At 35.6% G+C, this 72,089-nt stretch overlaps 7 protein-coding genes and 2 long non-coding RNA genes across 10 annotated transcripts; 8 read left to right on the top strand and 1 right to left on the bottom strand.

The window, feature by feature from the left end:
• The first annotated feature begins 10,153 nt into the window (after positions 1 to 10,153).
• Positions 10,154 to 14,639, top strand: LOC122275938. The gene is made up of 4 exons (XR_006228723.1): positions 10,154 to 10,914; positions 11,428 to 11,633; positions 13,456 to 13,665; positions 14,252 to 14,639. It is a non-coding gene; the product is annotated as an uncharacterized LOC122275938 (long non-coding RNA).
• Positions 14,640 to 21,219: 6,580 nt separating this feature from the next.
• On the top strand, positions 21,220 to 22,317 carry LOC122275937. The gene has a single exon (XM_043085285.1). It carries the CDS (start codon positions 21,411 to 21,413, stop codon positions 22,263 to 22,265), a length of 855 nt encoding a protein of 284 aa, XP_042941219.1. The 5' UTR covers positions 21,220 to 21,410; the 3' UTR covers positions 22,266 to 22,317.
• Positions 22,318 to 23,893: 1,576 nt separating this feature from the next.
• Positions 23,894 to 27,180, top strand: LOC122275161 (NDR1/HIN1-like protein 10). Of its 2 annotated transcripts, none has more exons than XM_043084130.1 (2): positions 23,894 to 24,783; positions 26,066 to 27,180. In XM_043084130.1, exons 1-2 carry the CDS (start codon positions 24,016 to 24,018, stop codon positions 26,084 to 26,086), a joined length of 789 nt encoding a protein of 262 aa, XP_042940064.1. In that variant the 5' UTR covers positions 23,894 to 24,015; the 3' UTR covers positions 26,087 to 27,180. The 2 variants fall into 2 exon arrangements, with proteins under 2 accessions (XP_042940064.1, XP_042940065.1); XM_043084131.1 differs by having other exon boundaries at positions 23,894 to 24,822.
• A 13,055-nt stretch (positions 27,181 to 40,235) lies between these two features.
• Positions 40,236 to 41,265, top strand: LOC122277812 (NDR1/HIN1-like protein 1). The gene has a single exon (XM_043087986.1). It carries the CDS (start codon positions 40,354 to 40,356, stop codon positions 40,984 to 40,986), a length of 633 nt encoding a protein of 210 aa, XP_042943920.1. The 5' UTR covers positions 40,236 to 40,353; the 3' UTR covers positions 40,987 to 41,265.
• Positions 41,266 to 45,240: 3,975 nt separating this feature from the next.
• LOC122275033 (NDR1/HIN1-like protein 10) lies at positions 45,241 to 46,196 on the top strand. The gene has a single exon (XM_043083945.1). It carries the CDS (start codon positions 45,344 to 45,346, stop codon positions 45,971 to 45,973), a length of 630 nt encoding a protein of 209 aa, XP_042939879.1. The 5' UTR covers positions 45,241 to 45,343; the 3' UTR covers positions 45,974 to 46,196.
• Positions 46,197 to 57,804: 11,608 nt separating this feature from the next.
• LOC122277698 lies at positions 57,805 to 59,087 on the bottom strand. Its single transcript, XR_006229093.1, has 2 exons — positions 58,744 to 59,087; positions 57,805 to 58,613 (listed from the first exon to the last, which is right to left on the bottom strand). It is a non-coding gene; the product is annotated as an uncharacterized LOC122277698 (long non-coding RNA).
• Positions 59,088 to 60,831: 1,744 nt separating this feature from the next.
• On the top strand, positions 60,832 to 61,899 carry LOC122275082 (NDR1/HIN1-like protein 3). Its single transcript, XM_043084021.1, has one exon. The coding sequence runs from the start codon at positions 60,938 to 60,940 to the stop codon at positions 61,643 to 61,645; it is 708 nt and encodes a 235-aa protein (XP_042939955.1). The 5' UTR covers positions 60,832 to 60,937; the 3' UTR covers positions 61,646 to 61,899.
• Positions 61,900 to 64,780: 2,881 nt separating this feature from the next.
• On the top strand, positions 64,781 to 65,844 carry LOC122275116 (NDR1/HIN1-like protein 3). The gene has a single exon (XM_043084069.1). It carries the CDS (start codon positions 64,904 to 64,906, stop codon positions 65,582 to 65,584), a length of 681 nt encoding a protein of 226 aa, XP_042940003.1. The 5' UTR covers positions 64,781 to 64,903; the 3' UTR covers positions 65,585 to 65,844.
• A 935-nt stretch (positions 65,845 to 66,779) lies between these two features.
• LOC122275281 (NDR1/HIN1-like protein 3) lies at positions 66,780 to 68,663 on the top strand. Its single transcript, XM_043084271.1, has one exon. It carries the CDS (start codon positions 67,754 to 67,756, stop codon positions 68,432 to 68,434), a length of 681 nt encoding a protein of 226 aa, XP_042940205.1. The 5' UTR covers positions 66,780 to 67,753; the 3' UTR covers positions 68,435 to 68,663.
• The last annotated feature ends 3,426 nt before the right edge of the window (positions 68,664 to 72,089 follow it).

The following is a 72,089-nucleotide window of genomic DNA, read 5'->3' as shown; positions in this document are numbered from 1 at the left end:
AATGGCACAAACCATAATACATTTTGACACTTCTAACCATCTCAAATAATTAAAATCGCATTTCTAGCACCATAGTGAGTGATAACACTAACTATGTTGACAGGCTAAAATTTATGCGATTAGTCGATTCGTGTAAACTTACAGAGTTTTCACGAGGTTCCTAAAGTCAATAGAAATTCCTTAATTGAATTTCTAGCGGGCTGTTACAATCTCCCCTCCTAAAAAAAAGATTTCGTCCTCGAAATCGAATTAAATAAGAAGTAGCAATTTAATGAGGAGGTGTTGCTTACCAACCTATTGTCTATCCCGTATATATATATATATATATATATATATATATATGCCTTTGAGATTATGTCATTCCTTAACTCTCTTACTTTAATCAACAATTAGATTATACTTCTTTGCACAAGGTTGGCCAAGTTGTAACGACATACTCTCCAAACCTAAAACTTTAAGTAATTAATCTTCCGAAACTCTTCTTTAGAAAAGCATAGGTGATATACTTTAAATGTTCTTGTAAATACCATAGTTAGTAAAGAATTCATCAAAATTAAACCGTTAACCTCTCTCTTTTTAACAAAATCGGTGGCACTCTGTTTTAGACCAGACAACTCTGATCCGCGTGATTTTTATAGGTCTTCTGTAGTTGTCAGGCGCCGCATAGCTACGACACTACTTTGTTCTTCTGTAATTGTCAGGCACCGCAGCTATGATACTACATTGCTCTTGTCTCTTGTAGAGAAATGATTCACGAGAGGTGATTCGTCATAATTTTCTCTATAAAAGAATTATTCAGTTCATCTTCTTTCTCATCTCATCTTCTTCACTTTTCTGAAATTAATCTGCATTCTTACTCTGCAATCTCTTTCTGCTTACTCACTTTGCAATGGCTCAGCAATCTTCTCATTGCCAAAACATGAGGTATTCTGCACCTCGTTCCCCAGTTGTTTCTGCTTCTTCCATAGGTGCTATTATGCAATCAAATAATGATCTGACTAATAAGTCAGAAAATGAACTTATCTACGAGCTTGTGAGTCTCGGTACTCGATACTCATCAGCCATTGTCGCATATTCTCAGCGACTGCAATCCAGGACTGGTGGGGTTGACAAACTCCATGAGAGTATTTCTCTGCTTCAGAGGCTTCTTATGGAATCCAACATGAAGATAGAAGCAGTAAAGCGAGAGAACAGAGATTTAAAATCTTTGCTTAAGTCTTCTTTTCGAGTGGCTACTCCTTTAGATAGGAGAGGCATGCAGATTTTTGAAGAGCAAGAACGTTTAAAGATTGAGGCAAAGAGCCTCAAATTTCTGTAATTTTGCTTTATGATAATAAAATAATTCTTCACAAATATTCATATTTGTGTTTCTATCTTTTGGTATATGTTTTATGTACTCCATTTTATTTCTTTTAGGGATTTTCATATATATGGCATGATCCAATGACTCATATAAATATGCATTTAATCATGCATATCCAAACTCTCAGTAATCTTCAAGTTAATAAAAACCTCAAGGAGTTCTACTGGTCTAGGACTAACTTACTTCTTTATAATCGCAACAATCAGTCATCTTCCTAGGTGGTACTTTGATAACTGACCAGTTAATAACTTAAACTTGAAACTTTCTCTCTTATGATTGTCATAACTCTTCTATCCATCATAAATTATCAATTATTCTAACTCTAAATGATTTGTTCCTAATGTTCACATAAATCCTCAAGACCAAGATTTTACTCTCCATATAATAGTCTTCAAAAGAAGATCGATCTATGTATCCATAAAGATAGTGCTTTGCCAGAAATCATTTACTGGCGGCGTGGTAATACTATTATCATAAATGAATCCTACTAAGGCTAAAGCTTCTCCTAATCAAATTACTCTTCCAAACACAATTTCTATCGTATTTTTAGAATCGAAACAATTCTCCAAATATGTGGAATACCATTCATCAATCCTACATATCCTTTCTCATATTACTAAAATGTATTTTATATCTACATTGGTATGAACAATAATACTTCTAATGAAAATTTTTTACTCTTACCACTAGAGTAACAATTTAGCTTCCAAGCTGAATTCTCAAGCACCACAATTAATAGAAACAATGACCCGTTTGAATCAAACAATGTACAATTTACCAACTCCAATGATTTGACCTACTCCAAAATAACAATAATGCAATACTACCATCAATTGCAATCAGATCAACGTTAACTATGTTTACCTCAACTAATTCTTCATCCATCGGAAAATTCTGATCCTCTTAATTGTTATCTCCCTTAGGATTTCGAGGTATTCTATCACGAGTCATGTGTCCCTTCTTGAAACATACGAGTATATGTATAAAAATCACATACTACCTTTCATACCTTAAGAAATTCAAGCCTACTAACGACTAAAATTTCAAGCCTAATGTTTGGTGCATTTCCTAAGGACATGTGGATTTACTGCCCAGAGACGTATTGCTCTGATACCACCCTGTGACGCCCCCAAATTCCGTTTGGGATCGGACGGACATTTGAAGCGTCGAGACATGCAACACAAGGTTACCTGCCCCCGTTCATGACATATAAGATGCAATAATCCTAACATGCATCTAACATTATGCAATATTCGCAGCGGATAATTTTTTTCTTTAGCAATACTATGCACCAAACTGAAAATATCCCAATACTTAAAACATACTTCATACATAAAGATCCATTGAATAACTAAGATCTCAGCACTATTCCAAAATAGTTATGATCCAAAAGTACTGGAGATGCAACTCCATCGTACAAGTAGTAATTTAACTACTATATTAACATTAACGACGCACCGTCGTTCAGTCGACTGTGTCTAGTTGGTCAGCTCCTGATCCTCCTTCAGGTCCTGTAACAAGATCTACCATTCGGGGGGAATGGTAGTTGGGACTACCACAGTGAGATTTGATTACAAATCTCAGCAAGTTAACAAAAAACTTCCATACAGACTAATGATACATGTATGACAGTAAAAGCATAAATGCATAATCAAATTCATAAGTAATTAAAGCATAACTTAGTGTACAACATAGCATAATTGACATAGCTTAAATTGAATCATGAACTAAACTTAACTTGACATGAACTTGATCTGAAACTTGACTTAGCATGAACTTACTCTGAAACTTGAATTAACATGAAAAATACATACTCCACAGTTGTTGTGGCCCCATGTATTCTACGTGTAAATACATACTCCACAGTTGTTGTGGCCCCATGTATTCTACACGAACTTGACTTAACATGAAAAATACATACTCCACAGTTGTTGTGGCCCCATGTATTCTATGTGTAAATACATACTCCACAGTTGTTGTGGCCCCATGTATTCTACACAAACTTGACTTAACATTAAAAATACATACTCCACAGTTGTTGTGGCCCCATGTATTCTATACATCACTATGCAGTTAAATACATACTCCACAGTTGTTGTGGCCCCATGTATTCTACATAAACTTGACTTAACATGAAAAATACATACTCCACAGTTGTTGTGGCCCCATGTATTTTACGCATCACAATTGTAGTTAAATACATAACCAACTTGAGATAGTAACATTTCGTAACATGGCATAACATATAACAGACAACATATTTAACATGACATATTTGTAATGTATAGTAATACATGACAGAATATATTGTGTAACAGATAAAAATTGATGACAGAATAAATTCTGTATAATAGACAATTACATGATAACTTGGCATGGTATGACATATATGATAACATACATACATACACTGTAATTCTTTTACTTAGCACACATACACAGTAGACTGCTAGTAAGTTAAAAGCTAACTTACCTCGATCTCCGCGTTTCTTATAAAACTTCAAGTGCGATTACGAGGAACTGTAATTAGTGATTCTAAAAGTTAGAACTAAATCACTAATAATTTGAAATATGGAAAATACTAACTTAAAGAGTAAAATTTTCATTTTACTCTCTAAATGTGGGAAAATGACCGTTTTACCCATAACTTAAGGATTTTGCATACTAACTCCAAAAGTTTCCAAAATTTACATTCCTCATGTAAATTTTGTCCTAAACTTAAATATCAACTCAGAAAAATTTAAAACAAAACACAACTATGAAGAACACATTATGGTTGAAACATCCATAGGCCATTTCCCTTTATTTTTGTTGCAATTCCTTCCAACTTCAAAACTCATGCTTAAACCAAAATTTTGCAACAAACATCTTCCAATCCTAAGTTTAAAACTATACTTAAAACATCCATTTAGAAAAAGCTAATAATCAACACCAAACTTTTTTTTTGTAAAAAGATCCAAGCACTTGAATCACAAGTTTTGACCTTAAATCAAAACATCTCCAAAAATTTCAAAAATCAAATCTTACTTCTAACATATTCATAATATCATCCTAATATCAACCATGCTTTAAATCATCAAACTAAAGTCACCAAAATCACAAAATAACATTTAGAGTTTTTGGTTTTACACTTAGTCCAAAAACAGGAACTTTTTCCTCAACTAGTTTTGATAAATCTCTTGATCTATGACTTATAAATATATGATCTTCAAACCAAACCATTACATGGTTTAAAAAGATGTCCTAAAACATATACAAGCTTCTAATTCAAGATCACATGGTTAGAAATTAACCAAAACATAAATTTAGCCAAGAATATCCACACTTTGGCTTATCTGAATATCTCTTTGCATAAAATTTCATATCTTTGAAACTAACATCAAATATTTTCAAAATAATAATATAACATGTATATAAGATGTTTAGGATCCTCCAATAAAATTATCAAAGTCATTAGAATAGGTTTAGACCACCAAAGAGTTAAACTTTCTCAAAACAGAAACTGTTTTTCCTCTTCCAGTTTCTAAGTTTCTAAATCTAAGAAAATCTTTCATCAAAACCTTTAATCATGCAAAAATCCTCAACCAATAGTCATATATACATGTTAACAATACTTCATAAAAATTTCGGACCAATATTTCTCCATTAGCTTGGTCAAAAACTCCAAACTATAACATACTCTCCAGATTCACGCCCAGAATGACCTTTCTATGGTTAAAAATACTTTTGACCGACCAAATGACCATGGAATGATACGAAAAATATATCTACGGAAACTAGACTCAAAGAGGAACAACTTATATGAAGGAGATTTTATGATAAAACACTTACAAAAGCTTCGAAATGGGTGTGCAAAAGAACTCCTAAAAGCTGTACGAGAGAGAGTGTTTGGTATTCTTTCAATGGAAAGCATAAATGAAGTAATTTCGTGGGGAGGGATGGCTGGAGATATTTGTGGATAAGATATGGAAGAGATGAGGCTGGACTTGAGAGTTGAGTGTAGTTTTCTCCTACCCAAAAAAAATCTATAAATGATTATCTTACAATATTCTATCCAATAATATCTAAAAAAAACATCAACTTAAGATATTTTTATCTAATAATATCTATCAACTCAAAATATTTTTACCCAATAATATTCATGAAATTTACCTCAAGATATTTCTTTTTATCCAATAATATCTACAGTTTTGAACATACGTTTTGTCCGAAAATATGAAAAAATGTTATTGCGCCATAAGACTTTAAATAATCCTCCGAGTCTAATGGCACAAACCATAATACATTTTGACACTTCTAACCATCTCAAATAATTAAAATCGCATTTCTAGCACCATAGTGAGTGATAACACTAACTATGTTGACAGGCTAAAATTTATGCGATTAGTCGATTCGTGTAAACTTACAGAGTTTTCACGAGGTTCCTAAAGTCAATAGAAATTCCTTAATTGAATTTCTAGCGGGCTGTTACAGGCAAAGTGTCTCAAATTTTTGTAATTCTTGCTTCAAGATAATAAAATAATATTTCACAAATATTCATATTTGTGTTTCTATATTTTGGTAGATGTTCTATGTGCTCCTTTTTATTTCTTCTTTAATAATGCACACTTCATTTCAAACCCATAATATGAATCTGAAATACTAATTGTATTAAAAGATGGTATTTCATGACTAATAACATTATCCATCTTCCCCTTGAAGCCGCAAGGGTTTTAGATTTATATTTCAAATATGTGCAGTTTTTATGAGTTCTTCTGGAGCCTCAATGACATTTAAATCATATATATAAACTGCAATAATAACTTGTTTTCATTTGCGTTTGGATTGCTTTAGATCATATAAAGATCTTTGAAACTTGATAGAATACATATTTCCAGATGTATTCATATTAGAAGCTTCAGACATTTTCTATCATTCAGGGATTTTCATATATATATCATGATCCAATGATCCATATAAATTTGCAGTTAATCATGCATATCTAAACTCTCGGTAACTTTCAAGCTAATAAAAATTTCAATATGATTTCAACCACTTTAAAATCATATCAATATTGTTTTTTCGAGAAACTAACTTGTGATTTCTATATCACATTTTCATATTAAAAGTTTCAGGCTTTTTATATCATATATATAAATATCCACTGATATTTAACAAAAATCACCTCTTTAGGTGTTTGGACTTCAAGTCTATATTTATCACATTTTACTTAGTGATATCAATTCTGCAGGAATTGAGAAACTGACTCGTGATTTATATATCACATTTTTATTTCATTTTCATAAATACCCACTGACATTCAACAAGCATCACCTCTTTAGGTGTTTGGACTATAAGTCCCGATGCATCATATTTTATTAGTGAATCAATTCTGCATGAATTGTTTCTTTCAAATTTGGCCAATATTTTACGTCGTATTCTTCAACGATTCTTGATTTACTTTCATCATTACTTCTGGTAATGTCAATTGTCATCTCATATGGAAATACATTGTCGACAATAATTTTATTTCTATCCATAATTTCTCCATTATTCATGAAATATAACAAGATCTCGTTATTTTCAGGTACCTGTCCCTCTTCAAGGGAAGACATTTTCATGAAAAACCTCTTCAGGAGGTACTCTTTAAGAGTTTATATAGGAGAATTTTATATAGAGAATTTGGATGGATTTTATTACTTGTTTTGTGGGTATGGCCTCTTCAGGAGCACCAAATTATTTGTGCCTTTCTCTTTTGAGATACTCTATCTTTTGTATCGATAAGTCTCACATGCCTTTATACATGTCTTCAGGACTTCAATCCTCGCTAGGATTTTAGCAGCTAGAATATGAGACATTTTTATCTTATTGTATCCAAAATTTAATTATCATCTGAACTTCTGGTTCACATATGATAATCAAGATAACGTCGAATAATTTCATCTTATTTGCTTCAAGCAAATTTTTTTTCATTTCTGGTGGTAAAACTTTATAGTAGAAGAATCTTCTGATTCTTTTATGGACGTCCATATGAAAATCATTCGACTTATCGTAATTGATTTTGGATGATCAAGATAACCATGAAAAGATACAAATATTTTGAATCATATCACCTTTTGATGCATCATAATATTTGATTCAATAATTTGAATAATATCATCTCAAAGAGAAAGCTTATAACTTTTCCAATACGAGCTTCTGGCCCAAAAAGATATTCATTATCACGTCCAATCTCTTAGTTTTTTTGAATGAAACGCATCATTATTTTCACTTCAGGGAATATAATGATATAAATTCATTATCATTCAATTCAGGGAATGATGTAGATCTAGTAAGACGTGAATAATGATTCTTATCAAAAGCTAATTATTTTGCTCAGTCACTGATACAGATTTAGAATATATTGTGAACGTTTGCATTTCATATTGCTACTTCAGGAGCACATTCGAGACGTTCATTCAAATATATATTCTTTCCACAATTTCAATTATGCAACTTCAGGTGCATAAATCATAATGAGTTTTTGGTACAAGTATCACTCATATGAGATACTCAATAAAATTATTGATTTAGGGCGATCCTTCAGGGATGCTCCATTTCCATTCTCAGATAAATCATATCATCAATAATTTATAACAAGTATAAAAGAATAAATAAAACTTTCATTACTACAAAATATTGCATAATATAAAAATATTTTATAATAAAATGAAGGAAATACATTAATTAAAAAGGAACACTTTCATTATCAACTCTACCACTAGAATCCTCAAAAAAATCAGAAACATCAAGACTTGTAATATCTTCTCCATCTATAGAATCTAAAGCATATGATGGTTCAGTAAAATTTGTTTCAAATTTCTTTGTTTTTTCTTTTATAGAAGACTGATATAAGTCAACCAAGTGCTTATCTGTACGATAGATACGAGCCCAATGTCCAGTCATACCACATCTATGACATCCATCTTCATCTTTCTTTAAAAATTTGTTTTGGGGACCTTTGCCCTTTTCTGAGTTGAATCACTTCTGGTGGTACGGTGTATATCTATTATTGTCCCTTTTAGTGTAGTCACTTCTAGGATCTCCACTTCCATAGTTTTTCCTACCACGTCCATGCCCTCGTTTTCTTTGAAAAGATGCACCATTCGTTTCTGAGAATGATGTAAATCTAGTACCATTCACTTCAGGGAATGATATAGAACCAGTAGGACGTGACTGGTGATTTCTTAACAAAAGCTCATTATTTTGCTCAACTAATAGAAGACAAGATATAAGTTCAGAATATTTTTTGAACTTTCGCTCTCGATACTGCTGCTGTAGGAGCACATTCAAGGCATGAAAAGTAGTATATGTCTTCTCTAACAAGTCATCATCAGTGACTTTTTCACAACATAATTTTAATAGCGAGCTAATTTTAAAGAGTGCAGATTTATACTCACTAACACTCTTGAAGTCTTGCAACCTCAGGTGCATCCAATCATGACGAGCTTTTGGGAGGATTACAGTTTTCTGGTGTTCATATCTCTCCCTTAAATCATTCCACAAAATAAGTGGATCTTTCACTGTTAGATACTCAGTTTTTAATTCTTCATGAAGATGGTGCCGAAGGAAAATCATTGCCTTAGCACGGTCCTGTAGGGACCCTTGATTTTCTTCTTTAATTGTATCTCCCAGGTTCATCGCATCCAGATGGATCTCAGCATCAAAGATCCAAGATAAATAATTTTTTCCAGAAATGTCAAGAGCAACGAATTCCAATTTTGTAAGATTTGACATTTTTTACATATATAAATCAGGAATATAAAAATATATTAAAGAACTTACTTGAAGTTGAGGACTACTAGCTTCAAAATCGTCAGAACTTTCGTGCTGATAACGTGTTATAAAATCATAGAAAAGAGAGAGCCATAACGTATTATAAAACTTTTAAAAGGAGAGAGAAAGAGATTGAGTTCAGAAAGGTTATGAAACTTATGAATTTCTTAAAGAATTCAACGATATATATATAGGCGTACAAAGGGAACTATGCTAGCTTACTATGCAGTACTATACTGGCACTATGCACTGTGCATATGTCGATCATTCACTATGCCAGTTACTATGCAGTACTATGTTAGTACTATGCACTGTGCATATATCGACCATTCACTATGTCAGTTACTATACTGATACTATGCACTGTGCATATGTCGACCATTCACTATACCAGTTACTATACAGTACTATACTGACACTATGCACTATACATTTGACGACTAGATAAATGTGATCATACAATTCAAGATAGTTTATAATAAAAAAATATTTATAAAATGAACTCCATCTGATTAGTTAAAAGATTTTGTAAAATACAAGTTATTATAGTAACCCGTTACATGTAGCGGGTACCATTTATCTTTCAAATAATTTTTTAATTATTTATATTTCATTTACTCATTTATTTCCTTTTACATTTTTTTTTTATATTTCAATACAAATTTTTTTTTATTGTTCATCATTTAAAACACCTCTATTTTATTTTTTTCTAAATAAATCTTGAAAAAATTATTTATCCAATTTTTTTATATTTGATTTGATTTTTTATTTTTATTTAACTTATATAATTTTATTTTGTGTTTACATTATAGACAATAAAAAATATTTTTTTGATAGAAAGGAAATGATTAAAAAAATAAAAAATATTATTTAAATGATATGAAAAAAATAAAAAAAATTAATATATGATCTATTATAAAAATTAATATATAAAATAAGAAAATAAATATTAATAATATATTTTGAAGGATGATGAAAGAACATTGGTAGTGCTCTTATAACGATTTGGTCAAATCCTTCCGGAAAAAAAAAAGAAAAAAAGACGATTTCGTCGCCTCCCCTGTATTACGATGGCAATACCAAAAGCAACGGAGGAAACTGATTTACATCTACTACCTTCAAATCGCGAATTCTTAAATTTTGCGTATTTCGTTTTACATTTTATCTCCGACCAAACACAGAGAGAGAGAGAGAGAGAGAGAGAGAGAGAGAGTGGTACAAAATCCGGTGACTACAGAAAAATGCGGTTACCACAGGCAGTGGAGGCCTTGAGCGCTAGAGCAGCATCCATCAGAGAGTCGCTGCAGAAGAACCAGACCATCACACGGACAACTTGGTCTCCATTCTCGGTTCCTTCGACCACCGCCTCTCCGCCCTCGAAACCGCCATGCGTCCCACTCAAGTACACTTTTCCTATTCCCTGTTTGGTTACCGAGGAAATAGAGGAAACAAATCTCCAGTGCGAGCGAAAAGAAAATGATAGAAAAAGCCCACGAGTCATGTTTTCAACACTGTTCCTTTACAAATGTTTAAAACGATGGAGAAATGCAATGCAATTTGTTGAAATGGTTTTTGTCTCTGCTCTCTAATGCTCCTAATGAGATCTACATGATGAATTCTGATGCAAAGCGTTTTGATTTTGAGTTATATATGTATATGTATGCATTTTCTGTGGCTGTGGTAGATTCGATTCATTCGAACACATTCGATACGGAGGGCGCAATGTTATATTGGGGAAATTTGACCTCACGCCCAAGGTTGGTCTCTCTTTTCGTTTTGAGTAAGCAGTAAGTGAGACAGGAAAATAATAATGTTTCAGCCACCTTTTACGATGGACGTATTTAGTTTAGACTAAAAACTTGGTTAATTTTTTGACAATATCAAGTCCGTCCCCTTTATTTTTGGGCGTGTTTGGTCTTGTTTAGACCATTTTGGAACGTAGTCAGATTGTATGTTTTATGTGAAAGCGATGTATACTCAAGTGCAAAAAGGAATCGCCTTGTTCTAATTTGCCTTGTCAAACGACGGGAGAATGTGATTTTTGATCCACCATGAGCTGAAAAATTATATGATCAATAAAATAGCCATCTTACTTAGAAAAAAAAAGAAAAAAAAAGAATCTCTTTGGAAGACAGTTCAAGTTGCAATTTGGAGCCGGCAGTCTCCATGATTACGCAGAGAATTTGAGAAATAAAACTGTGTCTTGCAATTCTTTTTAACACATAATTCTGATTTTTTATGCTGATTTTCTGTTCGATATGAATATGTAGGCAGAGGTGAAGATACTCAGAGGACCACATGAGGACCTTGAAAGTTACCTAGAAGCAATTGATCGGCGGAGAAGCATTGTTTGTTTTTTCAGCAGCAATAGAAGTTTTAAGAGTAGGGGAGGCATCCTTAACCAGACAAATACCTTGCTTGCAAAAGCTATCTCAAAACTTGAAGATTAGTTCAGACAGCTGTTAACAAATTACAGGTTCATTTTCTTAGATAACTACTGCTGCGTTAATTTTGTCTTATGGGGCAGCTAATCAGCCTAATCTATTAAAACTTACCCGTGTTGCAATTACCTGTCGTGTTGTTCTAATCATATTAGGAACTGCACTAGCTACATAATTCTTTTCACTATTTTTTTGGCATCTTCAAGGACCTTTTTTTCTGTGTTGAGCTGTATGGCTGATAGATCTAACCAGCAAAATTTTGTTTCTATATGTTTTATTCTTGTTTCTTACTATTATTTAGGGAAGACTGCCTTGCTTGTTTTCACAAATATTTTCAACTCATATCATCTAATCATTATAATTTTTCCAAATTTTCACACAAAATAAAATAAACAATTCAACTTTTTTAATCCCAAAACAAAATAATATTAAAAAAAAAATATTCTAACAATATTTTATTTAACTTTAAACTTTTATCTCAACTCATCTGTGAAAACATAGTACCTGGCTTTTCTTTGAAAGAACTTATGTTTAACAACTGCCGAGTGACTGTACTAGAATTTCACTATTTAACTCACTTTAGAGTTTGGGTTTACCAAGTAGCACATAAGTGTACTTTATTTTATTATTCAAACCAGTTTTTATTTTGAATCTTTTGATCAGTTACTGTATTATTTGATAGGTCTGTAAAGAATTTATGATAATTTTGAATCCTTGTTGCCTCACTTTTGCTTATGAGATTTCTAAGCTGAGATGCAAATCAACTGATCATTTCCGCTTTTTGCACTCATGGATGAAAAGGAAAACAATCTAGATGAAAGCTTTTAAATTGATCTTGGAAACCTTTCATTAAGTGAAAATTTCTTAATTGATTAGTCGAGACGTTGTTCCTCTACACCTGGTGCCCATAAAAAAAATAGATGAAATCTTTCAAATGAAAATATAAATGGATATATTTTTTTCATTTTTCATTTAGCTACATACCATTTCTAAATTTTCATCTTTTGTGGGACGAAAGCAGTTATGAATGGACAACCTATAAGCTTTGATTTGTCGTTAAATGTCTAAAGAAAATAAAAATATACTTTGTTTTTCCTTTTGTTTCTTGTGCATGATGCACCTGTTAGGTTGTGGTTGGCGGAACCATCATAACATTTAAGTTGGGATACCTATTACATTTTGAAGCCTTGTGCCTAATTTTCATAAAACAAAGGCTGGTGCGGTTCTCTGCTTTTGTGAAAACATCAGGGTTGAAACATGTTTCTAACGTTTATTAGTGGATGCTGCCAAAGGAGTTGGCAATGCCACATGTAAAAGGGTAGAGACTCATAGAGTGGCAAAGGAAAATAGAGTTTTTGCACAACTCAAGTTGATTTCTTCATTTTCGGATATGTGATATGATATATATCACTTATAAAAAAAATGATATATATCACCTTTTCACTCCCAAATTAAAAATAAATTGAGGCAGTTGTTTCTTTTATTTAAGAGGTGATTACGGGTTCTGTAATCATAAGGAATGATACAGTTTGCTTTTTCTATTTTTTTTCTTCCACTTACTATCCTTTTTCATCTCTTTTTAATATGTTATTATTATAAAAGAATTATGGTTTAATTGATTACAATCATATACTTTTTTTAGATATCAGGAACACTTGTGCTTTGGTTTTAGAACAGAGTCTTAGAAAATTAGGTGTTTAAAGACTTGTGAAGGATGGTGTCCAGAAAATTCAGTGGGAGGTTTTGGAGGCTAAGAGTGGCAATTGGATATATTACATGCGAATTGCTGTGAGTACTTATTTGTAGCTGAACTGGCACTTCTTTTGGTTTCGTAACTATTAATAATGCATGTAACAGGTCAAGCTGCTCTTTGCTGGGGAAAAGAAAGTCTGCGACCAAATATTCGATGGCATTGATTCTCTCAGGGATCAGTGTTTTGCTGACATCACTGCAAACAGTGTGTCTGCTCCTCAGTTTTGGGGACGCTATTTCCAAGAGCAAGAGATCACCTGAAAATTGTTTGTTATTTTAGACATGTATGAGATAATGAGAGAACTCCAGCAAGAGGTATGTGAAATTTTACGATGCCCGAGTCCCGACCATGATTACTAAATCATCTATCATACTAAATCCTGTTCGACTTTAGCATATGAAAATTAATTAGTTCAATCGTTAATGGACAGACATAAAAATTTCTCCTCATAACTTGGGATTATATCTAAAAAACTTTCGAATTGCTGCCTTGCTTCCCCAGTTCTACTGGCTAAAGCTTATCCATTTTGATTGTCATGCCTTCTCTTAGCTGTGTGGTGTAAATTGTAATATTTTACTTTGTCAAATTTTACTTTTTTCTTTTATTCTTTCACAGGCTAATACAGACGTGCACACACTTATCCCTTTAATAGTATTGCACTTCCGAGCACTTTTTAATCAAATTTATATTACTGTCTCTAAAAAAACTATGGTAGGGAGCCAATGCATTACAAAAAAAGCATATTCAGACTGGTCTGCTTTCTGTTTAATAACTCAGAAAAATGACACTTCACATTTTCCATTTTTGTCCCCCCCCCCCCCCCCCCCCCCTCCCTTTTTTGGGTAATGGCCAGAGCATACTGGAACACTTTTTGAAAGTATATACTGCATTGAAATGCAGGAATCTGCGATGAGTTTGACAAAGCGGCTAGCTTAGATGGCCCAGGAGACCTTTGGTGACTTCAAACAAGCAGTTGAAAAAGATGCCACCAAAACTACTGTACTTGATGGAACTGTTCATCCTTTGACCAGCTATGTGGTAAATTATGTAAAGTTTCTCGAGTAAGTTGTAATCCCTCTGCTTTCCACTTCCTGTAGCTGGTTGGGCTCATGGCCCTTAATTATTTTGCGGTAGTTGATTGTTTAGTGTAAGTAATATTACAGGTTATCTTTCTCTAATTTATAATTGTAATGGTTACCTTCTATGAGACAAGTTGTCTTGCCTACATATCTTATATATATTGTTTCTGTGTATCGTCTTTATTCTGAGCAATTTCATTGTAATTTCATTCCAAGCAGTTTCCTTTTATGTTCTACGGAGACTGGTTTTGCTCCTACCCAGCACATACGTCAGCCTCTTTTCCGGTTTCTTAGTTTTTTCACTGCTACAATTGTCTTTGTGTTGGGGTCCTCGGTCAAGTCCCTAAACACTAAGGGTTCTATCCTCTCATTGTTGCTCCTCAAGTGACCGATATGACTCATTTGCTTGGTGTAGATCACGTGTAGCCCAAAATGAGCTTGGGTGAGATGAGGCTAAGGTTCAATGGTGGGAAATATGGATGATGTTTGAGCTAGGTGATATCGGGTTGCGTGATGATGCTGCATGGCAATGTGCCTCTTGGGATGCTAGGCGCCACTTGTGTGCTATGGTTGAGTGATGGTCAATTTTGGCTAGGGTTTAGTGTGAGTTTCGGCCAAGGCAAGAGTGGAAAGTGGCTAGGGCTTAGGTGGCAAGTAGATCTCCTAAAAGGTAGGAATTGTGCAATTCCTAAAATGTAGGAATTGAGATCTTGAGATCTAGGTTTAACAAGGCTGGCCGAAAATGGATAGGAGGAAATGGGATTGATGTGTTTTGGTGGGAAAATGGAATTTGAGTGAGTCAATCAAGGGCTCTTGATCAATCACACAAATTATGGGAAATTGGGATGAGAGAAAATAGGATCTAGGGTTTCGGGCAAGCCAAGGAGGCTATGGCCAAATTCCTCAAGTGAGATCTAAGGTTTTTATGGCTTGTTTGGTTATGGGAATATGGGGGTGGCGTGTAGGGCTTGATGTGGGGCTAGGGTTTTGTGGTTTAAGGGAATTGAAGGTGGCGTGAAAGATAAAGGAAGGCTGGCTGAAATGCTTGTTTGGGAGATGGGAAACTTCAAGGAAATCTTATGAACATGTGAGAAAACACATGAACACAAGAGATCTTGCAATCCACAACACAATATAAAAATCCCAATGAATGATTCGGCCTCTCCACTTCAATCCACACACTCCAACAATTACAAAGAGATAAAACAAGAACAAAAGGAACCAAATAATCTTTGATTCACAAATTGCACAAAGAATTTAAAGGAAACCTCAAATATATTAAAAGATAAATAGAATCACACTTATTCATGAATTGCAAGGTGTGATCCTTCTCCTTGGGGATTCACGAATTGCACCCCAAAAGAGCCAAAGTTCCAAAGCACCGAAAATGATAAATTCCAACCCTATGGCCGGCCACTCAATGTTCCAAATGACAAAAGATCCTAATGAAATGTCTAAGGGTCCTATTTATAGAGTTTACAAATTGAAAACCCTTGAAAGGTCTCTAGCAAATTAAAACAAATAAATAAAGCAAATGAAATAATAATTAAACAAGTAATTAAATAAAATAATTAAAAATAATAAAATAGATAATTAGCCCATGATGGCCATGGCATGCAAGGCCATGGTGGGCTATGGTGGTGCATGGCCCACGGTTGGGCTAGTCATGGTCTGGTCTGCGGCTCACTGCATGGCATGGCATGGTGCCATGCGTTGGTCTGATGGTGGCCATGACATAGCACTTTGCGTGGCTTGCTGATGGTGGGCATGGCATGGTGCCAAGCTTAGGCTTGATGGTTCGCACAGGGTGTTGTCGTGCTGTTGTTGTGGTGCCCAGTCAAGTGGCTTGGGCGGTGGTCTTGCATGGCCCGGGTTGGTGGCCTGGGCAATGGGCATGCATGGCCCAAGCTAACGGTCTAGGCTCTGGGGCTGCCAGGCACGGGCTGGAGCCGTGCGCTGGATGACATGCTTGGTGGGCATGCCACTAGCCTCGCATGCAAGGCACGGGTTAGAGCCATGCACTGGATGGCGTGCCTGTGAGGACACGCCACTAGCCTAGCTAAGTGGTGCTGGGGCGTGTATGCATGCGCGCAGGTGCACGCTCAAGGGTACGTGTAGGCCTGCACGCATGGTTTTTGCTAGGCCAATAGCTTCCATGGGTGCCCGTTGTGTGTCAGGGCCTGAGCCAAGGCATGCATGCAGGCTAGCCGTGTGACTGTCCTGACCCTCCAAGAGCCGCGTCGAGGTGTGGTCCCGGGCAATCCTCCTAGGGGTTGTGATACTTTGGTCATTGTCGACGTAGCTTTGGTCAAACAAAATGCATGATTGTTGGGTATCTCGTGCTCAGCTACCAATCAACATTGAAGCTGCTTTTTCAGGAGTTCAATGATTCTGATCCGGAAGCTCAGTTATCATTTATAACCAAAAGGATTATGCAGGCGGTGCTGAGTAACCTGGATGGAAAACCAAAGCAGTACAAAGATCCTGGATTGACACAATTGTTTCTTATGAACAACATTCATTACATTGTGAGATTGGTTGAGAGGTTAGTTATATGTTTAGCTTGTTCTATCATTTAGCAATGTTCCTTTTATCATAATTGTATGTGCAATTCTAAAAAAACATATATTCACAGGTCAGAGGCAAAGGACTCTTTGGGAGATGAATGGATGCAGATATACTCAGCAGCATGCAAATCAGTATTAGAGGGTTTCTTGGGCAAAGGTTTTGTTTTATTTTTTATTCAAATTTGTTGCATCACATTGTCTTTGCTTTTTCCTGACAATTCTTGAAGCTGGTCCTGGAAACATGAACTTGTATGCGAGATATTGAGCGTGCATGATCTTTTGTTTCTAGCAGCATATGATACCCTCTGGAAACTCCTGTTGAACTTTTAATGGTGCTTACTGTACTGTACTGTGAATGGGTGCTAGTAATGCCTATACAATATTATATCACGGATATTAGAGGTGTCATTCATCTCTCTGAGGTAATGTACGCTAATGATTTTGCTATTCTGCTTTTGTGTTTTACTCTGCAGGTTCTACAGTGTCTCACCGTTCAGTGTTCTACTTCATCAGGAGGTGGCATTCTAGTCGGGGTTCGCTAATGAGTGGGAGGGGTCCCCCTCGGATGTGATGGTAGTTCCTAGGACTGTTCATCCGGGCCAGTTTTTATCCGGCCCGTCCCAGAACCCGGATAACGGGGTTTCCGGTTACGGTTTTCAGCCCGGGAAACCCGCATTTACAAAACCATATATACCCGGTCCGGACCCGGGTATCAAACCCGGGTTCCGTATTATAACCCGGTTATAACCGGGTTTGTATATTAAGTAAAAAAAAAAGCCCTAGCCTCTCGTGACCTCGTTTGGACTCTAGAGCCGTCTCCCCCACCTGTGAACTGTGATCTGTGTGTGTGTCTCTCCTCCCGAAACCCTAGCCATCATCCCTCTCTCAGTTCTCCGAAACTCTAGCCGTCGTCTTCATCCTTGTGCCTCGTTGTCATCCTCGTGCCGATATATGTAATTAGATGCTTCTGTAATGCCACCGTCTTCATCCTAGATGCTTTTGTTGGTTGATTAGATTTTATCTTGTTTTGGTCATTTCGTGCCTATAGTTTCTGCGTCTATGGTTACCCATTCTGAAAAGTTAAATGGGTTTGTTTAGCTTAGACTGCAGCTAGCATTTGGGTTTGTTTTCTTTCTTCTCTGTTTGTTGATTTTGGGTTTGTTTTAATAAGTTTTATATTGATTGATCGAAAATAGATATGTTGTTGATAGCATACTTTATATCACAAGTGGAAGAAATTTATTTATGAAAGGGAAAATGACCTGTTTAAATATTTCTTCAACCGACAGAAATTTATGGAATGGCAGAAAAACTTTTGGAAAATATTTTTCTCATTCAGTTGATCACTATGGTGTATTATTTTGTTCTTTGGTTGAGAAGAATTGTTCAGTTTTTTAATGAGACATCCATGAATTCATGCATCAGTTGCAATCAAGGAATTAATGGAATATTTATATATTTGATTAGGAAAACTCGATCATTTTAGAATTAATCATGAATATTAAAAGCATATATATATAGTACCCAGAATTAATTTACAGATCGAAATCCTTGAAGATTTGGTTAGGATGTCACAAATGTTTCTAAAAGGAAGCATGGGGCCAATTTTGTTTTTATTTTTTCCATGGTTTCTGGGAAAAATAAAACAGGTCATGATCAAAGTTCTACAACCTTCTTGTCCTGCCCATTGTTTCTGATATCATATTTGTCATTTGGCTACAAGTTGAAGTGCTTGCTCTTGATCCTATCATCATCACGAGATATTTTAAATCATGAGATATCATCATTGATCAAGGGATCTAGATCATTTAGATCGAACTACTTATTTTTTGGGTAAATGGAATATTTTAAATTCTTATCCCAAATAACTAAATTTTTGGTAACAAAAACAAAAAGACAAGAAGCTAGGAATCTTAAGATGATCTGTATTATATTCATGCCCCAATTTATCTGTAGTATGAATTGATCAGATTCTTGATCCATTCGCATATATATAGTCAGATCAGTTATGCTTGCCTTTTAAGTATTGTGAAAAAAGAGAGAAAAACAAATAACGAAATGAAAGGGATGTGTTCAGTAGGTAAGCTAAAGCTGGTAGAGTACTAATATTGATATAATATTTAGCCTCTTTCACAAGAAAAATATATCCGAGTTAATCTGGAACATCTGAATCAGCTCTGATCTCTTTGCAATTTCTGGTAAGAAATATAGCACTAGATTTGTTTCCAGCCAGGCTTGATGTTAAAGATTCAGTTCACCATGCACAGCCACTTAAGAATCACAAGCAATTAAGTTCTCTAGTAGCTTGATTTGACTGTATAAAAGAGTGGTGCTTTTGAGTACAATTTTTGTGAGCTAAAATATTCTTTTCATCCTCTCTTTCTGCGGTGAAGGTCTTTGCATTGAATTACTGCATGATGATGTTGATGCCAACTACTAAGATATGGGCAAATATCAAATCCATCACATATTTTCATAGGTTAATACAGCATTACACAATGTATTCTTTCCTATTATTGTCTTGTCATAGGTTAATAAAAATATTACACAATGATAATTTTTGTCGTCGTTATTATTCTTTTCATTTGATTTGAATGATTAGCTTTGTTTATTTGTTATGTTTATCTATTAATTTCTGCAAAGTATAATAGTTCTATTAATCATGTTCTGTGTGATGTTCTTTATAAAACCTAGAGGTAACAGGCCTATGCCTCAACGTGATTTCCATTATATTAATCATTATCTGTAGGTTTCGGTTGCTGCTCCTCCAACACTCAGTAGAACAGGATGTTCTCTTCACTTACCTAGGTTGGGTTTGATTTCTTTGAAATAGACCATGCATGTGGTTGTACTTTATTCACACTAGTTAATAGAAAATGTGTGGGAATAATTAAAGTTAATTAATGCAAAATTTATTTGTTCTTTCCTTGCAACTTTATAATGGAATTTATACTGTGCCCACTTTCAGCTGTCCAAAATTTTTGAACTTTCTTTAATGGCATCAAAGAAAATATTGAAGGATCTCAAGGATTTGCAGAGAGATCCATCAACTTCATGCAGTGCAGGTTAGAGGAAATAGAGAAAATGGAAATGAGATTTAATTAGGACTAGTTTTATTCATGAATTAAAAAAAATTACATGATTGTTGATGGTGCGTTTTCAGGTCCTGTGGCTGAGGATATGTTCCGTTGGCAAGCAACCATAATTGGTCTAAATGACGGTCCCTTTCTGGGATATTGAACAGCCCAAATAAGTTGCAAGTCTCCTTTAAGCTGAGAATTTTCATTTGATTTGGCTGTAAATTTATTAATACACAATGATATGTTTCATTTTATTTTAGTTGTAAGTCCCCTGTTCTGGATGGGGTCATCCAGTTTGACAAACCCATTTCTCTGCAGGGAAACCAGAAGCATCCCTTTAGGGACATTTCAAACCTGGAGAAGGAAAATGTTCCTTCTCATGTTCGTAAAATGTAATAGACCTAAAGAATGCATTAAAATATTTCAAGGAATTAAATTAATTTCTTGGAAACATCTAAATATTGTAAAATATGTACTTTAAAATGCTTTCTCTATATATATGTTTCTGGTAAGGCGGTGAAGATCCATCCCTTCGGGGAAAATGTTCCTTCTCTGTTGGGTGAAGATCCATCCCTTCAAAGGAAACTCACGAGAATAATGCTCGGGTGCCACACCCTTTAGCAGTTGAGGTATTTCTGGTAAGGCGGTGATGGTGAGAACAATGCCGCGATCTCGTTGGTGACGGCGAGTTCAATGGTGACATCGAAGTTGGGAATCGGATTGGAGAAGTTTGGAAATGTGTGAGTGTATTTTTGCCTCCAACAGGGGATTTCTAACTGAGTGCTACGGTCCCATTGGTAGTACTATGGGTGAGCTACGTGGTAAACAATTATTGAAGGCTGTTTTCAGCCCTTTAACAGCGTGACCGGTAAGAAGAATTTTCCTAAAAGAAAATATCTGCGGCAAGAAATCATTGAATTAACAGGGCCAGCTACCGACAGACGAATATCTAATGAATTACAGAACGTGTTTATGTATATCCTTGTTTGCATCCTTTTTGTTGGATTTTAGCGTACGGCCGCGGTAATCATCATGTAAAGCTCCATGCAGGTAATGCCATGTATGGATCGCTAGCTTCGTAGGAAAATTTGTAATCTTATCCTCTTTTTAACAACCTGCCAAATCAACTTAATCAATTTCATCGACAACGTCTGCTTTACATTTCTCGCCGGCTTTGCTTAACATAGAAAAACCCTGCAAATGCAATGGGCAGACGCGCTTCCCGCGTTTTATAATCTTCTTCTCTATTCTCTTTGATTTCCCATTCATTTTGTTGGAGAATCTCAATTATTGCTACGAAAGAGAAACCGGAGAACCTAGATAATTGCCAATCATGGCTTCTCGTTCCGAAGACCAGCCCGGTAAAGAACCTGGTCAGCCTTCGGATGCGAACCAGAACAACGCTCCGACAGCTCCTAATGGTCATCCCCAACCTCCGACGAGTCATACCCCCGTTATGGGGTACCCGTACCCGAACCCATATGGGCAACCCTATCATGGTTACCCTCCCAATGCAAACAACGCTGCCTACCCTTATAATTCTCAACCACCGCCAGCAGCCTATTATCATACCCAGTCATCCCATCCCTCGAGCGGCTCAGGCTTCTTTCGTGGCTGTTTAGTGGCGGTGGTTATATTCGTAGTCCTCTCGTTCCTGACCAGTCTCGTCATGTGGTTTGTTCTACGTCCAGAATTCCCAGTTTTCAGAGTAGACACGTTCACCGTTTCCAATTTCAACGCCTCCGAGGATTTCGATTTGAAGGCTATATGGGAAGCCAACGTTACGGTTTCGAACCCCAACCATAAACTGAAAGTTTACTTGAATGAAATTGAGAATTCTCTCCTTTACAACGAAGAACTATTGACGTTCTCGTATGGGGAGCCTTTGCTCCTGGATACAAAGGGACAAGGCGTATTGCGTGTGAAGCTATCCAGGAATAACCCTTCGGATCCACGCCCAGTGCTGGATAAGTTGGTGTTGAAGGAGATTAGCCTTGACCAAAGCGCAGGCTCGATGAGCTTCAATTTCAGGATGGTGGTGTCGACGGCATTCAGACATAAATCATGGTGGACGACGCACAGAACACTGGGAGTTTTTTGTGATGAACTGAATGTTGGTTTTGTGGGTGCCTCTGGCAATGGAACGTTTCCTGCTGGCCAGTCTAGGGTCTGTGCGGTTTATGTGTGACAATTATAAGATATTTCTTTAATACAATTTTTATTTCATTTTGTTCTTGATTTTTTTCACCTTATATCTCGCTATTTAAGGCAAAAAAGGATTTCTCTCAGTTCTTGTCCGGAGTGACTATTGAGAGATACATATAAATGAAATAGGATTTACAAATATTTATTACTTATTTAATGCTGCCTAATATTTATAAAGAATAAATATTATGGGTTCTATTTTATGTCTCTATTTCTTTATATTCGTGGAACTTTAATCATATTTAGAATGGAAGCTGTTACTATGCCACCCAGCATTACCCTTTAGGCCAAATGCTAATTTTTTTATTTTTCAAATATCTTTAAATGTTTTTAAAAAATAAAAATATATATTAATACACTAATAATTATTTTATTAATTATTAAATAAATAAAAATTAAAAGCATGAGCGGTTAAAATGAGAGATGATGCTACATCCATATATAATCTCTACCGATAAAGTTAATTTTTTTTTATTTTATTTTCCTTTCAAACATCTTTTAAAAATTTTTTAAATACTTTTTTAAAAAAATAAAAAAAATTATTAAAAATATTTTCTTAATTATTAAGTAAAAAAAATCAATCAATAACTTTGAGGGGGTGGCTTTTATGTGCGGAAATATCATTTCCCTAAAATGAGAGGACAATACTACTTGTTTGATTGCTAAACGGAAGAAAATAGGAAAGTTTGATAACAGTTTCGTTTCAATTCTGGCGACGTTAGCCGCAATTCTCCTTATTTTTACCTTTTTTGCTTATGATTTATTGCCTTTTTGGCTTCTTCTCTTTTTAAATAAAGGAAAATCCCTACGATTAAAATTTTCAATCTATGAAAATAAACATTACATAGATAAAGATAATATGAGATGAGAAATTTATAAATAATAATAATTTTTTTAAAAATAATAGTGAAATAATTTTAGTTAAGATATTTTATAAAATTTTGAAAATTGAGGAAGAATAAATTGAATAAAAAAATTATTATAAAGTTAAAATATTATTTTTTAATATTATTTTCATTTTGAGATTTGTATAGATTGAATTTATTTGAAAATTTGAAAAAATTATAATAATTTGATGAAAATTTTTAAATTTAAAATTAGAAAATATTTATGATTAAATAATATTTAAATATTGAGATTAGATAAATGAGATTGATCGAAACTATTTTTAAAACTTAACGTGGCCTAAGGAATCGATTAATCGAATACTTTTTCTTTATTTATGAGTAGATACTGTAGCGCAAGTACCAATTAATCAAATGTAAAATCAAACGTGGCTCATCTAAAATGATCTGAGGTGATTTATAGATATAAAGTAATATTTTATAGATTTTGAATAGATTAAGATATATATTTAAATATAAGAAGTAAGTTGAAATTAATTTTAATTTAAAAGTTTAAAAAATAATAAATTTTATCGATAATTAATTTAAGATGGATTAACATCAACATCAATTCATCTTCTAAGCACAGCCTTTGCTTACCGTTACAGAGTACATCCTCTCTTCTGAATTTCAACTCGTCAACGGATTTCTATTTGACTTAGGTTGGACCCAACCATAGGATTTATCACTCGCCACGTGTATAATAGTGCCGTTATAGCCACCAAACCAACCTTCTCTTCAATACTCTCCGTATCGAATTCGCATCACTGTTTGTCACACACCACTGCTTGCTCCAACGTCTCTCCCCAACCAGAACCTCTCATTCTTCTCCTCCTTTCACCTACTTCCATGAATACGATGGCTTCGGCAGCAGCAGTAGCAGCAACAACAACCGGAGCCCCAGACAAAATGGTTATCGGCTACCCGGCTCTGTCCAACCACGTCGCAGCCGGTTACCCAGCCCCCGGGACAGCCTACCCTTATGCGGTCCCACCTCCTTCCTCCTACCCTCAAGCCTACCGTACTGTGGGCCCTCGCCATAGCCGCAGTCAGCCCTCCTTCCTCTGCCGTCTCATCGCCGCCGCGACCGTCCTGTTCGCCATCCTCGGCCTGCTCTTCTTGATCACCTGGCTCGTCCTCAAGCCCCGCCTACCGGTGTTCCGGGTCGACTCGGTGTCTGCCTCCCCTCTCAATACGACTCGCTCCCAGTTAACCGCCGCGTGGAACATAACCCTCGTAGTCCGTAATCCCAACACCAAGCTTAGCATCTACTACGACCGTGTGCAGGCCTCTGTCTTCTACAAGGACGGGTCCCTAATCAGTACGATGCCGTTACCGCCCTTCTTCCAACCGAAGAGGAACGAGACCCGGGTCAGGTTCCAACTCGGTGTGGTAGGTCAGTACGTGGGTGAATACGTGGCGACAGAGATTTCGGACGAGAGGGCTGGTGGGTCGGTGGGATTCGGGGTCAGAGTGCTTGCTTGGATGAGGTTTAGGACTAGATCTTGGTGGAGAACGAGTCAATGTCTGCTTCGGGTTTACTGCGATCGGATTCAAATCGGGGTTGACCCGAGTAAAGCTTCCAGATCTTTGACGAGTCAACCCGGGTCTTGCGAGGTTGAACTTGAGTAGCAGACTAGTAGTTACTACATAAAGGTTCAAATAGTATAAAATACTTGTGTCTTCTGCGATAGACATTGTTGTTGTTTTAAATCAATGAGATAAAAACAGAAAATTAGACAGCACTTGCTTTCGTATCTCACAGGTTACTCATAAAATGATTACTTTTTCCTTTTATATTTTTTCAACTGGAACGGTGCTATCTCTCGTGGTATAAAATATGTGCTCTAATACATATATCTTGAGTTGAGAAAGTCATTTATTTGTTGTGTTGGAAGTTGGATGCTATTGTGCTGGCTTGAAATCCAACTGGGTGCATGTGTTTTCGGTACTGTTTTGTTAACATGCAAATTCTGTGATTCAAAATGTTGGGAGTTAAAGATTCTTTGTTCGTAGTTTACTCAGTGGAGATTCGATCAGTTAAGAGGCATCTCTAATTTTGTACAAATCATTATTGTTTGTAATCGAAGTTACTGCTCGTGTTCCTACTTTGAGTTGCATTGCTTGCTCTTCGGATTGGTCAGTACTTTTTGAGCTTTAGACTGGCTTGAGTTGAGGTTTAACTGAAAAACAGTGTCTTTAATGTTTGCATCTCAAATGATTGTAAACTTTCGCCTGGGAAAAATTGTTGAAAATTTGGACTTTCAAATTCAACTTCTAAGATTTGTTCTTTGCAGAAATAATATGAAAAATAAAAAAATAACAACAGCACAAAATTTTGTATGAAAATTTTAGAATAAGAGAAAAACTATAAGATTCAGAGAAAAAAATTTACTATGAAAAAAATTATTACAATTATACAATTTTTTTTCTCGCCTCAAATATACTTACAAAGTTTTTTCTACTAACAAAACTTTAATTTATACTTCTTTTCATTTTTACAAAAAAGAGGATGATAAAAAAATTTAACTAAAGTTTAAAATTACTAAATAAATTTTTAACTGATATATTTATTTATGAAATTAAATTTTTTTTTTTATATAGATTAAGAATTTATTCCTCCTTCACTTTCCACCACGTGGAACTCAAGTTGAAGGAGCAAAAGTCAACAAAAATCGTGCTGCAGGCATGCATGCACCTCCTATACAAGGACAATTTTGCATTTGAACTATATCTTGTAAAAGTTGGGATAGCTGTCCTTTTTTTTGTAGGTTTGCAGCTTTACATTTAATTGCATTTGCTATGCTAACAATGATAAAAATTCCTTTTTAATTCCGTTTACTTTTTTATACCAGAAACTTGAAATCTTAAATAAATTATCCCATTCTTATATTTGCAGTACGTAGATCGTCGAATCTGAATTCAGGCGCTTTAGGTCTCCCTTCTCAATGACTCTTCAATTATCAACTATGACTACAATGCATGTGTGTGAGCTAGCTCAAATTACAATCGAAATGATCTGTTTCTCTCCTTGCTGCACTGCCGCCTTCCTGGTGGATGGAACATTAAATAATAATCCAGGCTGTTTTGATTGGAATTTCAGCTCTCCAAATGCAGAGAAGCTAGCAGCAGATCATGTGCTTCAACCATTTTTGACGCCTTACTGTTAGTGGCTATGGTCTCTTGCATGTCTAATGAATGAATAGAAGCAAGCTAGGCTATTGGGTGGCCTAGCTTTTCAAAGGGAGGTCATTTATTTGAGGTGGTCGTGCAATTCTTAAGTTTTCACATACCCGGTTTGTAACTTTCGCTTGGATCCATCTGTGGAAGGAAGGTAAGGTTTCTGATGTTTTGGTGAGATTGAGGTTGTGGGAGTCGTATCCTGGTCATGTTACTGAGCTGCGGAGGTTTGTAAGTAAGTGTTATCAGAGACACAAAGCAGCTCCAGTGCTGAATGCAACTAGAGCGTGTTTTTCATATAGCCGTTAGCCATATAGGTCAATAGATTGGTTGGAGCTTGGATCCATCTGTGGAAGGAAGGTAAGGTTTCTGATATTTTGGTGAGATTGAGGTGGTGGGAGTCGTTTCCTGGTCATGTTACTTAGCTGCGGAGGTTTGTAAGGTAAGTGTTATCAGAGACACGAAGCAGCTCCAGTGCTGAATGTGTTTTTCATATAGCCATTAGCCATATAGGTCAATAGATTGGTTGGATCCGCATTGAATGACTCTCTATTTCCATGAAAATACCTTTAGGTTTTGTAGATTTCATACTCGTTTATCCTTGAAGTTCAAGCTGATCCCATTCTGAAGTTCCTCTATTATGCATTTTCTTTTAGGGACCGGACCGCCAATTGGGATGTCAATCCTCCTGTTGGCACCCTGCAATAAGTGGGGCATAAACTATGATTATTATCTTCAGTCATTTGTTTCTGGTGTCGAGAACGTATTGTACAAATGGAATTCTTTGGTTAAGTACATCATCCAGTTCTGCATAATGTAAGAAAAATTAGATTATTCTTTTAACTTGGTGGACGAAGGGGCTGCGAATGACGCGAAGTCCCCTTGCGAGTTCTTTCTTGTGAGTAGGGAAGATGTTTTGCTATGGAATGGTTGTTTTAATTTTACTGTAGCTCGGAACATATAAGTGGTTGGTTTCTATCTTTCTTCTATGTTATGGAAAACGATGATAATAAAGCAAAAGTAAATAAAAAAATAATCAAACAATTAATCACATGAAATAAATTTACGTGTTTTGGCAAACGTACCTATGTTCATGGAGTTGCAGATGATTTAATTATGTTGAGAAATCACAACGTATATTTTTTGGGTGATTTTTTACTATTCAAAACGGCTATATTGTACAAAATAATCATATTTATAGGGTTATATAATGGAAATCTTAATTTTCACTTTTCTGCGACATTCACTCGAGCGATGTGTGGAGTGAGCATTGAGTGAACTCTTTGTCTGGCCTTCTCTCGAGTCCACTGTTGAGTAACTTTTGAACGAACTTTTTGCTCGGCCTTTACTCGCCAGTGTGCTTGAGCTTACTGTTAAGTGAGACTCGAGCAAACTCTTTACCTAATCTTTGCTTGAGTTGGAAGTTGAGGGAACACTCTGTCTTGGCATTTCTAAAAAACAGTGTCATTGATCAAAATCCATTCAAAGGCCATAACAAATCAAAGTTGGGCCATAACAACAATAAATCAGGCTCTACAAATCCAATATTCTCTACTTCAATTTAGGTTTTTCTATGATTTATAACTCCAGATTTATCGTTCCATTGCTTTATAGTGTTGAAGGCCTTGAAACATTAATTAGGGGTCTCAATCCCTGTACGTAGGACTTCCATGCTTTTTTCCTTTTTGAACCTCCGCTTTTAGCCTAAAGTAATGCATATCGTTAGTCAGTACCGTCTTGGTCATCCATCTGAATTTTCCTGATCCTAGTTTCCAAGTGCCATTGACGAATTTATTTATTATCGTCTTCGCACAGAAAACACCAATTCCATGCGCGAAAGCTCACTCAATGCCTTAATGGGCTTTTTACTTGTAATGAAACGCTTATTAATTAAGAGAGAAAAGAGGAGAGAGAGAGAGGGGAGGGGGGGTGGTTAAGGTCTTAATTGGATCTGTGGATATGCATGTACTAATCATAGTACATTTCTATGCTTCTTTGGATAGAATTGGACCGTTAAAGGTAGATTATCATTCGACTTTTCTCTGAAGGTGAGAAGACTGTGTTAGAGGTAGATTCCCACTAGCTAGAAGTTGTGCACTTAATTCTTAACACGCAAAACAAACATTAATGAGGGATAAGACTAAAACATTGTGGGGTTGTTAGACAAAACTTCCCAACTTAGAGCTTAATTTGCTATGCCGTTTAAAGCCCACAAATTAAAATGTTTAAAGCCACTGGAATTAAGATTGGCATCATTTATTTAGAAAATGTCACCTGGCTTCACCATTTTTTGGATATATATATATATGTGATATTTGTGTCAATCTTTTATATTTCACTCTGTTACTAACTGATCCATGCAGAAATTAAAGTGTTTTCGGTGGCTTTGAAGCAGCAGCATTTATGGTTAAAATGAAGTGATGCAAACACGTGTAGAGCACATGTTTCTATACGGTGCCGTATCAAGTAAATGAGGAAGGGAAGAAGAGCCGTCCGATTAATCCTTGATGTAATCTATGCTTCATATAAATACCTGCTAGTCTGTGTTAGGGTTAACCGAGAGAGAGGGCTTTTGTGTATTGTGGCCGTCAGGGTGATTTTGTGAGTGAATCTGAAAGGGAGAGTTAGGGTTTTGTCGAGGAAGAAGAAAAGCCAATCTTGTGGCTTTTCTTGGCTTGACATTGGTTCATCTTGTACTCTGAAACTTTGGCTTTACAGATTCATCAATAAAGAATGATCTCTGAGACTGTTCCTGCCGTGGATGTAGGCCATTAGGGCCGAACCACGTAATATCTGTTTGTATCTTCTTCTTTCTTATTTCTGTGCATATTTTATTGTTTATTTGCTTATCTTGTTATCTTGATCTTATTACCTTATCTTCTGTAAATCTCAACTGCGTTTCGGCTTTGATCAGTATCTTATTATATTGAGATTCTTGATTTAGTTTCTGATTTAAATCTGTATATATATATTGTCATATTGAAAAACTGGATTGGATTTCTGTATTGGGGATCCTTGAGATTATATTGTATATTCGGATTTGAATCATAACAAGTGGTATCACGAGCTCAGGTTCTATGGGGACCACGAAATTTGATGTTGAGAAGTTCACGGGGGAAAACGATTTTGGTTTGTGAAGGATTAAGATGAGGGCTCTGCTAGTCCAACAGGGCTTGCAGGATGCCCTCACCAGTGATAAAATGGGCTCTTCCTCGAAAGAGGAAGGGAAGGTGAATGTCCAAAGGGACATTCTCCAAAAGGCCCATAGTGCTCTGATCCTTTCCCTAGGAGACAAGGTATTAAGGGAAGTAGCTAGTAAAGAAACTGCTGCTGGTATCTAGTTAAAGCTTGAACATCTCTATATGACAAAGTCCCTAGCAAACAGATTATATAAAAAGACTAGGCTATATACTTTTAAGATGTCCTCTGGAACTTCGATAGGAGAACATCTGGATACCTTTAATAAGATTATATTAGACCTAGCTAATATAGATATTAAGGTGGAGGATGAGGATCAAGCAATCCTCTTATTGAGTTCTTTGGACTCCTCATACCAGAACTTTAAGGAGACCATGATATATGGTAGAGATGCAATATCTCTAGATGAAGTGCAATCTGTACTTCATGCTAGAGAATTACAAAATCAAGAAAATACCAAACAAGAACATGGTGAGGGCTTGTCTGTTAGGGGAAGACCAAAAAAGAGAGGCAAGAAAGGCAAAACAGAAAACAAGAAATATAGGTCTAAGTCTAAAGGAAAACAGTTAAAATGTTTTCTGTGTCACAAAGAAGGACATTTCAAGAAAGATTGTCCTGATAGAAAAACAAAGATAGGATACAAGAACAAAGATGAAGGGGATGCAGCAGTGGTGTTAGATGAGTATGATAGTGCTGAGGTACTAAATATATCTAATATAGGCTATGAAGGTGAGTGGATATTAGATTCAGGTTGTTCTTTCCACATGTGTCCTAATAGGGACTGGTTTGAAAACTTTTCTGAATTTGATGGTGGGCATGTAATTCTAGGAAATAATAAATCCTGTAAAATCATGGGTATTGGGTGTGTAAGACTAAAACTACATGATGGGATGGAGAGACTTTTGAGGGAGGTCAGGTTTATACCTGACCTAAAGAGAAATTTAATTTCTCTTGGTATGCTTGATAACTCAGGTTACTCTTTTAAGTCTGAATCATGGGTTCTTAGAATCACTAAAGGTTCACTTACAATTATGAAAGGGGTTATAAAGAATGGCCTTTACACCTTAGTTGGGAAAACAACTGTAGGGGAAGCATCCCCTGTACATAATGAAGTTGAGAAAAAATCTGTGCTATGGCACAGGAGGTTAGGGCATGTTAGTCAAAGAGGGCTTTTAGAACTTAAGAAACAGGGTCTGCTGAAAGAGGCAGACCTGGACAATCTACTTTTATGTGAAGACTGTGTCTATGGAAAGGCTAAAAGGGTTAGTTTTAAAAGGGCAACTCATCTGACTACTCAGACTCTAGATTATGTACATGCTGACCTTTGGGGACCTTCTAGAGTAAGTTCTCATGGTGGAGGGAATTATTTTCTCTCCATCATTGATGATTACTCTAGAAAGGTGTGGATTTACATACTTAAACATAAGAGTGACACTTTTGGAAAGTTTAAGGAGTGGAAATCCTTAATTGAAAAACAGGTAGACAGAAAATTAAAAACCTTAAGAACTGATAATGGGTTAGAGTTTCTGTCAACAGAGTTTAATAATTTCTGTCAAAAGGAAGGGATTCTAAGACACAAAACTGTTAGAGAAATACCTCAACAGAATGGTCTAGCTGAAAGGATGAACAGGACCATTCTAGAGAGGATAAGATGCATGTTGTCAAATGCTGGGTTACCTAAAACATTCTGGGCTGAAGCTGCTGCTACAGCTGTCCATTTAATTAATAGGCGTCCATCTTCTGCCATAGACTTTAAAACACCACAAGAAATGTGGATTGGAAAACCTCCCAGGTATGATTACCTTAGAATTTTTGGGTGTACAGCCTATGCACATTCAAAAACTGATAAGTTAGACCTTAGGGCACTAAAATGCATTTTTGTGGGATACCCTGAGGGAGTGAAGGGGTATAAGCTATGGATAGACAAACCCGGTAGAAATAAATGTATAATTAGCAGGGATGTGATCTTTAATGAATCCCAAATGGCTCGGGTACAGAATACAGAAATAGTACAAAGACCTGGAAACACAAAGGGAAATGTACAGGTTAAGGTGGAGAGAGAAACACCTCAACTGATAGTAATACTAGGGAAGTCAGTAACTCTGAGGACCCAATTTCAGAGGACTTAGATAAACCAGGTCCTGACTCTTACATGTTAGTAAGAGACAGGAAGAAAATGACTATAAGACCTCCCATTAGGTATGGTCATGCAGAGCTTACTGCCTTTGCTTTGACTATTGCTGATGAGGTCATTTATCAAGAACCAATGACTTATAAAGAGGCCATTGCAAGCCAGGATGCCACTAAGTGGATACTTGCTATGCAAGAAGAAATGAAGTCTTTAAATAAAAATAAAACTTGGGATTTAGTTACAAAACCTGCTGGGGTTAAGTTGGTTGGATCCAAGTGGATCTTTAAAAGGAAAGAAGGCATACCAGGGGTAGAAGGGACTAGGTTTAAGGCAAGATTTGTGGCTAAAGGTTTCACTCAAAGAGAGGGAGTAGACTTTAATGAGATATTCTCTCCTGTGGTTAAACATAGTTCCATTAGATTGCTTTTATCCTTATAGCATATAATGATTTGCACTTAGAACAATTGGATGTAAAAACTGCTTTTTTACATGGAGAATTGGAAGAGGTAATTTACATGCAACCCCCTGAGGGGTTTACAAAAGACATTAACCCTGATCAAGTGTGTTTGCTTAAAAAATCTCTATATGGCTTAAAACAATCACCTAGACATTGGTATAAGAGATTTGATACTTACATGCTTGAAAATAATTTTAAAAGAAGCTGTTATGACAGCTGTGTTTATTATAAGGATGTTAATGGAATATTAATATATTTGTTGCTGTATGTAGATGATATGTTGGTAGCATGTAAAGATCCTGATTTGATTAAACAATCTAAGTGCATGTTAAAATCTGAGTTTGATATGAAGGAACTAGGACCAGCTAGTAGAATTTTAGGAATGAATAGTATAAGAAATAGACCAGAGAGATGTCTGTTTCTATCTCAAAGAAATTATCTATCTAAAATTCTTAAAAGATTTGGTATGGACCAAGTTAAACCTGTAAGCACACCTCTAGTTCAACATTTCAAGTTGTCCACTACTCAAGCCCCTCAAACTGAATCTGAAATGGAGTTTATACACCAAATACCTTATGCTAGTATGGTAGGAAGTGTGATGTATGTAATGGTCTGTACAAGACCTGATCTTACCTATGCTGTCAGTGTTGTTAGTAGGTTTATGAGTAACCTTGGTAAGGCACACTGGCAGGCTATTAAGTGGCTATTAAGATACATTTCAGGAACTACTGTTTTGGGCTTGAAATATGGGAATAATGTTAAAGAAGGGTGTGAATTGGAAGGGTTTGTAGATGCTGATTATGCTGGCAGTGTGGATACTAGAAAATCTTTAACAGGATATATTTTTACTGCTTTTCGGGGGGCTATTAGTTGGAAGTCTAATTTGCAATCTGTTGTAGCCTTGTCTACAATAGAGGCTGAGTATATAGCTTTGACAGAAGCTATAAAGGAAGCTATATGGTTGAATGGGATATCACATGAATTGGACATTTTCAAAGGAAATATAATTGTACATTGTGATAATCAAAGCTCTACACACTTGGCTAAAAACCAAGTATTTCATGAAAGGTCTAAGCATATAGATGTTAGGCTTCATTTTGTAAGGAATGTAATTGAGTCTAGGGAAGTTGGAGTGGAGAAAATTCCAACAGAGGAAAATCCCTCAGATATGATGACCAAGTCCTTGCCATTAGCAAAGTTCAGACACTGTTTGAACTTAATTAATATGCAATCTGTTGGGGTCACTTAGTAGAGGGACATAGCAGGAACAACCAAGATGAGAATAGGATAGGTGTGGTGAATAAAATATTATCAAGGTGGAGAACTGTGATATTTGTGTCAATCTTTTATATTTCACTCTGTTACTAACTGATCCATACAGAAATTAAAGTGTTTTCAGTGGCTTTGAAGCAGCAGCATTTATGGTTAAAATGAAGTGATGCAAACACGTGCAGAGAACATGTTTCTATACGGTGCCGTATCAAGTAAATGAGGAAGGGAAGAAGAGCCGTCCGATTAATCCTTGATGTAATCTATGCTTCATATAAATACCTGCTAGTTTGTGTTAGGGTTAACCGAGAGAGAGGGCTTTTGTGTATTGTGGCCGTCAGGGTGATTTTGTGAGTGAATCTGAAAGGGAGAGTTAGGGTTTTGTCGAGGAAGAAGAAAAGCCAATCTTGTGGCTTTTCTTGGCTTGACATTGGTTCATCTTGTACTCTGAAATTTTAGCTTTACAGATTCATCAATAAAGAATGATCTCTGAGGCTGTTCCTGCCGTGGATGTAGGCCATTAGGGCCGAACCACGTAATCTCTATTTGTATCTTCTTTTTTCTTATTTCTGTGCATATTTTCTTGTTTATTTGCTTATCTTATTATCTTGATCTTATTACCTTATCTTCTGTAAATCTCAACTACGTTTTGGCTTTGATCAGTATCTTATTATATTGAGATTCTTGATTTAGTTTCTGATTTAAATCTGTATATATATATTGTCATATTGAAAAACTGGATTGGATTTCTGTATTGGGGATCCTTGAGATTATATTGTATATTCGGATTTGAATCATAACAATATATATATATCCAATGGCCGTAGTGTTTGCGTTAAAATACAAACCTGATAAGATTCCCCAGTCACCAAATGCGGGACCATCTTGCGTTGTCCTAATTGAACACGATTAAAGATTCTTATAAGTTGGTGATATTGAGAGAGAGAGAGAGAGAGAGAGAGAGAGAGAGAGAGAGAGAGAGAGAGAGAGAGAGAGAGAGAGGCCACTTGCGTAGTTTTTGGTTTTTCTTCGTTGTTTCTTACGAAGGCTAAACAATTCATTGGAAACTTCCATTTTCCCCCAGTTGTGTTCATGTACTAATGTTGTTTAATCAAATGAGGCCGGAAAATACCAATCGCATCCAGGAAACGTGAATCACATAGAAATTACAATCCCTTCACCCCTTTCTTTTGTTCATGCATTGTGTCTTTTAAGTACTTTTAGTGAATAAAAAAATACCAAAATAATTTTCAACTAAGAACTTTTTCTTCAAACAATTTTTTAATTCCACGTATCATTTTTAGAAAACTCAAACACAAATGTGTCTCAAAATTCATTTCGAGTGGACTTTAAAGAAAACAAGAGAGAGAGAGAGAGAGAGAGAGAGAGAGTTGGTGCATGTGATAGTCGCATTGATTTCTTGAAATATTTCTAAGCTAATTGGTAAGAACGTGGATGTCATCGTTAGGAGGCCCATGCATTTAACTGTCTTGCTTTAAGGAAAGACAATGAATTAATATTACAATACAAAGCACTCTTCATTATACTAATTATCAAAACTAGACCTGAAGCTGACTTTCCACCTTCCTTTCTCACCCACTTTCTACTGCTACTGCCTTTATAATCACAGCGACGGAAACATGATCTACACGATTCCAGGCCTCGAGATATCACTGTTTGATTCTAATTAAAAAATCCCTTTATATCATTTTCAGATCGATACCTTCTTTTTCATACATTTTTTTTGTTTTCTTGGAATTTTTCCCCACCACTATTGAGGGCTCGACTCCCATGCACCCTTTATTCCAATCCCCATCACGGTATCACCCAAATTGTTCTAAACTTCAGAGAACAGAAGGGGACCGCCTACCCTAGTTATAACTTGACTTGACTTACAGTGACCAAGGGAATGTGTACAGAACGCGCCCAATCAAACAAAAATGTACAAGGAATATTATAGGAAACGGGTTTTAAGAAAAAAAACAAAAACAAAAACAAAGATAAAATTGAAGATATTTATGGATTCAATTCATTTCATAAAACTAGTTTAATAAAAAAGAGTTGTTAATTGTTTATAAATATATTTAAAATCTTATCTATAAATAATGTTGAATTTATTCTTCAACACCATTACTCACGTGCAAGCTAGTATTTTTCTTAGTTCTTATCACAGGATAAGTAGTGTAGGTCCTTATTTGTCTTGTGGTAATTTCTGATACTATGAAAGAATTTATAATTTTAGCTTATTTCATAAAATCGATTCAATAAGAGATGATTACTCTTTATTTATAAATATGTTAAAAACCTTATCCACTTATTTATTTCTCATAAAAAGTAATATAAAGTCCAAGCTGGATGTGGTAAGCCAGTGAGGCCGTGAAGGTAGGAATATATATGTTGGAGGCAGGCCGCTAATTTGGAAGAGAATTAATGATCGAAGAGGTAAATTGGAGGTTCGAAGAAGATTTTTGGAGGGATTCTTATCACTGTAGCAGACATGCAATGGGTGGGGATAAGAATGAAGAATCAGCTTCAATTTCAGTGCATATATAGTTGTTTAGGGCAGCCTCCAAAACACCACCACACGCATCATCTGGGGGGGGATAATGGGATATCCTTTTGGCTTAATCTTCCTCTTCTATTTTTTCTTTGTCCTTTACCATTATGCTTACATATGAGCCAAATAACGCTCTCCAATTTTCCCCCTTTCGTATTTGACTGTGACACTTGCGCATGTTTTCGTATATAATTAACTAAGGGGTCAAATACATAGGTTTAAGCTTAAAAAAATGAGACTTTCTCAATTAAAAGGACCCTAACAGATGTGAATTACTATATATGTTGGTAAAAGGGTATATAGATAGTTTTTACCCAGGCCAAGGGGGTCTACCGACACTTTAAATGTACTATAAAAATAGAGTATATATCCAATGCACATTATAAATGTATTTAAAAAAATTATAATATTTTTGCACATTATCATTATTTAGCTGGAAGGTACAAAACTCACTTTCACATGATCATGACTACCCAACCGTAGATGCTCTCTAGCTCTAGCTAACTTTATACGGGTGACGTGAGTTGTTTTCCTAGTGCTTACAATTATGGATGATGCTATAGCCACCACCGGTGGCTCCAGGCTTAAAAAAATATTTTATTTTATTTTTTAATTATTTTTTTATATTTAAAAATATAAAAAAAAATTTATAATAATATTAATCAATTTTTTCTTAATTATTAAAAAATAAAAGGCTAACGGTAACCTCCAGCAAGATCCACCACGATGGCCAAAGCATTTTCCTACAATTATATTGGGATACTAATTTATAACGTGGGAGCCCATTAATTGGCCCCGTCTCTCTTGTATGTTAGCAGTACTTAGTACTTACGTAACTATATATATATATATATATAAATAACTTAGAACCTTCAAATGGTGACCATATATATACATTAAATGTCATTACATTTTATTAGATGGAAAATCTCGGACAAAATACGATATTGACTTATAAATTCTTCTACACACAAAGTCACGTCTTTCAAGATTAACGCTTATTATATATAAGCTTTCACGAATGAATTAGGTAGAGATTAATAATCTATGATTTTTTTGACTGGTTTTGACCCATTACATATGATATTTATAATATATATATTATTCAAATGAAAAAGGAAACCGACAATAGTACTGCCTTGCTGGTATATATTGACTCGCAGTATCCAGACGACCAATTATATATATAGTATAGAATTTTTTATAATATAATATTTATAAATATATAATTAATTAGAAGATATCGTTTTATATGGGTTATTAATTGTGAATAATATTTAAGATCATGCAGCTGATTATCTATCCAGCTATATATGCGTGATCGATCAAGTACCATCCTAAGCAAGCTGCATAATTTTGACTGGGAAATTTTAAAGCGTGTGGGCCACTTATTTGAATGGAAATGGGCAAACATCACACGTTCAATATTCATAAAGGAAGTACTGTACTTGATCAGAGATCATTTCACACTAGCGTGTGTTGAAAATTCGGGCAAAACTAATTGACGGACGTATGTGAAATTGAAAGTCTATCTGCATCGGATTGATAGGGCGGTGTGTACTGTTGCAAACTAGGTGACTTTATTTTTTATTTTTTAAGAGTCAGAGTGGGTCATCTCCAATTTTATTAAGAAAAAAATATCACTTATGACGAAAAGAAAAAAAAACCGTGATTACAACTTCAAATTCAAAGAAAATTCAAACATGACATCCCAAACAAAGCTCCTACCCGGTACATGTTATTGATCTAAGAGAGGAGCACCCGCTATCATCCAAACGAAAAGTACCCCTAAGTAACCGAGGTAAGTCTGAACTATTATTCCAAGTTTTATTAACGCCAACAGCACCCAAACGTGCAAAGCCATCCGTCAAAGAATTGCATTCCCACATGATCAGCCAAACTAGGCGGCTTTGATTGTCGGCATTATATATATTAATTTACATTATAGCACACGATATAGCACAGTGGGCGGCTACGTAGAGAGGACTTTTTATGGTGAACAGATCAACTTTTAAAACTATATCTGCTGATCATGAATCATGATGATAATTCATTTGCTTAATTTTGTACATTTCACCGGGCTCACTTATGCAACTTATATGATTAACATAAGAACCAGTAAACAAAAAAAAGAGGGGTGGGGTAGCTTGTTGGAAAGGTTACGAGCATTTTAAGCATTTCAAATTTAAGGAAAGAAAAAGGGAGATGTATGATCTTTCAAACTGGAATTCAACTGCTTGCATGTTTCTCTGTTTTGGTCTGCTTGATCATGAGTCTATCCTTCCAATATTTGTGTGATAGACCCAATTCGATAACATGCGAAAATTGTCGAGAAAAGAAAAGAAAAAGGATTACATACGATAATGATTTGTGCAAAGATACGTACGTCTTGATTATTTTCCCTCTTCATGCCGTGCTAATTCAGCAAGTGATCGGAGGTGGGTATATCCTGGAAACAAAACAAAAAGAAAGTGGGTGAGCTGAACTGTGACTTCTCCTTTGTCATAGGTGGGCCCAGGAATGGCTTCGAAATGTATTGTATGGCTATACGCCTATACCTATCCACTCCGAAGGATGCCCTCGATCAACATCTAACCACGTCGGTGATCAAGAGAGTTTTGCGTCTTCTTCAAGTGACATTATTATAAGAAACACGAGTATGCCTCTCGCTTTGTACCGCTCAACTTGACCTTTCGGTCAATTTTTTTAATTTTATTTTTAAGTTAATAATTGAGAAAATAATTTTAAATATATTGATATATTTTTTATTTTTTAAAAATATTTAAAAATATTAAAAATATATGAATAAAAAAATTATAAAAGCAACTATCGGTTAAGTTGAGACGGTATAGTACCGCTCAATTCTTATTCATTAATCATTATTTATTAATCAAAAATATTCTTCCATTGGCATGCAAACATATAATTAAAAATAAATATTTTTTAATGTCATATTAATTATTAAATAATAATTATAAGATATGATTAATAAGCATTTTATTTTTTGGACAGTATTAGTATGCCTCCAGTAGTCAGTGTCGATTAGTACAAATTTTTTTATTATATATTTTTAACATATTTAAATATTTTTATAAAATAAAAAATATATATCAATATATTAAAAGTGACTTTCTTAATCGTTGACTAAAAAAATAAATTAAAAAATATATGAGCTGTAAAAATGCACAGAAACCCTAATAAAATATACTAACATTTATTATTATTATTATTTTGGGGATAGCGAATGTGTTCCATCCTAAATATTAATTATTAAGATCATTTATTCTTAAACTAGCGCAGACATACATAAAAGGCAGCAACCATTATCAGTGTTTTAATTTCTTCGGGCTTTTTGCCTGTCTGAATAAGCATTAAAATTTGAGAAATACTTTGGTACCGAGTTTGGGACTAAAAATGTGTCCTGAAATTTTTTTTTTTTTTAACTTAATAATTAAGAAAGTATATTTTAATGATACTGTGAATTTTTTTTTCTAAAAGAAGATATTTAAGAATAGAAAAAAATTTACCTTCTTCGGTGGCAATTCGGACTACATCCCCGTGTAGCAGGACTCTTAAAATTTCATAAAATATGTTTATTCCAGTGGATCGAACATACCAAATACCCACATGATATATCTGAGCTCCAGCGCGCAGCAATTTTACCAAATTAACCATCCAAAAGCATAAAAAAGATGGAAGAAAAAGTGTTCGAAAGGATTATAGTGCAGTTTAGAGCAGTCATCATGATCACTATACGTAAGTGTCAGAATGGCGTTTGCGTTCGGCACATGGGCTTGGCTTGATTACTAAAGTTGAACTTGTTTTATTAATCTGCCAAACTTTATATTATCATCCAATCCGATTAATTTAAACTTCCTTAAATTAAACCCTTTATGCCATTTGGCTGAAAATAATATCATTTTCTCATGGTGCGTATAATTTGTTATAGACCTAATACTGATATATAAAATATAAATACCATTTATTTTACACCATAAGGGTAAAGCTATATGATTTGGACTGACATTCAGTAAAAGATCCTTTGATTATGTATTTGATTTGGACTTGCGTCAATTCCATTTATTAGTTATCTATATGTAATTACTTTTTCAATGAAAACAGCTCAAACTCTCTTCGTCATTTTCTTCAAAATCCGAAACCAAAGCCTTAGATAAAATATTATTAATTCAAGCGCACAAAAGGCGTTCGTTGTGGGCCACACTCTCCTCACAAAATTTGGTGAGGTCCCTTCACCTCCTCTCAAATAAATATTGGTCTACCGGGTGAAGCATTCACCTACTTTAAACCTTCTCTCCCTCCGTCTGATCTCTTAGATCTCTCGCCACCCATCGCCACCACCACTGTCACTGCTCTAATCATAACCAGAGAGGAGTCATGTCGGCGGATTGCGGCCACCATGGGCACAAGCGGCGCAAGATATTCCGGCGAATCTGTGCAGGCATCCTCATCTTCAATTTCATCATCCTGGTGACTGTGCTCATTGTCTGGGCCATTCTCCAGCCAAGCAAGCCCAGGTTTGTACTCCAGGACGCTACCGTCTACGCCTTCAACGTCTCCTCCCCGCCGAACTTCCTCACGTCCACCTTCCAGGTCACCCTTTACTCCCGCAATCCGAATGACAAGATCGGTGTTTACTACGACAAGCTCGACGTCTACGCCAGCTACCGCAACCAGCAGATCACCCTCCGCAGCCAAATCCCTCCCACCTACCAGGGCCACAACGAAGTCAACATCTGGTCCCCCTTCATCTACGGAACCAACGTGCCGGTGGCTCCGTACAACGCCCTCTCGCTCAGCCAGGACCAGGCCAATGGTGCCGTGCTGCTCAACATCAAGATCGACGGACGGGTCAGATGGAAAGTTGGGACCTTCATTTCGGGCCGCTACCATTTCTACGTGAGGTGTCCCGCCTTTATTAATTTCGGAGCGGCCAGGACTAACGGTATTCTCGTCGAAAATAGTGGCGTTAAGTACCAGTTAGTACAGAATTGTAAGGTTAGCGTATGAACATGGCGCCGCCGCCCGTACTTGTAGTGTGTTCCCCACCCCCCGCCCCTTCCCTCTCTCTCTCACAGACGCCCGCTAGTTTCATGTCAATTTTTCCTTCTTCTTGTGTTATCTGCTATCTTCTTTAGGTATACGTCAAATTTAAGTGTGAATTGTACATTTGCTAAAGAATAAGCGGAGAAAATGAAAAGAAATATATGGGACAAATAGCAAAATTACAATCGGAGTTTATATGAAGGTTTTATCTTTTCTATAAATAAAAGAGGATATTTAAGGATATATTTTATATGAATGCGAATTATGTGTTTTTAATGGAATGTCAATTAGATGATGTCTATGCATGAAGGTTCTGGTGTCATTTGCTTTTAATTTTCCTACTGTTGCTTACTCGTGGTTCACTCGACTTCATTAGCTACAAGCCTTCAACCATAAAAGGTGTGTGTGTGTTGTGTTTGCCGTTTGGTGGGTGGGGGGAGGGGTGGTGGTGGAGATCAAGTTGCTTGCAATGGAGAGATTTTTGCATGTGCGACCAAAGAGATAAAGAGATAAATAAAATAAATAAAAACAAGGCCGGGGAAAAACAGGAACGACCTTAGAAAGAAATATATGTACAAAAATATACAAGTGGCGTTATCAAATAGGACGAAAGAGTTTGTCTAGGAAGGGTTGGCCCATCTTGAAAGGGTGTAAATTGTATCTTGAAAGGGTGTGAATTGCAGTGCGAGAAGTTTTAAAAAAAAAAAAAAGGGAGAAAAAGGGGGGCTAATCAAAATCTACTTACGTGGAAGACTAATATATAGTAGTCGGGGTCAATGAACTAATGGTGAGTGTTGGCATGCTTGGGGAGGGATTCTTCTTCGCACATGGACTTGGGGTGTGGTGGTGGTCCTTTTCACCAATTTTTCACCCCGCCTCACCTACTCTACCTAATATTAATGGCAATTGATCGTAGAAAGGATTTTTCTGTATTGTGTGCATGTCTGTAATTAACGGATCATATCTCTTTTTTATTTAGTAAAATCGGCTTCGTTCACTTTTATAAAAAAATTTATCTTATTTTATTTAATTATTATAATTTTTTAAATTTTTATATAAAATAAAATAAACAATAAAAAATTTTCAAATTTTAAAATAAAAATAATATATATATATTTTAATAATATTTTATTTAATTTTTAATTTTTATCTTACTTCATTTACGAAAACAAACGAGATATCGTCCAATTAAATTAGTGTTTTGTTAAATCATAATATGAGACAAAAGGATAGGATAATGTGTCCAGACTCGAGAATACAGAATGCATTATTTGTTAAAGCCGATACGTGGGTGCTAATTGCCAGCATCGACCTCCCAGATAGCCCACGCCCAGGCACTCTTTTTTTGCCTTGGTTGGAGGTTGGTACCCATTTTATTTTATTCAGCTTGCTTTTCCACCACTGAAATTTGATACGATTTGGAAGGGGCAATGGTACTGCAATGACTAGAAGTTAGACCGACAATGCAAAGGTTTGGTCAAGTCGAGTAAACGTTTGTAGGCCTGCCCCGGTTTATTCATATCGGTTATTAAATTCCTGCTAACTTTTATTTATTTTCTCCTCCTTTCACATATAGGCTGGCCTTGAGCTTCGAACACGTGGAAAGGTTGTCTTTACCACGTCCAGATCAGCCACCTGGACCTTTGATCGGATTGATGGGCAATATATAATGCCACCCACCCAAAGTTATCAAAGTCTTTTCCATGTGCATCCTTCATAAAAGTTATTTCTAAAATTTAACTGGAAGTAAATATATATATATTTTTTAAATCAAAATCATTTAGCTATAATCTCATATTAAATTAGTATAAATAATATATTTTAATAATAATATTTATAATTTTTTTATATATTACAACTATACTAATCATATATTAATTAATAATTTAATTAATAATCTCAACTAATTTTTTTCATCAACAAAATTTACAAAACTAACTTATTCTTGAAGACCAATATGTGATCATAATATACAAAACCAAATATAATATATAAGTAGATCTTAATATATCGAAACAATTATAAGCAGTTGTGTATGATATTTTAGAATAAAATATCACTTTTGAAGATGAATAGCACATCTTTAAATATGAAAAAACACTTAAAAATATTGTAACTCATATTTGAAGCCACTAGTATTTGATTACTCCAATGCATATGATTTCATTTAGAGTAATTCTACGTATAATTATAAAGTGTGTATTTCATGTGGGTCCTATATTTTATTTATTTTTTTCAAAATAATTATACAATAATTACATAATTCACAATTACAAATAACTTCTATCTTCTAACATATCTGAAGTAATACATTCTGAAAAGATGAATTTGACTCAAATCGACTGGCTCGTGCAAAGCAACTCCTGTCATGAATACATTTCTTTCTCTCATCAATTCCGTAAGGGTGGAAAGGGAATGCCACTAAAAGCCATTAAGAAAAAGAGATGCGACTTTCTATGCTTTAATTGGTCACGGAGAAAAGAAAAGAAAATGACACATATGTCGATTAGAAAGAGACCCAATAGCCAATAGGTTTGCCATCTCCTCATGAAATTCTTTTGATCGAGGGAGAACTCCCCCTTCTTTAAATCAGGGCATGCACGATGGGGAGATCATCTCCCGTGCGCCCACCGACTCTCCCCACTAGGTGGATTACATTTTTGTCTGGTGGCCTTTTCGAGGGTGAGTCCGAGCCGGCAACCCATCTACCCTGTCTATTTGTTATTTTATTTTTCATTTATTTAGTTTACTATTTCATATATATATATATATATATATATTTTTATTTTATATTTTATTGTTGAAACGACATCGATCGGTTTAATGGCTGATGTGGTATATGTCTTCTATACATTTATAGTTGGCTAGATTACACGTCAGTTTGCACTATGATGTAATAAATATGGTGGTACCCATGAAAGCAGTCATTAAAGAGTGCCGTTAAATTAAAACAATGTCAAGAGGACACATGCGGGGACCATATTCTAAAAACAGGAGCACTTTTCTATGGATAAATTGGTCACGAGTTCGATAATTAAACTATAAGGTATAATTAAATCGCGATGGATAACCATCATAAGATATGGAAGTTTGACAAGTCTAATAAAACCAATCAATCCAGGCCGGCCCACAACAACTAAAATCAACTTGCTCTTGTTGCAACTCTTGCCACCTATAAAATGGCCCGCATGGCATTTATATGGGCCATTTTAGTGAAAAAAAAAAAAAAGAGAGAGAGGAGAAAATATAATTAATATTTAAATTTTATGATTGTTGGAATAAATTTATCAAATAATTAGTATTAAATATTAATTATTTTAATAAGGTATACCTTATGTATTTATCTGCTTTTTATTTGATGTCTTAAAATTCAAATAAAAATTATGGAGGACTTGGATCTGTGGAGGATAGAGTATTGAGGCCTGTTCGTATGCTATTGCGTATCAACCCACATCGACCGATAAAATAAATAGAAGTATAATATATAACATTTAGCGTAGCACAAAACCTGGGTTGATATTAAAGTCAGAATAGGATTACTTAAAAAGGCCGCCATCGTTACCACGATAGCACGTCATATCATTTTCGTGAAATTTTCCAATAAAAATTAAAAAAATAAAAAATCCAAGAATTAGATTGTCCATATATTCGAACTCAAATTACTATCATGTATTTTGCGAGGTATTTGAAAAAATCATAAAAAGGTCATAATCTTAACACGATTGATTTTTCCTTGGTGGGTAAGAAAAATGCAGAAAATATACAAGTAATATACCGATTATGTGAATGACTACGCGTTTGTTTTGTTATTTTGGAAGCATGACATGTCTACACTCATACGCGTTAGAATGAGAGGGTTTTCCACTCCATCAATCTGAAATGCGACTTCTTGTAGGATTAAGTACCCCATCACTTATATGTACACGTTGATCCATGTTTACTCCGAGCTGGAATAATATTGAGGTAAAATCATGTTAGTTAATTGGCTGTCTCCTTCAGTTTGGTGACCGAAGCAAGAGTCAATGACTAGGCTATTAGGAAGTTACCAGGAAACCAGCCACCCCATTTACCGACGCTTTACTCCTCATGCTCTCTGTAGTTTGTCTCACGCGGTCCTCTCGCAATCCTTTTCTTTCTGATATTTTGTAACGCAACTGCCAACGCGGTTTTTCAAAACCCCATCTATATATATATATATATATATATATATATGCCGTATCCTCCTTTCTACCAGAACCATATTTAAGATATTCCACCTTTCTTTAACTTTGCTTCTTTTTTCATCGCAAGCAGCTTTCTTTTTTCTCTCATCCGTTACGCCATGGGATCAAAAAATGGGTGCGGCTGTTGCAGCTGCCTATGCGGGTGCCTATTCAGTTGCCTTCTCAGCCTTATTTTCCAGATCTTGTTCACGTTGCTCATCATCCTCGCCCTCGCCGGGTTCATCTTCTGGCTCATCTTCCGCCCCAATGAGGTCAAGTTCCACGTGACTGACGCCTCGCTCACCCAGTTCAATTTCTCCACTGGGGACAACAACCTTCACTACAACCTGGCCCTCAACGTCTCCGTCAGGAACCCCAACAAGAGGATCGGTATTTATTACGACCGCATTGAGGCCAACGCCTACTACCAAGGCCAGCGCTTCGACACCGAGACTTTGACGCCGTTTTACCAGGGACACAAGAATACGACCGTTCTCAGCCCGGTGTTTCAAGGCCAGCGATTGCTTACGCTCGGCAGCGGCGATGTCTCCAAGTTCGATTCTGAAAAGACTGATGGGACTTTCGGTGTCTCTTTGAGGCTAAATCTTCGGATTAGAGCCAAGCTGGGTTGGATCAAAATTGGGCACTTCAAGCCCAAGATCAAGTGTGGCTTGAAGGTTCCTCTCAAGTCTAATGGGACATTATCAGCTGCTGCTTTTGAGACGACGAAATGCGACTTCGATCTCTGATCGTCTTTGCAGCAGATCTTGTTTCTTTGATCGCGCGAGGCGTCATTTATTTCATATTTCCCCTGTTACTCTTGTCATTCTTTCATTGTTTTGTTTTTTCCCAGCGTTCTTATCTAGCAGTCGGTAATAATAGTTTGTTTTGATGATATTGTAGATTTCATTTTCCTTTGTTTTTATTTTAATTTCGTATATAAATAAGCCATCGAGTTTTTGTGGTTGTTAACCTTTTCCGGCTCCTAATGATGGGATGTTCGATTTGGTATTTTGTGGATTGCGGTCATCGATTTAAAGCTTTCTTCCTTTCATTTTGTTCTTAATTATTTTTTGCCGCGAAGATAGGATTGAATGGTAGATATACCCACCATGGGTACCCAAACTGATTGACATTGAGCCCAGGCGTTATGTGCATGAGTCCACGATGTGAACGTGTGCCACGTTATACCGAGGAAAGAGGAATTAAAGTGTCCACCCGAATAAAATAATTTGGATTTCCAAACAGTATTTGTGTGACCATTCCCCAGAGTCCAGATGTTACTACTCTGTTTCTCTTGTTATATTTTCACGTAAATGGCTTTAATGCTTTATACCAAAAGTAAGATTATTTTTTTTGAGTTTTGTTATATATAATTATAGTTACGCATTAATCTGTATATCAATACTGATTTATTTATATTTAAAATTTAAATTAATACTGTTTTTAATAAAATTTACTTTTTTATCAATCACATTACAGTAATACACAGATTAGTGTACAATTATACTTGTAACTATATTTTTTTATTTTTTTTTAATTTCTCAAGTCACTTGTGTATCTGGAAATTACAAATATATTATATTGATTAAATTATTAGATGAGTTAATCGCTTTACTATTTTATCAATTTTGACTAAATAATAATTTATTTATAAATCCTTTTATTGACGCACCAAACACGCAACTGATACAAAAAGAGTGCAACACCAACTAGTATAAAAAAGTATTTTTTTTCTTCCATAGTATAAAAAAGTATTTGTTCCTATAAATAAAAAAGTATTTGTTATTTGTTATAAATCAAATTATATTGTATGACCATATTTAATCGTCATAATTAATCAGGTTATAGTCGTCAATTAAGACTTTTATACCTTTATATATATATATATATATATGAGTATTTATAGGTTCATTCATATGAGAATAATCATTCTCTCTGCATTTCTTTCTCTCTTTTTCATAAATTTACAACACGTTATTAGCACAATGTATGAAAAATCTTTCTTATGCCGCATGGTTCTCGAGTTTCTCTCTCATGGGAAAGATGGTTGGAAAGGCCTAACTTTCATGTACGACAGAGTTCGAATCAGAGCTGTCCGAACATTACCTTGCAGATCTGACCAACGATGAGCGTCCAAAGCCTTCTTTTGCTGTTCAAAAGAACTGGACCTGCCGACTTTTTTTTTTTTTTTTTTTCCGGCCTACTGTAGATCTCGCCGAGTCGTACTTCGGTCAGCTTCAACCCCATGGTGCGGTGAGCGTGGATCGAACACGCAACCTTTAGAAATATGTTGAAGGCCTCTACACTGTCTCTATCACTCTTCGGCGATGCAAGACCTACGACGCCTAGATGGTGAACTCGACGATGTTGTTTCTGGACTCGTTGGTTGGGCTCACGAGTAACGCGCTGAGCATTGGTACACCGACTGCCATGTCTGCAGCTAAGAAGAGGGACGTTCGGGTCCAAAGATCTTTGAATCCGCCATGAGAAAGACTGGAAGAACTAGATGAAGACAGGACTAGCGCCAACATCACTAACGTCTTAATGAAATTGATCAGGAACACAATCTTATTCAGACGATCTCTCACCGCCGTCCTCCCCTTCCGCTTCTTCCACAACAGAAAGTAGAATCAAACCAATTACCGCCAGTTTACCCATCTTAAATTGCACCCCTAGAACCTGTCAAAACTCCAAGTGGGTGTCTAAGAATCGGCGTGCCCATGCAATCAAACCTAGGGCTGAGCATAAATCTGACTCCGACTCTGACTTCGCTCCGGCTCCGCTCCAACTCCGACAAGTCGGAGTCGGAGTCGGAGTTTTTTCCCACTGAAAAGTCAGAGTCGGAGGTGGAGGTGTTCCGACTCCGCTCCGATCCGACTCCGACACACTGAATCCGACTCCGACTCATCCTCCGACTCCGATTCCGACTCCGACTTCCCATCCGACTTCCACTCCGACTCTGACTCCGATATTATGCATATTTTATAAAAATATGTGTTTTCAATATATTAACATCTAATAAATAATAATGTATAAACATTATAATGAATAATATAAGTTAATATAGTTACACTATAAGTTACTATACCTTATATAGTTAATTTACATTACTAATTTACTATAAGTTACTATAACTTATTTTATATTTTACATTACTGGTTTACTATAAGTTAATATATAATATATAGTTATATATTAAGGGCTTATATAGTATATAGTTACTATACTATGTATTTTTTATGCATTAATCATATATATTTAAAACATTATATAACTATACCTTATATAGTTAATTTACATTACTAATTTACTATAAGTTACTATATAATAATATAGTTACTATATAAGTTACTATACCTTATTTAGTTAATTTACATTACTAATTTACTATAAGTTACTAATATAAGTTACTATATAAGTTAGTATAACTTATTTTATATTTTACAATTTACATTACTAGTTTACTATAAGTTAATATATAATATATAGTTATATTATATATAATTATAGATTATATATATACTATATATATATATATATATTAAGGGCTTATATAATATATAGTTACTATACTATTTACTTTTTATACATTAATCATAAATATTTAATGCATTATATAACTATACCTTATATAGTTAATTGACATTACTAATTTACTATAAGTTATTATATAATAATATAGTTACTATATAAGTTACTATACCTTATTTAGTTAATTTACATTACTAATTTACTATAAGTTACTAATATAAGTTACTATAAGTTACTATAGCTTATTTTATATTTTACAATTTACATTACTAGTTTACTATAAGTTAACATATAATATATAGTTATATTATATATAATTATAGATTATATATATACTATATATATTGAGGGCTTATATAATATATAGTTACTATACTATTTATTTTTTATACATTAATCATATATATTTACACATTTTATATAACTATACCTTATATACTATAATATATATGGTTATATATTAACTTACTAATTAACTATACTTATATAATATATATATATATATATAGTTATACTTATATAATATATAGTTATATTATATATAATAGTATACTTAATATATATAGTATTAAAACAAAATTAATATTTGATTTAGAGTTTAAAAAAAAAAAGGGTTGAAAATACTAAAACAGAGCCCAAATGGTGTCGTTGGACTCTGTTTTGGTTGCCAAAACAAAGTTAATTTTAGTAAAACGGCGTCGTTTTGGAGGTAAACTGTGATGACCCGCTTTTGCGTGTATTTTCACTGAAGGGTTGTTTTTATTTTAGTTAATATATTAGTTTATTTATTTTAATTTATTGCGCTTTAAAATTTGTTTTTAATTTATTTGATGTTGTGTTTTATTTATTTTAGTCGTTTTATGGTTTTTAATCTCGTTTCGGCGAATTTGTTTTGTTTTCCCGGAGTGAGGATCGGACCTCATCTCTTTTTTTTTTTTCCTTTTTTCCTTTTTCCTTTTTCTCTTTTCTTTTTCTTCTTTCTTTTTCTTTTTCTTTTTTTTTTCTTTCTTTTCTTTTCCTTCTTCTTCCTTCCTCCCGCGTCGACCCCGTCTCTCTCTCTCTCTCTCTCTCTCTCTCTCTCTCTCTCTCTCTCTCTCTCTCTCTCTCTCTCTCTCTCTCTCTCTCTCTCTCTCTCTCTCTCCCCACGCCGTTGCAGCCCAACCCCTCGACCCACCGCCGTGCGGCACACCGCCCCTACCAGTCGAACCCCCTCCCTCCGGCGTACCTCACCACCAAATCCCAGCCCCATCCGGCCAGCCGTTTGGCCGGAAAACGCCATCAAAGCCCCCACGGTTTTTGCTTCGATCCGCCGCCGTCGCTCCACCTCCGGCCACCATTTCTTCACCACTTCATCACCGGTTCCTTGCCGTCCTAACCCACCCATTTTCGGCCTCCAATAGTCACCGGAACAGCTCCCACAAGCTAGCTTTCCATTTTGGGAAATCCGGCCATCAACCTCCATTTCCGCCACCACCCACGGCCAACCACCACTTCCAATAGCTTCATAATCATCCTTAGACCATTTCCTATCAATCCCAAGCCCTGGTTTGTCCCCGTTCAAAAGTGGGTATTTTACAACCCACGGCCACAGTGAATTTTCACTGTTACGTTACTTTCCTTTCGCCGTTTGCAACGCCGCAAACTTTCTAAAAATACCATATAGCGCTGCAGGTATTTTCTAAACCCTATTTTCAGATTTAAATATATATTGCTCATTCAATAATTTATTGATGCTGGTTGGTTGATTCCGGACTGAGTCCGAGGAGTTCGGGGGTCGGATGGATGAAGGACGGAGTTGCTTGTTTTATTGATTTATGTTGGTTGATTATTTCTGTGTATTGATATAGCATTTACATGGTGCATGCACGTGTGTTTTTGTTTAATTGTGAAAAGTCTGTTTATTGGCGTAAGTGGACTTATGGGTGCATGTGTATCACGACCCCAAGCCGGGATGGGGTATTATCTCGGTGGAGCTCCTTTGGTCACTCGGGAGCGGAATAAACTGAGTGACGTCCCCTGGGTTGTCGCTGGGCGATGACGAGAGCGGGGGCTAGGGGGTGCTTGGCTACGAACGCGCCGGGCGCGGAACCGGGCATCGCCCTACGCACCGACTCCGTGGCCCTTCGCTGGTGAGGGCTAGAGGATGCTTGGCTATGAACACGCGGGGCGTGGAACTGGGTATCGCTCGTTAGGTGTCACATGCGTGGTGGTACTCTGCGGTGTGGCACTGGAGCCAGGGTGTGCGGATGACCCCTAGGGGAGGTCATGGTGCATACGGGTTAAAATGGATTATGGTTTGAGATGAATAGAGGCCAAATGTAACTTTTGGCGTGTGTGAAAAGTTATGTTTTATGGGTTTTGCGCATTGGCATCATTTCATGCATGTTGTTTGAGTTCTATGTATTTTTATCTGGTGGTGTTTGGGTTTTACTTACCTGCGGTACCTTTTTTGGTTCCGTAGATTTTGATGCAGGATTCGAGGATGAGGAGGAGGAGGCTGAGCCCAAGGATGCGGCTCCGCCGGGTTGCTGATGTTATGCTTTATAGTCTGGTTTAAAACTATATTCGTGTTTTGTAATATTTTATTTATGTTTGTTTTAAACAGCTTGTATTACGTTAAGAAAAATTCTGGTACTTAGTTATATGACTTTCGTTATCCGCTGCATGTTTCTTTGTGCACATATGTTGCTTTTGCACACACTTGGTACTCGTCGATAGGGTGGTGACCCGGGTTGTCATCATCCTGACGTCTCGATTTTCCCGTGTCCGTGCGTGGGGATTTGGGGGCGTCACATAAACGGCGTCGTTTACTTCAATCCTAAGAGTGAAGACCGGTTCCCCCCCCCCCCCCATACTGAACTCTAGTCTCTGGCCGAGCCCTACCTTTTGATTAGGGTTTATTTTCATTCTGTATAAATTATACTTCAAACTCAGCAGACAGCAGCCCCCCACGATAGTTGAAACGGCGCAACGGCAGCTCCAGCCTTCGACTCCCCCAGCCCCCACGAAACGGTGCAGCGGCAGCCTCCGACGACTTCTCCCACAAAACGGCGCAACGGCAGCCTCCGACGACTTCTCTGGTATCTCTCTCTCTCTCTCTCTCTCTCTCTCTCTCTCTCTCTCTCTCTCTCTCTCTCTCTCTCTCTCTCTCTCTCTCTCTCTCTCTCTAACGGAAATCATGGATATGGCCCATATAGGTTTGAAATCGAAGTCAGTGCCTTCTCTTCGTTCGAATCGTTCTCCGGCGCTAGTCGATTTGTTTGTTGGTAACTTGGTTGTTGATTTATTTTTTGGTTTTTTTAAGATCTGTTTTAACTTTTCAGGTGCCCCAGTCAGCACTTGGCAGTCCCCGTCGGCCGTCACCCCGAGTCCTCACGTCGTCGCAGATCTGGGTCATCGCAAGGTGCCCACAGGCCACTGCCCTCCCACGGTTTCACTGACTCCGTCCCGACTCCGCTCCGACAAGTCGAAGCCGGAGCCGGAGCTGGAGCGGAGCATATAGTCTTCGGAGCCAGAGTTGGAGGTCGGACTCGGCCTCCGACAAAGTCGGAGTCGGAGTCGAATGGCCCAGAGACCGACTCCGATCTGTCGGTGCTCAACCCTGGTCAAAACCCAAGTTTGTGAAAGTGTTTGAGCTGAGTTCTCCAAATAATGAAGTGGGTTCTCTAAATTCTTTGGATTCTGACATAGGGTTGCAGAGTATTGAGCAGAAAGTCAACACGCAAGGGTCTTAGAGGAAGGCCTCGTGGAAGGATCCAGAGGGCCGGGTCATTATGAGCACCACCAGGGAGTGCGCCGTATCTCAACTCCAAGCCCTTCGTGACGACATCGTTTTTGGAAAAGCCAAATTCGAGGACCATGCCTCTAGCTTCTCCGATTGCAGCTCCGCCAAGCGCGGCGACGATCTCGAGATCCGGATCTTAAAGGAGAGAGGCATATGAAACCCAGGAAATCCGGTACTACCCACAGATCTGGGTCGACCCGGTTTGTCCACCTGATCCTCGCCATGGCGTCGTTCTTTTTCTTCACAATCTTCCGCTACTTGTTTTACCTGAGAAAGGAAGAGGGGCTGTGGGAAGTGATTCAGTGTACTACGTGTGCATGGTAAGGAAGAAAGGCGCAGCGTTCATCCCATGTGGGCACACTTTTTGCAGGGATAATTAGATCTTCTATTCAGCACGAAAGTTATGATGATTCTAAAGTTAGTGATCTTCTATTTCAAGTAAGTTTTTCAATATATTGTTTGCAATCTTCAAAGTGAGTACTAAAGATTATATTTATTATTATTATTTGATAAAATTTTATATTTATTCATATAGTTTACATCTTAGTTATATCTATGGTGAATTAAAATTTTCATAATTCACATTTCAATTATATCTGTGGTCAATTTTTATTCACATAATTTATATACAAGTTTTATTTATTTTTTATACTTGTTATAAATTATCGATGATATGATTCATTTTAGAATAAAAATAGAACAAAAGCTCATTATGATTAATGCACCTGAAGTTGTAAACTTGAAATTGTGTAGAAAAAAGCCACTAAAGAATATATATTTAAAATGAATGTCTCGAATGTGTTCCTGAAGTAGAAATATCAAATGTGCTCTTGAAGTAGTAATATCAAATGCAAAAGTTTACAATATATTCTAAATTTACATATGGTATTCTAGTGGCTAAGAAAAATAATGAGTTTTTGTTAAGAAATCATTAGTCACATCCTATTAGTTCCACATCATTCCTTGAAGTGAATGATATTAGACTTATATCATATTATTCCTGAAAGTGAAGAGAATGATGCATTTTAAATGAAAGAGATTAGACGTGGTAATGAATATCTTTATAATACTTTTATGATTTCGAACCAGAAACTTGTATTGGAAAAACTACCAGCTTTTTCTTTGAAATGATATTATACAACTATTGAATCAAATATTATGATGCATCAAAAGTGATATGATTAAAAATATTTGTATCTTTTTATGATTATCTTGATCATCTAAAATCAATTACGATAAGTTGAATAAATTTTCATATGGACGTCCATAAAAGAACCAGAAAATTCTTTTACTATAAAGCCTTACCACTAGGAGTGGAAAGAAAAATTTGCTAGAAACAAATAAAATGAAATAATTCGACGTTATCTTGATTATCATAGGTGAACTGGAAGTTCAAATGATAATTAATTTATGGATGTAATAAGATAAAAATGTCTCATAATTTAGCTGCTAAAATCCCTGCGAGAATTGAAGTTCATGTAGGACAATTAAGAAATTTAACAGTCTAATGAATATAAGACATGTTTAAAAACATGTGAGACTTATTGATACAAAAGATAAAACATCCCGAAAGAAAAAAGCGCAAAGAAAAGAAATTGATGATCGTGAAGAGGCCGTAACCACAAAATAAGCAATAAGATCCATTTAATTTTTCTGTATAAAATTATCTCATATAAACTCTTGAAGAGTATAAACCTCCTGAAGAGTGCCTCTTGAAGAGGTTTTTCATGAAATGTCTTCCCTTGGAGAATAACGAGATCTCGATACACTTCATAAATGTTGGAGAAATTCTGGATAGAAAAAAAACCGTTGTCGACAACGTATTTTTATATAAGATAACAATTGACATTACCAGAAGTAATGAAAAAAGTGAATCAAGAACTGTCGAAGAATACCTACGTAAAAATATTGGCCAAATTTGAAAGAAACAATTCATGCAGAATTGATATCACTAGTAAAATATGATACATAGGGACTTGTAGTCCAAACATCTGAAAATGTGATGCTTGTTAAATATCAGTGGGTATTTATATAAAAGAAATGAAAATGTGATATATAAATCATGAGTCAGTTTCTCGTAAACAATTCCTGCAGAATTGATATCACTAATAAAATGTGATACATATGAACTCGTAGTCCAAACACCTAAAGAGGTGATACTTGTTGAATATCAGTGGATATTTATATAAATTATATAAAATACCTGAAGCTTCTAATTTGAAAATGTGATATATAAATCACGAGTCGGTTTCTCGCAGAAACAATATTGATATGCTTTTAAAGTGGTTGAAATTATATTGAGATTTTTATTAGCTTGAAAGTTACCAAGAATTTGGATATGCATAATTAACTGCATATTTATATGGATCATTGGATCATGACATATATATGAAAATCACTGAAGGATATAAAATGTCTGAATCTTCTAATCTGAATACATCCAGAAATATGTATTCCATTAAGTTTCAAAAATCCTTATATGATCTAAAACAATGCAAACGCATGTGAAACAAGCTATTTTCAATATATTTTCAGTATCTATATTAATTTTTATTGCAATTGATATAGATGATTTAAATGTTATTGAGTCTCCAGAAGAGCTCATGAAAACTGTACATATTTGAAATATGTATTCCATTAAGTTTCAAAATCTTTATATGATCTAAAACAATCCAAACGCATGTGAAACAAATTATTTTCAATATATTTTCAGTATCTATATTAATTTTTATTGCAATTGATATAGATGATTTAAATGTTATTGAAGCTCTATAAGAGCTCATGAAAATTGTACATATTTGAAATATAAATCTGAAACCCATTCGGTTTCAAGAGGGAGATAAATGAAATTATTAGTTCTGAAATACCATCTCTTAAATACAATTAGTATTTCAGATTAATATTACAGCTTTGTAAGAAGTGTGCATTATTAAAGGAGAAATAAAATGGGGCACACAGAACATCTACCAGAAGATAGAAACACAAATATGAATATTTATGAAATATTATTTCATTATATCGAAACAAAATTACAGAAATTTAAAACTCTTCGCCTCATTCTTTAAACGCTTTTGTTTTTCAAAAATCTGCATAGCATCCTTATCTAAAAGAGTAGACAATCGAAAAGAAGATTTAAGTAAAGATTTTAAATTCCTATTCTCTTGCTTTATTGCTCGTATCTTCATGTTGGATTCTAGAAGAAGTCGCTGAAAGATAGAAATATTCTCGTGGAGTTTGTCAACCCCATAAGTTTTGGATTGTAGTCGCTGAGAAAATGCGACAATGCTTGATGAGTATCGGGTACCAAGACTCACAAACTAGTAGATAACTTCATTATCTAACTTATTAGTCAGATTGTTATTGTATTGCATTGTAGTACCTACGGTAGAAATAGAAACAACTGGTGAACGAGGTGCATAATACCTCATATATTGACTATGAAAATATTGCTGAGCCATTGCAGAGTAAGAATGCAGAAAGAGATTGCAGAATAAGAATGTAGACTAATTACAGAAAAGTGAATAAGATGAGATGTGAATAAAAATGAGCTGAATATCTCTTTTATAGAGAAAATTATGACAAAACATCTCTATTGTTTCACAGCATCTCTAGTGAAGCATTTCTCTACAAGAGACAAGAGATGTAGCATCATAGCTCTACGGCGCCTGACAACTACAGAAGAGCTGAAAAATCCTGCGATGATTGTCTAGTCTAAAAAGCTGGCCACCGTTTTTGTTGAAAAAGGAGGTTAACGACTTAATTTTGATGAATTCTCCACTAACTATATTATTTACAAGAACTCCAGAAGAGTACAACTCTAGAAGAGTAGTGAATTTAATTTTAAAATAATCTTGAATCAATATGGTGAATTTCACTATAAAGTCTTTAAGCACTTTTATATGGACAAAACTCATCTCCTGAATACTCCAATGGTTGCTCGATCATTCGATAAGTAGAAAAATCCATTTCGTTTTTGTAAAGAAGATGAAGAAATTCTTAGTCCTGAAGTATCTTATCTCAGTGTAATTGATGCCCTCAGTATGTGATTATTTTATCAATATGGATCAAGTCTACAATTAGTTGGATATACGGATATAGGTTATCTTTCAGATCCACACAAGAAGATCATTGCAATTTATGAGGAGAAATATGAAATTGATGTCAAGCAGATACAATCAAATACTAATTTGGCAAATTTATTCACTGAAACATTACCAACTACAACATTTAAGAAGATTATGCAGAACATTGGAATGCGGAGATTTGAAGACCTATTATCTTGCACTTTTTAGGGAGAGTAATGTCTTGAAAACTTGTGCTGATTGTACTCTATTTCCTTTGCTAAGGTTTTATCCCACCGAATTTTCCTTTGTAACGTTTTAATGAGGCAATTCTAAAGCGCTTGACAGTACACATGAATACTATACTCTTTTTACTGTACTCTTTTTCCTTCGCCATTGGTTTTTTCCTTGGCAAGGTTTTAACAAGACATATTCTTTAAATATGGTCATCCAAAGGGGGAGTGTTATAAACTAAATTGTATTGTATGATCATATTTAGCCGTCGTAATTGATCAGGTCGTAGTCGTCAATTAAGACTTTTGTATCCCTATATATATGTGGATATTTATAGGTTCATTCATATGAGAATAAGAATTCTCTCTGCATTTCCTTCTCTCTTTTTTATGAATTTACAACATTATTATTATTATTATTATTATTATTTTATAGTTATAACGAGTGTTATAATAACCAGTGCATTCGTAAACTGACTTTTTTAATTTTATTTTTTATGAATACCTTCCTTTCCATAATAATTCAAAATTAGTTCATACATGACAATTCTTTCCTTACAATAGCCTCAATGTCTACTGGTCCATCCTCCATCTATATTATATTCTATGAGTACTTCTATATGCAAGCAGATCGTGAACGAAAATGCGCACCATTAATGATGTGGCAACAGAAATATTATTAAAGAAAAAAAAGAACTGAGGCAAATGAAATCTTCTTCAGCACGCTTCTTTCTGCCATTTTTCCCTCCCAGCTCGTCTTCAACCTGCTCCGCGCGACCAGTCCCTCCGCGCGACCAGCTCATCCGCACCACCTCTTCCGCGCGACCAGCTCCTCCGAGCGGACGGAAAATGAGCAGACAGCGCCGAATCCATTTCAGCCCAAATCTCTCACATCTCTCTCTCGTTTTGTAGATTTTACTGTCATTTACATTGTGTTGATGCTATCGCCTTCAGATGAGACAAATTTGTTAAAAGCACAAGCTCATAACTCTTCGATTACTTTTCTCGTGTTTATGAGAGAAAAAAATAAAGAAAAATCATTGAATGAAAATTCTTTCAAAATCCATCAAAGCCGATGTATACTCAGAAGCTTTGGATTTGGTGGTCTCTTCCCTTTCCTTACGGAACAGTGGGGAGACAGACTTCCCTTTCTTCATTTCGTCAACCGGGTCTATGCCGAAGGGCCAGGACTTCCCCACGTCGTTGTACACGCTAAGCTTACCTCAGAATGAAACTCATAACAGAGACCCGACAGAACATGGCATGGCGGAGCTATGGATGGGCGACGGCTAGCATCTGACAGCGGATCGCAGTGGTGCGGAGACACTGTCGTCAATCTGAGCGGCTAAGCATGGGAGTGAGAGAGGGTGATGAGAGAGAAAGAGAGATTGGAGAGAGCGGATTGAGAGAAAAATGAAGGGAGCTCGGCGTGTACTTACCGAGGCAGCGGAAGGGCTCAGCGATGATGGTGGTCGACGGAGGAAGTGGCTCACGGGTAGGAAACTCTGTTTTCGGGTGGCTTGAACAGAGGAGCAGCGTTGGGGGTGCTCTGTTTCGAAGCTTTGTTCTGACTGAATATTGTTTTTGCTTCTCAATCTTTTCTTCTCAATCTTTCTTTAACCTCTCTTTATGCGTTATGAATTGGGTGGGTATATATATTGACAGAGAGTATGTAGCGAAGATGATTTAAGCACAAGCCAGATCAACAACTTCTTGGATAACAACATCAAGAGAAAGTGACTTCTCAACCATGTTGGATTTCTTGGAAGTTTCAGACCTTGAAGATAGAACGAACGTTAGCTATTAATTTGGTGTTCGATATATACCAACCTCATGATCAATAGGAACCCAAACCCAGAAATATTATTAGCAACACAAATCCAGAAAATGAAATAGAAAATTTGCACCTGTTGAATCTTAACAATCACAATTCCTCAACGAAAAAGAAGCCTTCAAATATCTCTCCCACAAATCTTGAACATGAAGGGAAAAAGATGAAACATGTGTCTGCTACATGCTGAAATCAGATGGGAGAGAAAGAGATAGAAGATGAAGTGAAGGAGAGTACGGAAATTACATTGGAGAGGGAGAGAGACAGACAGAGACAGAAGAGGGACTTTACTTTTCTTTCCAGTATATTTCCCGCTCGCCCCATGTCACTTAGCTTCTCAATTCTATGCCAAACGCATCGTTTTACCTGCCACGTCATTTAATTGGTGCGCATTGGTCCACAAGGCGCCTGCAGATAGAGTTTTCCATATTCTATCGTCCTCCATATGCAATGTCTTTTGGCTAATATGTGAGCTGCACCATTTCCAAAAAATTGAACTTTTCAACCTTTTCTCATGGATAGGATATTCTTGATGTCTTCCACCAGCAACCCAAAACTCTTGCCATTAACAACTTGAATGATACTCTTTACATCTCCTTCATAAATTACCTCTTTGATATCGAATATCATGACATAATTATATTACCCTCTACAGTGTAAAACATTCAGCCATACTGGAAGAACCAATAAAAGGTATGCTTGTACATGCTGAGAACATAAGTTGACTTTTGTAATTCCTTAAGGTGGTGCAGCTCACCAATAGTTAGCCAACATCATTATTGAAGATGACATTGAAGTGGTTACATCTGCTATAACAAACCCTTTTAACATTCCCTGAATGATCAATCTTCAACATCCTCACTGATATTTTCAAGCTTGTTGAAATCATTTCAAACATGGTCTATCCAGAAAATACATTGGAACCAAATCGATGTGCATATTTTTTGGTGTAACGAGTCGCAACTTGTTTGGATGCGTACCCCTTATTAAATTACCTCAATATTCATTAAATTTTTACAGTGAAAAAGACTCACCTAACTCTAGTTTATTCTCTTGAATATTGGACTGTAAAAAGTACCATTTATATTTTCCTGCTATGTATGTTTTCTTGCCGAGAAAAAAGAAGAAGAAAGAGATGGTCTTTATGTACGAATGAGATGGCCGGTATTCTCATCTTTGATGATTATGCAAGAAGTTTAATTATATAACATACTAAGATAAGGTTGAAATACAATGTATATGTGCTGATATTGATGGAATGACTTATTTGTCCAATAAAGTCATTTCAATTTTAAATCTTCAAAGTTCAAATCTCAATACAATCTCAATATTAGAAATGGTGTGCATGGCCTTCGGTTTTGGGCCTTAATCACAGTCATACATTTGCTTTGCGTACACACATGGAGCTAGCACCACAAATTAACACTCCTTATTTTGCATTTATAATAATTATGGGATGTTTGGCACAAATATCCCATAATTATTAATTTAGAAGAATTGGGTCCAGCTTCAGTTATCCATTAGTTTTAATGTATTATACCAAATAATAATATATTTGAGAAGCTCATTAGTCTATTAAAAAAATCCTGTCATTCTCACATTAATTTAAAAGAAAGTAATTTGTGCATATTTCTACATAAATTTTTTGGAAAAAAAAAATCGAGATCTATTAAAGAAAAACTCATTTTTTTTTATAGGTCGTATTATTTTCAAACAGTTTTATAAAAGGTTTTATCATTTTAATTAATTTATTTTTTTAATAAAAGGTTTCAACTTGTACATTACTCGTATAGTATTGATTGATGGATAGACCAGAATTGTGTCCACGACATACTGGATGCGTGGCGTATGAAACCATGCGCGCAGGTCAAAGGCTTTGGAAATGGAAGCTATTTTTTTTTGAATTTTGCTACATACAAATACAGTTACGCACTAATCTGTGTACTAACACTGATTTATTCACACTTAAAATTTAAATTAACACTGTTATCAATAAAATCTACTTTTTGACCAATCACATCACATTAGTGCACATATTAGTACACAACTGTGCTTGCAACTATACTTTTCCTTTTTTTTTTTTTTTGAAAGAGGAAATGGAAGCTATTGATTAACACGGAAGACGCGCAAATTTCCTAAAAAGCAAACGCGTTGATCTAAGGCCTGCTTCACACGCCATTCTCCACAGGGCTATATAATTTAAAGCTCCGGCCTCCTCATTCTGTATCAAATATTTGTGTTTTTGCTCTGTTTCTCACCTCTGATCAGCCATGGCAGAAACTCAGGCTCACCTGAACGGTGCCTATTACGGTCCATCAATCCCTCCTCGCCGCAAAGACTACCACCGCCCCGGCCACGGCAGCAGTGGCTGCGGATGCTGTGGCTGCCTTTTCGGCTGCCTCTGCGACTGCATTTTGAGCCTCATTTTCAAAATCGTCTTCACTGTCATCGTCATGATTGGCCTCGCCGCCCTCGTCATCTGGCTCATCCTCCGCCCCAACAACCTCAAGTTCCACGTCACTGACGCCTCTCTGACGCAGTTCAATTTGAGCACCACCAACAACATGCTGCAATACAATCTGGCCCTGAACGTCACCGTCAGAAATCCCAACAAGAGGATTGGCATATATTACGACAACATCCAGGCCAATGCTTACTATGAAGATCAGAGATTTGATTCCAAGTCTTTGACCCGATTTTACCAAGGACACAAGAACACGACCGTCTTGAGCCAGGTGTTTGACGGACAGCAATTGGTGTCGCTGGGGACAAGTGAGCTATCCAAGTTCAACTCAGAGAAGAGTAACGGGATCTACGGTATTGTTTTGAAGCTGAGACTCAGAATTAGGGTCAAGGCGGGTTGGATCAAGATTGGGCACTTCAAGCCCAAGATCAACTGCGACTTGAAGGTTCCTTTGAGTTCTAATGGATCGTCAGCAAGTAGCTTTGAGACTACCAAGTGCAGTTATGACCTCTGATGGTCTTGTACATGTTTGATCGGGGCTTTGATTTCAGTTTCGTATGGCGTTACAGTACTTGTGTTTTTCTTTGTTTTTGGTCACTTGTAGATGACCCTCTAGGATATTTCTTAATTTCTTTCTTTTTCCGGTATAGATGATTTTGTTGAAATTGCACTATATGTTGTTTTTGTCATTTGAGTTTTACTTATGATCACAGATTCACATTCATTAGTAAATAAATAAAATATTGACTGTGGTGACTTTTTCTTGTTTCTGAACTCTCATTATGTTTATGTGTTGGTGATTGGTGTTTCTGCTAGTTTCCATGAACTTCTTCCTTGAAATTCGAAAGCATAAATCAAGGAAAAATCTTCTTATTATTCTCACATTTCACACATTATATTTATTTTAATTTTTTTTTATTTTTTCTATAATAAATATGTAGTATGTGGATGATAAATAGAATAATTTAATTAGTTTAATAAGAATAAAATAAAAAAAAATAAAAAATAATAAAAAATAATATTTTAATATATAAAATATATGGTATATGATGATGCGCAGCATTTCTCAAAAATCCATAGTAGTCGTTGCTGAATTCTTTTTCTTTAAATACTGAGCTTAGGCTTTAATAACTCCAGGACGTAGTAGGTGGGAGTGGGAATAGCATGCTGGTGAACAAATCAACTCATGACCATCGACGTGTTCAGAATTTTGTTCTAATCTTTTGCCCAGTGAAACTTCTTGTGAACATATGACAAGATTCGGCCGCACTCTTAAATATACCCTTGAATTAATTTATTAAATCTCGTGGGGATTATTATTCTGGTGAGTTAGTCCACCTACCGATCTTATTTAGGGACGGTAGATGCAAGTCATGTAATTATATTTTAAAAAAATTTAATATTATAATAATATTATTTTTAAAATGATATTTTTTTTTTCTTTTTATTTTCATTTATCAATAAAATGACATACGACAATATCCCACTTAGAATTATAAATAGAATTTCTCTATTGTAATTTAAGTATTAGAATGAAATATTTTAGTGCTTATCCGTTATGGTGTATTGTTTTGAAATTAGCTATATACATAAACTGATAATTAATAAAAGAAATACACACGTGAAAAAATTGAAGATTTCTAAGATGAATATGGATGAAAACATTATGAAAAGAAGAAATATTAGTGTCAAAATATAATTTTAAAAAATCACAAGGGGAGATATTTAAAGTTACAAAAAAAAAAAAAAAACTTAAATTATACCTTTAGATTTTGAAATTACATAAATACCATCTAGATTTAAAATCCATAAAATGCCTTCGAAATTCAAAAAAATTAAAAAATTACAGTTAAAACAGTTCATAACGGAATGTAGTTTGGAATGGGCTAAAATTGAAATGAAATGGAATATAGATATATAATGTACCGAGTAATATATACCGGAATGAAAAATTTTGATCGGACCGAATAAAACGGATTAATTTAAACTATACTCTGAAGTGGATCGACGAGACCCGTACAAAACGTTGGATCGTTGGTGGTTATTACCAAAAAGAATTGGTACCACAAGAGCATTAATTTATAGTCTTTGGCTTTGGCGGGGAAATTGTGAAGGATTGATGGCAAAATTTAATGCATTTAGGTTTTTCATTGATAACCGAGAAAGGCAGGTGATCAACAAGGCCTCTTGGATATATATAGACCCATTCAAATCAAGAATATTGGAGATCAGCAAAAACAAGTAAATGAGATTTTGTTGGATAGATCATAGATTAATATTAGTCCAAATAAGATAAATATTAATTGTGTTTTGATATACTTATCGAGTCCCACAATATGATATACTTATTAGTAGGAGTATTTTTGGCTGATGAAGGCTGGCCGGTCCATAGGACATGGAGCTGGCCGGCGAAGCTGCAAGCTGGCGATGGAGAATATCATGAGTTGTTTGAATTATCTTAGTTGTCGAAGTAATCATTTAAAAACACCAATGACTTTCACCATTTGTATTAGATTGATATTTTTGTGTTTGAGATAATCCTTATGTCGAATGTGATGGGATAATTGGTTGAATGCGCAACTGACCTACTGCATGCGCGCATGATGCAGTCATGAGAGGCCGCCACCATGCATGCAGTTGGCATTACATTTGAGACTTTATCGATCTCATACGTATCATCGATCAATTGGACGTTTGAACTCATCAAGTCGTGCACACTATCGGTCCCCTACCAACGACTAATCATTAATTGCCAGTTGGAAATTATTTGCTTAATTTGGAAAAAAAGTCTTCATGACGTACGTTGAAACGTTATTTTGTATGATCCTGCAGCATTGATTGATAGCTTCTTGATGTTGATTTTATTTGTTCTTAACTCGGAACCAATGACTCATCATGTGATAATATTGTCCGAATTATGCACATCCAATTAACTATCATGGTGAACAAATTATACTATTTATTTAATTTATAATTAAATAATTAAATGAATTTCGTTGTCGGTGCGATCTACATATATAATAAAGAAGTAATTAATTAACAAGTTGAATTTTGAGGGTTAATTAACGAATTTCAGATAAAATAAAAAAACAGATGATCCTGTTCCTCAGAAGAATAAAAAAGAGGACATAATTAATTTCGATTTTAACATGATGTTGTGGCGCCGGAGTAGATTTTATCAACAGTGTTGTTTTTTAATCCTCGATCGCACGTTAAAAAAATTTTCCTGTAAACTTCTTTTCAATTAAACCCATAACAACAAGAATTGAACATGTATAGTTTACCAAATCATACAAATTAACGAACAAATTAAATCCCTTAGATTATATATATGTGAAAATGACTATAACAAAAACACAGAATAGTCAAAGTTGACCTGGTCCATGTATATAAGTGTCAGACTACGCGTACAGCACATCAAAATGAGTGCAAAGTTTCACACATAGAACCTACGTGGGAAGCGAACAAGAAACCTCGTGATCAATCTGTGCTCGATCTTCAAAAGCAAGCGCGTTGATTTCGAACCAAACGTCAGCCTCTCATGCAGCCGTGCCGTAATTACAAAAAAGAAGAAAGTTCCGCGGCTTTGTCAAATGCCACCCTGCTTCCTGGCCAACTCCATTCTCCATGCTATATATACACCCACATTTTAGTTATATCTTATACCCCCTTCACCTTCATATCTTTCACTTGCATCATCATCTTGTAGCTAGCATTACTCATATATAGAACCGTCTCACTTAATCGCTTTGTTGCGCTTAAGTTGTGAACCATGTCATCAGATAAACAAGCCCAATTGAATGGGGCGTACTATGGCCCCTCAGTCCCACCACCACGCCAATCCTACCACCCTGGTCGCCGTGGCAGAGGCTGCGGCTGCTGTGGCTGCCTGTTTAGATTCCTTTTGGGCCTCATAGTCTCTGTGGTTGTCACCCTTGGCCTTGCTATCCTTATCTTTTGGCTCATCTTTCGACCCAATAACATCAAGTTCCATGTCACGGACGCCTCGCTTACCAAGTTCAATTTAACCGCCACCAACAATCTCCAATACAACCTTACGCTCAACATTACCGCCAGAAACCCCAACAAGAAGATTGGAGTCTACTACGAACGCATCTCGGCCACGGCATACTACGAGGACCAGCGTTTCGTTTCAATGGATTTGGAGAAGTTCTACCAAGGGCACAAGAATACGAGTGTTTTGAGCCCGGTGTTTAAAGGCGAGAAATTGTTGGTGCTTGGGGCGAATGAGCTTTCGGAGTTCAATGCAGAAAAGAATGCTGGGGTTTACAACATTGACGTGAAGCTCTATCTCCGAATTAAGTTCAAGGTAGGAAAGATCAAGACATGGCGTTTTAAGCCCAAGGTCAAATGCGAATTGAAACTTCCTTTGAGTGCCAGTGGGACATCGTCAGGTGGTTTTGAGACTACCAAGTGCGACATCGATTACTGATCGACCCGGCCACCTTTTCTTCTTGTTTGATCGATCAATCTTTTATTTATTTATTTATTCATTTAAGTTTAGGTGATATTGTTGTTATATTTTTCGCGGACTTCATGATCATGACTAGTATATGTTTGTTTATGAGAGATGTTGTGGTAGATTATTGTGTTTGTTATATTTGACTGTTGGATTGATCATATTTTATTTGTTGCTTTCGTTGTGCATGTAATTAATAAATAAATCTTTAATATAGTCGCCATTATTCTTGACTTTGTTTATACATTCATATATTTTAACTTTGGCCAGTAGTTTACGTCTTCAGTATAATTAAAGCTAAAAAGAATAATTAATGACGGGTAATACATTGTTTCCTTGGGAAAATGTATAGGTTTCTACAAGACTCTTTGTGCAAAGTGAAAACATGCATATTCGAATCACGAATACGTTTTTAACGTTGAGCAAGTCAATACTCAGAGCCGCAACATGAGACTAGCTATGAGAGGCATAAAATCAAGCACAACTTGAAAAACTCATCTAAAAACTAGACTCCTATATGCCTTCTTGGGTTCAGGCCCGACATCTGTACATATATATATATATATCTGGACTTCAACAACATGACTTGATCATGACCAATTGTCCAACTCGGTCTAATATTGAAATTTCCCTTGCACCACCAATTGTTTCTAATATTATTCGTTATCTTTTTTAGTATGAGTCACCCTTTTCGTCCTTTCTTGGTGTTATGTCGTACGTGGAAAATGACAAATATAATTATTTTATATCACATCATAGAATAATAAAAAAGTATAATAGTTATTGGGATTGCAGATGGTATTATTTTTAAAAACAAATTAATTGCAAATTAATAAAGAGGTGCATTAAGTAAATCAGAAAAAAATTTACACGAAAAGAGAAAATCATATTATTTGAAGAGAAATTATTGGTTTATAAATTTTTTTATAAAAATAAACTTAAAAATTGATGTATATATCTTGATATGATATGACAAATAATTATAGATATATTTCTTATTATAAAGTAAATTTAATCATCACATTATGTTTGTTTATAAGTTTATTTTTAATTTTTAATGTATCACTGGTTGAAAGTTACCATCCAAGCACGTACCAGCTAACACGGGAAAGAGAATTTGCATTCCCCCCCCCCCCCCCCCCCCCCCCCCCCCCATATGGGGCCCAATACGTTTTCCATAAAATTGGATAACTATTTCTAGGTAGATGTCGCCATATACGCCGGTATAAGTTATAGCACATTCTGGCAAGCCCACTCTAACACGTTCCCTTGAAAAAGGAAACACGAAGCAATTGTGGGTACGTACTCTGTAGTCCGTACTATATTATACGTTTAAAATTTCCATTTACTGTTAATTTGTTCACACGGCTAAATTCTAATTCTATATGCAATTTTTCTTACTTAATTATATATTGTAAAGAACATTGCTTATAGCAAGCCATTTTAATTTCCAGTAGTACTTAGCATCTTTAAGTTTCGTCTAGCGTAGTAGATTGGCTGGCCTAACTTTTAATTAAGGAAATACAGTACTTTCTCCAGATTTTATCTTCTTAATTTCCTTTTTTCCGCCTTCTTGGATTAAAAGAGCGAGGAATCGTAGACCCCAAAAATATCAGTACTGGGAACTAAAAGTACTGGATTTGGATGCTATTCATGATCAAATTATATATATGTATCCCCATAAAATCATCGAGGCGTAAATTTAAGTCTCCTACGTACGTACATATATATAAGCTAGCTAGCTAGCTGTCTTTCTCAAGTACTGTTCATGGATGCAATTATGTTATTAAAGGCTTTTGTATTGCTGAAAATACTTGGATAAGCATAAAAAATTATTTTGACTCCGGACATCTTCGTCAAATCGACGCTGAGGAAGCTACCAGGAACCACCCCCCCAAATTCCCATAACCCATGTATAACCGCTTTTACACGCAATATCCGTGATTAGAATTTGGAACGCGTACCGCCGCTTACTCACCAACTTCTCCCAAAATCCTATATATATACAAGCAACCCCTTTTCCCACGTCATGATAATTCTCTCCAATTCCCCACCTTTAACCTTTCCTTGACAAAGTCTCTTAATTTGTATATTCTTCCATTTTTTATTTTTTTTTTGTTTTTTTTTTTTTTTTCCGTTGAGATGGCAGAGAAACCATCCCACTTGAATGGAGCATACTCCGGCCCCTCAGTTCCACCACCCAAGCGATACTATCGCCACAAAGCCAGCGACGACGAAGGGTGCGGCTGCCTTCTGAGTTTCCTCTTTAACCTCGTTCTATTTGCAGGCCTTGCCGTCCTCGTATTCTGGCTCATCTTTCACCCCAACAAGGTCAAGTTTCACGTCACCGATGCCTCTCTTACCCAGTTCAACTTAAACACCAACAACAGTACCACTACGCTACCCTACTATAATCTTGCCGTCGACATTACTGTCAGAAACCCCAACGAAAAGATCGGCATATACTACGACAGCATTGAAGCTGGGGCTTACTTCGAGGACCAGAAGTTTGGTTCGGCGACGCTTACCCCATTTTACCAAGGCCATAAGAATACGACTGTTTTGAATCCGGCGTTCAAAGGGCAGCAAGTGGTTTTGTTGGGAGCCGATGAGCTTTCAAAGCTTAATTCGGAGAAGAGTGCTGCTGGGGTTTTTGATATTGAAGTTAAGCTCTATCTTGGGATTAGGTTTAAGGTGGGTACGGTCAACACTTGGCGGGTTAAGCCGAAGATCAAGTGCGAGTTGAAAGTTCCTTTGAGTTTGAATGGAACATCACCATGTGGCTTTGAGACAACCGAGTGCCACATTGATTTTGACTTTTGAGTCAGCTTGTTCATGTTTGAGATTGACAGTCTTAATTTGTTTTTGTTTTTATTTTGCTATTACGATATTGTATTTCTTAATTTTAAGCAGACATACTCGATGGTTTGTTACGACGTTATAATTGCTTATAACAAGTAACACGGTCCTTGAGTGTAACGTCTAATATGTATGTAACATCGTTAAAGTCACATGCATGTATTGATGATGCATAAGTCATGCTGTTCTTTCTTATATGGTCCATAATAGATCAATTATCGATGCTCAAAACATTTATAGATGATCATGTTGTTTCTTGCGGGGTCAATATTAGAGCAGACGTTTCAATATATCATGAGTACTTAAATTATATATTATGATGTTTCATCATAAAGTACTAATTTTGTACCCGTTTCGAAACATAATTGTACGTTTTTTTTCCTTAATAATTTTAATCTAATTTATTTTCTAATTGGTTAAATGTATTAGATATTTTTCTAATGTCCCACATGACACTTGTATGGCTTTAGTCTTTTATTAAAATGAAGTTATCTGATGATCTAATCTCTAAAATATTGGTTATACAATTAGAGAAGTAGTTTCCTATTTTTACTCCTTATTTGATGGGAAGTGGAGTGGTGGTTACTAAACCATGCATTGGCAGTTATCAAAAGAAAATAGGTCCTCTCTCTACCTATTTAAGAAGTATTATACGTTTCCATCGTGTGTATGTGTGTGTTAATGTAATTTTTCATTTAAGAGAAAGGGCTAAGAGAGAGAAATCTATCTCTTGGAGAATTCTACATTCTCAAATCAAGAATTAACTGAAGAAATTGCTATGAATTCCGGTATGTTATTTATGTTTGAGAAAATCATGATAGTCGTGATCTTGGAATTTATAAAGCATTAAGTTTTACGTTTAATATCATTTACAAAATGGTTTTGCGATTTAATATTTTTCGTAACAAATTGGTAATATTGTTGCAATTACTAGGTAAACAACACATTTAAGAGTTTGAAAAACAATGCTCGAGATCAGTTTCTTCTCTTTTTCCCATTATTTGACATTTTTCACGCGTAATCAACAATAAATGCACGTCTCACTTTTAATATTGTCTTGTAGCAAAAGTAAATCAAGTGGTTCAAGAAAACTTTATTGATAATATTGTCGGTATCTTATTTGAAAGAATATAGTTATAAGTGTCTGTATCGTCGATGGACGCACGTACGTAAGACACTATTAATGTTCAAGTATTACACATATATAATCCTTAATATAAAAATTATTGGTGTTTTTATTTTCCTAAATTGACCATAATGGAAGTTATTGAATTGCAACTAGACTTTTAGTATAACTTATCTTAATTCAAATATATTATATAATCCTAAAAAATGTAAATTTCGAAAAGAAGTTTACGAAATTTACAGAATCTAAAACTGATTAATCTAAAAGAAAAACCATATTTTCCTTCATCTTTCTTTTTTGATCAAAATAAGTTTATCCATTTTTATTTTTACATAAAAAGGGCAAAAACCCAGGTCTATGAAAGTTAGAAGCCCATCCCAGATTCCCATGGTTGTAATCATGTCTATTTGGGTCATGCTTTCTACATCATTCTTTGGGCCCGACGATTTCATTGCACAACAAACGCAAGTCCAATCCTACAACTGTTAAACTTATAAACTGGCATTCCATGGGCTTAGAAAAATGGACCACAAGTATGGTAGTGTGATAAGTGCAAACGCTCGATATTTCTACACCTCACATTTTTTTTATTTTTTTTAATAATTATATGTTATAAGAATGATAAGTTAAAAAACTCTATGTAAATATAATTATTTTGATGATTGAAGTCTTAATATGAGATTGACAATCATGCAACGATTGCTATCTTGAGAGGGGTATATTAAAATTTAGAAAGAAATGGAGTGTTTTTTTTTTTTTTGTTTTTTTTTTTAGTTCATCATTGCTTACACCTCATTAATTTTTGGATAATACTTTATCCACCGATAAAGCCACCAATGATGGTTCTCAATTGAATTTTTTTTAATTTAATAATTAAGAAAGTGTTTTTAATGATATTGTAAATTTAAAAAATATATATTTAAGAGTATAAAAGAATATATAATTTCCTTTTTTTTTTTTTTAAATTCCATTTGACTATATCGGTGACATCTCTCATTCTACACCCTCATACTTAATTATTTAACAAACACAAATCTAACTTGGAAACATATAACGTTATTAATTGTTTTCTACATTAATTTCATATGTTTTTCAGCACACTAACACAAATTAAGTTTAATTATATTCTATATTCTAAAGGATCACTTCAAGGTCAGGTTGTAGTGAAATAAAGCCAAGTACTCAAAATCCAAGACTCCAACCAATGCCCTTGAGAGTTGGCGCTCTGATCTCTTTCTGAAATCTGCTCGCTAAAATATATGCTTTAGGAAAACGACCCAACAATCATCAAAAGCTCGAAAATGCAATCATCATTCGGACACCCATTCTCTGGTTTATTCGCGCGAGCGTTCCTTCTCCTTTTGACCAAAATCCTTTATACCAAAGACCACAGCCCCACTCGACCATACACAAAAACCAAAACGAACATCGTGGCCATTAATGCTAGCTACCTCCCTCTCTTCCCAATAACTGAAACAGCATCACATGAAAGTACTCTCTTCCTCCTCGGATCCCTCAATCTCATCACTTTCAAATGATAAATTCATAAAAAAGCATATGAGAGATATAGAGAGGGATGAAACTATCTATAATGGGGAATATCTATCTATAGATATATTGTAAGAGACTTTTGATCTGAGATTTCCCTTACTTTTATGCAAAAGAAGGAAAAAAAAAAAAAAAAGGGAAAAAATTAATAAAAAACAAGTCACTTATAAGAGAAAGCAGAGATGAAGGAATAGACAGTGACCTTGTGCAAAAGAGCCATTTGTTAGCTCCCCTTTTCTTAAAGTCTGCAAAAGGCTCAAGGAGTGTGGAAACTTTGTCTTACTCGTTGTCTTTTTTCTAGATGACAACAATTAATCCTCCTTTGCTGGTGGGTCTCAATTGACAGTTTCTGTGATGGGTTTCGGAAGCTTGTCTTTCTTTGTTTAAAATCAAAACTTGGTATTCGGTACAAGGAAAGGGGTGTAGTCGGAATCTGTCTGCTGAAGGCACCAATACTGGTAGATTCATGATCTGGGGTTAAGATAATTTTCATAATTTTATTGTGTATATATATGTATTTTAGAGAGCAGTACTCTCTTTCACATGGGTGGAGTTAGTAGGATTATGAGATATTCTGTAATTTAGCCAAAGAAAAGGAAAAAGATCTTACCTGGATTTGCTCAATGCCTTTGGTTGGCTCGAGTTAGAGTAGGCTTGAGTTCCGCCAAAGCTTTTATTTGCATAATCAAAGGCAACTTGTGAAAGCAATATGCTTCAAGTTTTTTTTTTTTTTGCCTTTTAAATATTATTATAGTAACTTTAGGAAGAAAGGAGGGCTAAGATATATCTGATAAAGAGCCCCATTATTTGAACCACGAAAAGAAGATGAAACCCATTATATCTTGAGAAAGATATATGATTAGAGTTGCAAAAAGTTAATATTAGGTATTCATTTTGTGGTGATTTGGAAAGGTCATAATGTCCAAAGCAAGGGAAACACATATA

This window comes from Carya illinoinensis, chromosome 9, assembly GCF_018687715.1.
Source record: "Carya illinoinensis cultivar Pawnee chromosome 9, C.illinoinensisPawnee_v1, whole genome shotgun sequence".
Taxonomy (NCBI): domain Eukaryota; kingdom Viridiplantae; phylum Streptophyta; class Magnoliopsida; order Fagales; family Juglandaceae; genus Carya; species Carya illinoinensis.
The sequence above is the reverse complement of the archived record's forward strand: the minus strand, read 5'-3'. Positions and strand labels throughout refer to the sequence as shown.

What these genes read in the sequence shown, in the direction of transcription:
- LOC122275937 (XM_043085285.1), top strand. Translation starts at nt 21,411, where the DNA reads ATGGCTTCTCGTTCCGAAGACCAGCCCGGTAAAGAACCTGGTCAGCCT.
- LOC122275161 (XM_043084130.1), top strand. Translation starts at nt 24,016, where the DNA reads ATGAATACGATGGCTTCGGCAGCAGCAGTAGCAGCAACAACAACCGGA. An exon ending in GTCAACCCGGGTCTTGCGAG is followed by an intron (nt 24,784 to 26,065) that starts GTTGAACTTGAG and finishes TTATATTTGCAG; the next exon opens with TACGTAGATCGTCGAATCTG.
- LOC122277812 (XM_043087986.1), top strand. Translation starts at nt 40,354, where the DNA reads ATGTCGGCGGATTGCGGCCACCATGGGCACAAGCGGCGCAAGATATTC.
- LOC122275033 (XM_043083945.1), top strand. Translation starts at nt 45,344, where the DNA reads ATGGGATCAAAAAATGGGTGCGGCTGTTGCAGCTGCCTATGCGGGTGC.
- LOC122275082 (XM_043084021.1), top strand. Translation starts at nt 60,938, where the DNA reads ATGGCAGAAACTCAGGCTCACCTGAACGGTGCCTATTACGGTCCATCA.
- LOC122275116 (XM_043084069.1), top strand. Translation starts at nt 64,904, where the DNA reads ATGTCATCAGATAAACAAGCCCAATTGAATGGGGCGTACTATGGCCCC.
- LOC122275281 (XM_043084271.1), top strand. Translation starts at nt 67,754, where the DNA reads ATGGCAGAGAAACCATCCCACTTGAATGGAGCATACTCCGGCCCCTCA.